Source organism: Podarcis bocagei (assembly GCF_964188305.1).
Source record: "Podarcis bocagei genome assembly, chromosome: 10".
NCBI lineage: Eukaryota > Metazoa > Chordata > Lepidosauria > Squamata > Lacertidae > Podarcis > Podarcis bocagei.
The window spans coordinates 56,468,485-56,540,573 of NC_138135.1; the positions used below are offsets into that span (position 1 = coordinate 56,468,485).

At 41.8% G+C, this 72,089-nt stretch overlaps 1 protein-coding gene across 1 annotated transcript; it reads right to left on the reverse strand.

Annotated features, from left to right (window-relative positions):
• Positions 1 to 21,040: 21,040 nt before the first annotated feature.
• Positions 21,041 to 51,111, reverse strand: PPP1R3A (protein phosphatase 1 regulatory subunit 3A). The gene is made up of 4 exons (XM_081210847.1): positions 50,248 to 51,111; positions 28,120 to 28,178; positions 27,872 to 28,008; positions 21,041 to 25,520 (listed from the first exon to the last, which is right to left on the reverse strand). Exons 1-4 carry the CDS (start codon positions 51,066 to 51,068, stop codon positions 22,689 to 22,691), a joined length of 3,849 nt encoding a protein of 1,282 aa, XP_081066973.1. The 5' UTR covers positions 51,069 to 51,111; the 3' UTR covers positions 21,041 to 22,688.
• Between the last annotated feature and the right edge of the window lie 20,978 nt (positions 51,112 to 72,089).

The following is a 72,089-nucleotide window of genomic DNA, read 5'->3' on the forward strand; positions in this document are numbered from 1 at the left end:
GGTATGAGGATATAATTGCCCATGAAGGAGCCATGAATGCTGAGGGATTATTCTGGGCCATTAACAAGCAATCTCCCCAACAAATGATAGGTGGTCCAGTCATAAATAACATGAAGCTAGCATACAATCTTTCCCTCTCCCAATGTCAATAGCTACAGGTGGGTCCTTTGCAAGTTATTCTGGACAATAGCACTCTAGGAACATGAGGCAGTGCCTTATATCAAGTTTGATAACCCAGGCTTGTCCACTTCTGCTCACCATAGTTCTCCAGAATCTCAGATGGAGTTATTTTAACAGGCTGTCCTTTTAACTGGCAACACCATCCATTGGCTTTACCCTTGGGAGAGGGTGTTCTTCTGAAAAAGCCTTTTTTTTTAAAAAGCAAAGCTATAGAATGGACTTATTTTCATAAAAGAGGAGGAAACGTAGTGGATTTGTTCACTAGTCGGTGCCCTTGCCTCAGAGTTCACCTCAAGTTGTTGTCAGATGTTCTCGGATGTCACACATTACTTATTTATGCCTTCGCCCCTCCTCCCCAAAAAGAGACCCCTCTGAGAATAATTGGTTCTTAATTGATACTGGCTTTATACAACCCTTTACGACAGCTAGCAACAAGACACTGCTAAATGGGAGGATCATTAATACGGGTATATGTTGTGGATCTTCAGGGACAGGGCTGTATATAAACAAAGTCATTAGTAGTTTATTTGCAACAGTGTATTTATGAAAAGCTCTGCGGAAAGTGTGTCAACAGCCAGTGTGTAGCAGAGCAATTAACACTGTACTTTTGTACAGTTGGGCTGTTAGCATGGGAGTAAACAGAAGCAGATGTGAAGTGCTTGTGATGTTAGTATTCGCAGCCTCGTCTGACATATGCAAATAAAGCAGAGTGCTTACAGAGCTTGCCACCCCTATTGTACCATGACCTTCCTTGCCAAGTCCAGGACAGGAGTGTTACATTTGCACCAGCCACTTGTTAATTATTAACTATCAGATATAGCATTGATGTTCTTAAACCATTGCAGAGTGCAGGGGAAAGATCTCAGGGATGGGTGGGTTGGTACATTTAACAGGCTTTGTTTGGGGTGCTGCTGCATCATGTATATGTAGCATAAACTGAAAGACGCACTGTTTACACGGAAACTTATACAGCCCATTGGATCCTGCCTTGTTGAATTTTGTCAATTGCTGCTGCTTGGATGTACATCGCGTATGAGATTCACAACCAAAGCCCAGAATATGTGTCAGTGATGAATGTCACAAAAGGAACGTGAAACAATCTGAATACAGTCGTACCTTGGAAGCTGAACAGCTTAGTTCCCAAATGTTTTGGCTCCAGAATGTCACAAAGCCGGAAGTAACTGTTCTGGTTTGCAAATTATTTTTGGAAGCTGAACATCCGACGGGGCTTCCGCAGCTTCTGATTGGCTGCAGGAGCCTTCCTGCAGCCAATCAGAAGCTGTGCTTTGGTTTTCAAACGTTTTGGAAGTCAAACAGACTTCCGGAACGGATTCCGTTTGACTTCCAAGGCATGACTGTATTCCTTTACTGTACTAGCCTCACTGAAGAAAACAGAATTGGCATTCCAGCTGGATATTAGAACCTATAAGACTTTGCATTGTGTTCGGGGTCTCTGGGAGAGGAACTGCACAAATAAACCCAACCCAAGTTCTGTTGTTTGAAACCAAAATGGACATGTCACATAGCTGAGACCTATTATTTGAGCCAATAAGTTGGATGTCTAAATGTGCCCACATCTCTTACATAACAAGACTCTGTTGTTGTGGGGGTTGGGGTTGAAAAGGAGTTCCTGGTCATGCAAGGAGGCATGGCTCAGCTACTTGGCAGAACCAAAATCCAGTGAATAGAAGCGTGATAGGGGGATTTAGGTGCATTTATCCTTCTGGGAATGGGAATGTTTGTGGCTGAAGAGTGCTAAGTAGGGATAGCAAAGATAGGGTCAGTTAAAGCATTCAACTCCGGCCTGGATTCAGCTATTATTGTTATTTACTTATACCCCACCCATCTGGCTGGGCCTCCCCAGCCATTCTGGGCGGCTTCCAACAGGATATTAAAAACACGATCAAACATCAAACATTAACTAAGTTGTTTCACTAGTGGAAAGCAGAGCAACAAGTCCCACTAATGCACTGGGACTTTCCCCCCTTCCCATGCAGTCCTACACTCTCCCCAAATCTGCTCAGCAGGGTTGGGGAATACCCTAGAACAGCATGCTTGCACAAAAATGCTTGCACTTGTGGAATGACCTCCTTAGTACAACATTGAGTTCCAGCTTCTATGTGGAAGCGTTAATACTTCTAATTAACTTTGAAAGTGAACACAAACGGGAGCATTTAAGTTGGACTGCAGCCTACAGTGGATATGGTGCACTTAATAACCTTAAGCCAGGCCTACATTGAGCTTGAACTAAGATACCAGCTACTGTCTCATTTCTGGTTGTAGCTTAAACACTAGTTTTGAAAACCGTATTGGTCACAGAATTGGTAAACAGGGATCAGAGCTCCCAATCCCCTCTTTTATACAATATACCAACCTTCCTCAACCTGATGTCCTCCAGATGCTTTGGACTGAAACTCCCATCGTCCCCGACCATTGTTCACACTGACTGGGGATGATGGAACTTGTAGTTCAAAACATCTAGAAGGCACCAGGCTGAGGAAGTCTGCAATAAACAGTCATACAGCACCCTTTATTCCAGCACCCTGTAGTCCAGCCTGACAAAAAAATCTTTACAAGCAAATGTGCCCAGTGAAGCTGGTGACGATTGTGACCTCTGGTCCAATAAGACTTCTCCGTTATCAAGGGAAGAGTTCTTTTTGTATGGTGGCACACACTGCAACCCCCTATGGGCAAAATTATTTCCAGACTCTTTTGAAGCTTTCGCTAACAATGTGCATTTACATACAGTTTAAAGACTGATGTTTTCCCTAGGAAGGGAAATTGCATTTTAGGAACCTTTTCACCATAATTATTGACTCAGATATTTCTGACAGGGAAACAGAGATGAAGTTCAAAGGAGACTCAGAAAAATAGGTGAGAATTGTTTCAGTATGCATTCAGGAACAAAGGATAGCCTAGTTTGCAAGGCACAACCATTGACTCTGTACAGAGTTTCAGTCACGAAGGATTACAATGTTTAATACACAGCACATGCATGTTTGCTTTTACATATGAATGTTGTGTTTGTGTGTGTGTGTGTTTATTAATGCAAAGTATAAAATATGATCTCAGAAGATACTGTTATGGGTCTGTGTAAGTTTTTAGGTTGATAGACAGATATGTAAAATAGATGAATTCAAAATTAAGCGTAATCTTAAAATGCTCCATTAATGAAATCATACCATGGAGAGATTTGGTCTCTAGACTCCTTTTACTCTGCAACAATAATTTTAATGAGGGGAATATCTAGAAATAGCATGGCTATATGTGTAGCCCTACTCTGAAATTAATTTGGTGTAAAAAGATAGTGAGTATCCTGGTGAAAAAAATCACATCATAAACATTTGGTTCAGAGATTCCAAGAAAAACAAATATTCAATAACAAACTGAGCCTGTGAGCTAGATTATCTCTTAGAAGGGGAGGCAAACACCTGCTCAGAAAGATAAAAACAGAATGTCAACTAACAAACGTGGAGATATCAAATCAGCTCCAAATGCAGCTATCAAGAGCTTCTCCTGGTAACTGAAAAACTCACAGAGACCACATAATTGTCAACAGACACATATTTTTGTTAATTGCTAGATCAAAACAGCCTTCCTGAATTTCAGATCCACTTACTATTTATTTATTTTTGTCTCCCTTAGAACCTATCACATTCAAACATTCAATTTTCTAATTAATTTCTGCTGAATGTAATCCTCGGGTGAGCCACCCCAAATACTAAGTCTCATTCCCACCAGATGATATATAGATATAGATATAGATATAGATATAGATATAGATATAGATATAGATATAGATATAGATATAGATATAGATATAGATATAGATATAGATGATATAGATATAAATATAGATTCCTGCCAACCTAGCAGTTTGAAAGCACATCAAAGTGCAAGTAGATAAATACCGGTAGGTACCGCTGCAGCGGGAAGGTAAACGGCGTTTCCGTGCGCAGCTCTGGTTCACCAGAAGCGGCTTAGTCATGCTGGCCCCATGATCCGGAAGCTGTCTGCGGACAAACGCCGGCTCCCTCGGCCAATAAAGCGAGGTGAGCACCGCAACCCCAGAGTCGGTCACGACTGGGCCTAAAGGTCAGGGGTCCCTTTACCTATGCCTATAGATATAGATATAGATATAGATATAGATGATATAGGTATAGGTATAGGTATAGGTATAGGTATAGGTATAGGTATCCTAGGGCACCAATCAATAGGGGGGTACGCAGGTGAGTAATGGGTACCCCCACTTTTAAAAATAGAACTGCAACATTTAGTCAACAGGTCTGGTACAGTGGTACCTCGGATTAAGAACTTAATTCGTTCTGGAGGTCTGTTCTCAACCTGAAGCACCACTTTAGCTAATGGGGCTTCCTGCTGCTGCCGCGCGGCCGGAGCACAATTTCTGTTCTCATCCTGAAGCAAAGTTCTTAACCCGAGGTAATATTTCTGGGTTAGCAGAGTCTGTAACCTGAAGCGTCTGTAACCTGAAGCGTCTGTAACCCGAGGTACCACTGTACTTTAATTATTTAAATACATTCTAAAATGTGTGGGGGTTTTGTTTTTGTTTTTTTAAAATGTCCTCAATGCATCAGGCAGCTTAAAGAACCCCATAAATGAATACAAGAACATGCAAAAACTGCAAGCGGCAGGGAGTCAGGCACAGTCCTCTCCTCTCACACAAAGAAAAGAAAACCTGAGAGTTTGGAGCCAGGAAAGATCCCGCTCTCTATGCAAACAGGGGACATTGCTATTTCCTATTTTGGAAGGGAAGGTTGTTAAAGCAGCACAACTTCCTCATATTTGAGGAGATCCTTGTGGAAGACCTCTCTGCACATCTAACACTGCTCAAGGGTGTTGGGGGATATTTAAGAGTCTATCTTTGGACTCCTCGTCCAACTTTCCTATGTGAAGTATTAACCTGGAAGCCCCAGTTGCAGCAAAAGTGTTGAGGTTCCTACTGTCTTTATCAGTGAACCTCGAAGGCACAAAGGGCATCTGTCAAACAGCTGTAGAGGCTGCTTTTACACTTTCATGAACTCCAGAAACGCTGCTATACAACTACATGGAGGGAAAAAATCTGGGTGTAATTCAACATAGCACTAAGAAGATTCTTCCATCAGTGCAAGCATTTCTGCTTGTCTAGCAAAATGATCTTGCCTATCCCCCCTCTCCCCCCCACCCGTGTTGTTCTGGAGGTTCTCACAACATGCCAGAATAGATTTGGGGGACACAGAGTGGTCATGCAAGGGGAAGAGAGAGGGCCCCTTCCTATTGCGCTAGTAGGATCCCTTGTGCTGATTCCCTGGCAGAACAGGTTAATTGAATTGGGGCCTTTGTCACATACAGTGGTACCTTGGTTCTCAAATGCCTTGGTTCTCAAATGCCTTGGTTCTCAAATGCCTTGGTTCCCAAACGCTGAAAACCTGGAAGTAAATGTTGCGGTTTTCAAACATTTTTCGGAAGCTGAGCATCCGATGCGGCTGTCGGCTATTGTTTCTGGGGCGCCTGCACCTTGGTTTCGGAAGTCAAATGGGCTTCCAGAACCCAGTTCAGCTGCTGATTGATTGATTGATTGATTGTGTGACTGCAGAAATAGATAAAAGCTCCCCATCCAAACAATGACTATCATCAGTGCAGATAAAGGGAAAAAATTAATTTTAATTTTTATCATCTACAATATTGTCTTATTTATTTTATAGTACAATACATTGATTATTACTTTCATTTTATGGATCAATGGTCTCATTAGGGAGTAAAATTCATGTTAAATTGCTGTTTTAGGGGTTGTTTTAAAAAGTCTGGAATGGATTAATCCGTTTTGCACTGCTTTCTATGGGAAAGCCTGCCTTGGTTTTGGAACGCTTTGGTTTTGGAATGGACTTCCGGAACGGATTAAGTTTGAGAACCAAGGTAACACTGTATTCCAAACAAGCTTATGTGTAACCCAGAGATGGGGAGCCTGTAGTCCTATAGACGTTGTTGGAATTCGATTCTGATTATCTAATTAGCCATAATGGCTAGGGTTCAGCCAAATGTGGAGTGGTGCATGTTACCCATTCCCAGTGGCGTAGCGTGGGTTGTCAGCACCCGGGGCAAGGCAAGTAATTTGCGCCCCCTAACCCGTGGATTTGTGCCCCCTAACCCTAACCCCCAGATGTTGCGGCCGGCCCCCCCTGCACCCCCCACGCTACGCCACTGCCCATTCCTGATGCAATATAAGCTCCTTTATGTGTACTGAGTAATAAGTCTCTATCCCCTTCCAAAGGGAGAGGTAGCTGTTATCAAAAACAAACCTGTAGTGCTTTGAAAGTCTAACAAATTTATGATGGCATACACTTTCGCAAGCTATAGTTCATCTACTTCGGATAAGCAGATTACTGAAGCACAAATACAACTTGGCCTGGGAGACATTAGAACTAATTGGCTGCAATTAGATCCACTGCGCCATTTGCTTACTAACAGCTTTGTTAGAAAGCAGGCTCATCTTGTTACATCGTTGGAACAATTGGTTTTGGACTCAAGGGTAAAGTACGTGATACGCTGTTAAATGTATCAACAGGAACACTGACAGGCTAAAAAAAATAACTTGGGGGAAAGAAATAATTACACGCTGCTGAAATGCTATTTGGACTTCAGAAACTGCTAAGATCACTTCTCAGGTTTTATTAGGGGAAACACAATAAAATTATGGCTTTTTATCAAACAGCAGCCTAGATTTCACACTTAGTGGAAACAGTCACACCTGACACCTAGAGAGAATATGGTAGGTAGTAGATGGACTGCTGATTTTTGGTGGCTATATTTAAAGAAATGTCAAGAAGGCTAAAATAAATTACTGGTTTTAAATTTCACTTATTATTGTTGTTTGTTTGTTTGTTATTGTTGATGTTAATTAAATTTGTATACTGCCTTTCACTCGTGGATCTCAGGGTGCTTTACAACATAGGAACAACATATGGAGAACAATGTAAAAAAATGGTTTATCTTCATGTTGACAGCAGCCAGCAATCATCTGTCACTACATGCCATATAAGAGAAGGGAATGTGGTCCATCAAGTGGGTGCCATCAAAGTAGATGCCCTCTTCCAAGTGGTAGACAAATTAATCTTGAGGGCTTATGGCACCACCAGGAGGTCATTGTGAGATGGGCTCAGTGACCAAACAAAGCAGCATGGGAGAAGGTGGCTTCTCAAATAACCAGGTGCTAAATAGTTTAGGACTTTGTGCACTATCAAGAAAACTTTGAACTTGACGCAGCAACAATTGGCAGTTGGTGCAGATCCTTCAACAGGGTGCTGCGTCCTAATAGTAGGCTGCCTCATTCTACACTTGCTTCCTGCACCAGTTGCAGCTTCCAGACCAGCTTCAAGGACAGCCCCCTAAGAGCCCATGGCAGTAATCCAACGTTTGAGCACTGCGCTGCTGTTGCAAATGGACTGGAGACGGATTCACATACAGTATTATGAAGCAGACATTTTAAAATAGATATCTAATTGTATTTATTCAGACATCAGCCAAGTCTTCTGGGTGATTTACAAAACCTTTTAAAAATTGTAAAAAAAAATGCATTGAAAAATAAAACTCGTGTGGGGGGGAAATGGCATGTTATGTTTAATCCTTCTGTTCCTACTTCCTGGCTTTGTTCAAATCTCTCTGATTTGGAGGAAGAGAGCCAAATAATGTGTAGAGTAGACAGCATCCTTACCTTCTCTTAGCATTCATCATTCCACATCACAAATCCATGGAACTCATACTATACTGCTCATATCCTCTACCTCTTTCTGCCCCCACCCCCTTATTCATCACCTATATCAGGCAGGCACATCCAACTTCCAAGAGACTGCGATCTAGTCCCACTATAAAAAAAAAACTGGCAGTGATCTACCCATTGGAGTTGTTGAGCTTTTGGGGGGGAAGGTTGAGCCAAAATTGTTGAGCTTTTTGGAGGGACAATCAGTCAGGAACCCAAGATCGACCAGTAGATTGTGATCGACCTGTTGGACAGGCCTGACCTATATTATCCCTACCATGGGAAGTAGTTACTGCAGGACCTTCCATTTCTTTGTAGAAGGATCTACTGGGATGAGTCCCTCATCAGATCAACTGTTCAACAGCCCTGGATGCCTGGTTCCCAGCCCGTGTCCTTACCAGCTTGGCTTCCTAGTCCAGAGAGACCTACCATGCCATATAACATCGCTCCTCTTAGGAGCTCCTCTTCCACTGCCTTTTACCCTGCTTTCTTCAAACTGTGTCCACCAGACACAGGTCAGTCCAACTATACAAAAAAATCCTGTGTGTTTGTGTGTGTGTGTAGTATGAGCTGCTGAGCATTTTCTAGCTTTATGAGCTCAATCTGTGACCATATTTCTGTATTCCTTCAGCTATCTGCTTCAAATATAAATGAAAAGGTCATTGCTAGCCTAAACCAGGATAGGTCAAGGGCATTTGCTATAGATCGTCTGCTTCAAATGCAACGTTCCAGAAGCAATCTGGCACTAGGCATAAATAGCAACAACAGGGAGTCTCGGATTTCAGATTCACGATAGAGTTTATAGGGGAGAGCGGTTGGGTCGAGGCAACATTTAAATCTCAGCCAGCAGCAGAGGGGCATTGGAGACAGGAAGATGCCCTATTTCCTTTTGGAGGAAGAAAGTAGTTTGGTTGCATTAGGGGAGAGTGGAGCTGTGATATATTGTCTCTTAGACGGAAAATGAAATTTTATTTCTCTTTAAATATAATAATATTTTATTCTTTTTTCCATGTAGAAAATAACACTTGTTACTCAACAATTTCGGTATATTCCAATTTGACAAAATTGATGACTCCCCACTCTCCCAACATCAATGTTTATAGCCTAATTTACAATGTACAATTGCATTTTAAGGTTCTGTCTTATCTAATTTCATTCTCTCCAACATTCTTCTTAATGTATTCTGTTGTTTTCGTACACTTCAAACCCTGCTGTGGTCTTTGCATATGGGAAATAATTTAGAGAGAGAGGGAGAGAGAGACCTGAAACGGTTTCCAGTCTTCTTTAAAAGCTTTTAAATTTGTATCTTTTATCAGTGCCGGCAATGTTGCCATCTCTGCATATTCAAAGATATATTCATCCACCATTCTTCTTAGGGGTTTGCCTGCACCAGCAACCTTTGACTATTGGCCACACTGGCAGGAAATTATATGAGTTGTAGTCTAACAATATCAGTAGGGTGCTACATTGGCTACCTCTGCTTTAAGCTGTTAGGGTCTCAAGGAACCAATGTGAGGAAAAAGGAGGCACCTTTTAAATAATAATAATAATAATAATAATAATAATAATAATAATAATAATAATAATAATTTATTTATACCCCGCCCTCCCCGGCCAGAACCGGGCTTAGGGCGGCTAACACCAATAAAATTACAATAAAACATAATAGGGGTGGGTGGGGAAACATTTAATTAAAATACGGGTTAAAATACAATTTAAAATGCAGCCTCATTTTAATAGTAGCCCATAAATCAAAACCATAAGAGGAGGGAAACATAAGGGTCGGACTGAGTCCAAATCAAAGGCCAGGCGGAACAGCTCTGTCTTGCAGGCCCTGCGGAAAGATGTCAAGTCCCGCAGGGCCCTAGTCTCTTGTGACAGAGCGTTCCACCAAGTCGGGGCCACTACTGAAAAGGCCCTGGCCCTAGTTGAGACCAAACTAACCACCTTGTGGCTTGGGACCTCCAAAGTGTTGTTATTTGTGGACCTTAAGGTCCTCCGCGGGGCATACCAGGAGAGGCGGTCCTGTAGGTACGAGGGTCCTAGGCCACATAGGTCTTTAAAGGTCAAAACCAGCACCTTAAACCTGACCCTGTACTCCACTAGGAGCCAGTGCAGCTGGTATAGCACTGGGTGAATGTGATCGCACGGCAAGGACCCCATAAGGAGCCTCGCCACAGCATTCTGCACCTGGTGGAGTTTCTTGGTCAGCTTCAAGGGCAGCCCCGTGTAGAGCGTGTTACAATAATCAAGCCTGGAGGTGACCGTCACATGGATCACTGTGGCCAGATCTGGGCGAGAAAGATGGAAATGTAAGGTACTAAAAAAATTTTGGGAAATGATATCTAATGAGTTGGGGGGTGGAATGTTTAAAAGAACTTTTTCTATAAATAAAAACCCGAAGCCTTTCTTTTCAGAATTCTAGGTGCCGAAATCCCAAGGCTATTTATGTATGCGACCATGGCTGCGTGGATGTTATTGGCCCAGAGATGGAAAGAAGATAAAGTCCCCACCAGAGAAGAACAGAACACGCCAGGGGGGGCACCCACAGCCCCTGGACTGAGACAAACCTCTCTGGGCATATAATAATAATAATAGGAGCAATTCAGCAATGAAAAGTGTGCAAGCTCTATCCTCACTAAACCTTTTTTTTTCTTCTTCTTTTTTGCAGAGAAGTTCTTTTATATTTCTTACAAGCTTACCTACATCTGCTAATGCGATAGTCCGCTGAGGATGTAGAAACCACCACGTAACTTTTACGTGGAGCCATTTTGCTTCCAAGTAGATAGGCTGTTGATAGCCAACATTGTGCCCTCAAAATACATTTGGACCACAATCCCCATCATGGTGTGTGTGTGTGTGTGTGTGTGTGTGTGTGTGTGTGTGTGTGTGTTTGTGTTTATGTATATATGTACACAACTACACGCATATAGGGCTGAAAAGTATGTATTTATGGGAAAGCAATCCAGCAGTCCCATTCTCTCCCCGCCCCAACAACATGGTTCCTGTTTAATATTTATAGATTCCATCTGACTGACAACAAGACTCTGAGCCATCTTTGCATTTTATATCGGGAATGACGGTACACAAAGTAAGGATTGCAAGGATAAAGATTCAACATCCCACATCAAAGTTCTGTTAGCCATAAATCTTCTTGAGGCTGATGCTATAGAAAAGAACACAGTAAATATAAGCCATTTTTTGCTTGCTTGGTTATGCAACTGCAGCAAATAATCTGACAACACAAACACCAAGCCTTTTAAAGGTTTCAAGTGCCCTGATTACAACCGCATTAAATCTGTGTCCTTTTGCATAGAAACTCTGGGCTTGACAGAGAGTAAAATGACTCTAAACCTCATCTGCTTTTCTCCCTCAGTTGGTATTTTATAGTCCCTGCTGTGTGGCATCCGCTACTAAGCTGACATGCCCGAACAGTGGCTGAACAAAGCAGAACCCATTGAAACTGCATTTATTTTCTAAATCTGCATAAAATGACTATTGCGGGGAGGCACTGCTCAAAACTGCCGACTTCAAAGTTGTTGTTGTTTTCATTTTTCTTTTCTTTTAACCCAATAATCAGCTTGAAACGCAGCATACAATATAATCTCTAAACGCAGGAAATTTAGTTTACATTTTGTAATGTAAAAATGGCTAAGGGCTCAATATAAGGAAGCTGGAGCAGGGAGGGGGCGATTTTACAAAAAAAAAAAAATCCCTATTGAGACAAGATAACAAATATAAGTAGTTTTTCCAAGGGAAATTAGGGTTCCTTAGGGAAAAAATCACCCCCATCTGCTGTTTTTGAAAACAGTGTTTTGTGGCACCCTCTCCTACTTAGTCATGCTAAAACAGTGCAAGAACAAAGACCAGCCCCGGTACATGCATACATTTCCCTCAAAAATTTACATAAAATTAGAATTTCCAGAACACATAATGCACCAGCCACCATACGGCATTCTTCCTTGAACTTACAGGGGCTCTCGGTTTGCACAGTAAATACAAACTCTTCCCCTACAGTAAATGCTGCAATTCTAAAAGCATATTTCATGTTTGTTTGTTTACAGTGTGTTTGTTCTCTCCGGCATTCAATTACATTCAGGATGCATTGCTTCGAAACCAAGGATTAATTTCTTCGCGAAGGTTTTTATCCCCTGAAAAAAGCCAAGCCTTAGCTTAAAAGAAGACGTCCGCTTTTCTGACACGTGTAACTGAGCTGTCCGTCTGTCTGACCAAGAAGCCTCTCCTCCATTCCTCCTCACATCTAGATCGATGGCAGGGGCTTAATCGCATTGCCTTGCTCCCTCTTCACTTCCTCTGGTTTAGGGGCATTTCAGACATAAATAGCATAATGCTATTGTGAATGTTATTTTAGTGTCAGAATTGGAGAGTGTTTCAGAATGGAACTTACAATGTGTGTGTTTTAGTGGTGGTGAGAATCTGGCCTAATGAGTGCTCTTGGCAAGCCATATCTTCATTGTTCTGCTTTTTCTTTTTTTTAAGAGAGACAGGCAGGAAATCAGGATCAGCCGTCGAAAACAGTTCTGTGCACATTTCATAATCTAAAAATAAATTATGCTCCAAACTCGGTGGCATAAACAAACTGGCTCGCCTGCGTCATTGTTTAAAGTGATATGGATGAGCAGGCCAGGGCAGGGAAAGCTCAGCTGATGTAACAGACGCTTGAGGCGCTATTTGGTAGGGCCATATTATTTGAGCGTCTTCGGACATGACTTCCAAGGCCTTTTGCGCTCTCTGAATTCAAGTACCGCTTTGATGGGCTGCTGCTGCAGCTCCCAAGTTGAGCACAGAATTCTCACATAGCACCCGGCTCCAGAGGTTTGCAGATGCCACCAGTGGGCATTGCCAGTCAACTTGCAAGATTTTCTTTAATGGCATCCTTGCCTGAGGCAAATGAACGAACAAACAAACAAACAAACAAACAAACAAAAAGATCTAGCTGCCGACCAAAACCCAAAATGAACAAAAAGGCTAACAGGAAAAAGTATGCAAAAAGAACACATAATTTAATGAATACACATGGGGGAATTAAATAAATAACACTGATCTCATATAGATATAGATGTGCATATACCATGCTTAGATTTTTAGGTTGACCTTGTATTATTTAGTTTATTAAATTGCATGATATTTTTTGCGTATTTTCCCCAGTGAGAGCCTGTCTTGGGAGGACTTTGGCAGTACCTCTAATCCCGTGGAAGCTACAGATGCCCAGAGCCTTGGCAGCTCCTTCCTTTCAGAACAATATTGCTTGGCAGATAGCCCCAAATGAGATCCCATTTTGAAAGTAGCGCTTTCGATGGGAACAGAAACATTGCCCCTACAAACCACTTAGCTGTGAGAATATTCACTCTTGTTTATTCCTTTAAGACGAAATGGGCGATCCCTTCACATCAAAAGTCCTTCATTCTTCAACAGCATTTTCAGGGTCTGACAAAGTATTTGATTCTTAGACTGTGTACACATTTGCCATTTACTCAGGCTCCTGTGCATTCCCACCTCTGTTTTTTTAATCTTTTGACACATGACATTACCCATGACCTCATGCATCTCAAAGTTTCCCCTGAAATACTGCATTTTGATCCCATTTCCCCCAAGCCAGTTTCATTCTGACTTGAGAACTAATAGTGAAACATATGTTGTAGATATTTATTATGCTATTTTTGTGATATACAAATGACATCAGAAAACTTGGTATGCTTGTTTGTATAACATTACTCTTGTTTATAAAACCCAATTAAAAAAGGAGAACTGTAGGCTTACTCAATGCACAAGTGAATTATAGGTGTGTACATCTGAAACAAAGCAGATTTCTGGGTACAGAGATGGAGTGGGGAAACCAGCCAGGTAATGCAGGGTAATGCACACCCCCACATCTCATTTCCGCTCACTGGTGTGGACATATAGCAGGAGACTTTGATACACATTGAAGTGTGCTGTTGTGTACAGCAGAATACAAATTCAATTTGAAATACCCAGAGAAAAAACAAGCTTGCTGATTTTTTAAGCCAGTAATATCCGTACAGTTAAAGCTATGGTTTTCCCAGTAGAGATGTATGGAAGTGAGAGCTGGACCATAAAGAAGGCTGATCGCCGAAGAATTGATGCTTTTGAATTATGGTGCTGAAGGAGACTCTTGAGAGTCCCATGGACTGCAAGAAGACCAAACCTATCCATTCTGAAGGAAATCAGCCCTGAGTGCTCACTGGAAGGACAGATCCTGAAGCTGAGACTCCAATACTTTGGCCACCTCATGAGAAGAGAAGACTCCCTGGAAAAGACCCTGATGTTTGGAGAGATGGAGGGCACAAGGAGAAGGGGACGACAGAGGACAAGATGGTTGGATAGTGTTCTCGAAGCTACCAGCATGAGTTTGACCAAACTGCGGGAGGCAGTGGAAGACAGGAGTGCCTGGCGTGCTCTGGTCCATGGGATCACGAAGAGTCGGACATGACTAAACGACTAAACAACAACAAATATGTACCTAACCTCAGATTGATCCACAACTGATTAGGATAATCCATGAGACCAGTTTGGGAAATACTGTATTGTTCTAAGTTGAAACAGGCCTCCTTTGTCATTGGTGACATCAACATATAACCTGTTCTGGTTGTCTATGTAGCATCATGACACCATCATGTCCAGTAGAGGATACCAGACTGGAAGACATTTTACGAAACAGAAAGCAAAAATAACGGTGAAGCCTTAGTCAGGAGAGAAACAATGACTGCAAATAGGTTCCAGAAAACATGGGATTAATGGTTTTCCTAAACTGCTATTTTTGGTTCAAAAAGTAAACAAAGGGACATTCAGCTGAGTTCTGTTCACTGCTAGTATATCCTCCATCTGCTTCAGTTTGGGTGCTGTTTGTTCAAATTACTGCTTCTACTTTGTTTTTGTCTACATCAGTGATGGCCAGACTTGGCCCTCCAACTGTTTTGGGACTACAATTCCATCATCCCTGACCACTGGTCCTGTTAGCTAGGGATGATAGGAGTTGTAGTCCCAAAACAGCTGGAGGGCCAAGTTTGGCCATCACTGGTCTACATGGATTAGCCAAACAGGTGACCCAAGCCACTCAAGAATTAGGTAGTGCCTGGAATGACTTCTTGAGGCTACATAACCAATGCTATTTGGCCCTGTGATGACATCACTGAGTCAAATGAAGTTAATTTAAAGTGAGGGTGATGCTTCCTGAATCATACATGAGTTATTCGGGTCAAGCAAGGATCTTATATTAAATAGGACAGTACTGTGATGCTACGCAGCCAATCAGTTTTGGCCGTGTGATGATGTCCCTGAGTCAAATGAAGTCAATTCAGAGCAAAGGCACTATTTTCTGAATAGACAAACTTGTGTCAAAATCATTCAAAAATCACTATACAGGAATAGCAGTTTTTGAAAAGGTGCATTAGGGATAAACGGACTGTGCAACAAGAGGAACTGTAAATTATTATTGCGTTCATATGGAAGCTTTTACAACTCATTAAGTCAGAGCTTTCCTTATGACTTGGTTAATGATATTTGATGAAAAGTGCTGTGCCTACTGTCTCAATGTATATTGCTATTTAACCTGTACATCTGTATTTACTTTTTGCATTTTAATTATGCAAAATTAAACTTAGCAGAGTTGGGGCAGAGCATGACTTATTTTGCACACAATGGCTGAGGATGCTATGGTATTGGACTCACTCACATGCCCCTCCACCCAGGTCACCTACAAACCTGTGCAAACCTGTGCAAACTGTTGGTCCTCCACAATGGACGTGAGACTGTGAAGATGCAGAGACTATACTGATGCTCTGTTCAGCAACAGTAAAACCTGGGGTTCTGTGATCAACCCTAAGCAATGTAAGTTTAGAAAATATGTTGACACGTTAGGAAGGATTTTGAAGAAAGCAACAAGGATATTCAGTCATATGGGGGAAACAGTTTTGCTTGACATACAGAAAAATTAGAAGGGACACATTAAAATATTTCCCTATAGGATGTCAGAAAGAAGAAAAAGAACTGCCTTCACCTAACAGAATGAAATCCATTGGTTTTAAATTAGAGGGAAATATATCGTTAAAGATTAGGAGATACTTCTTATAAGCAACGCAACACTGGATAAATTGATAAATAGTCTTCGATATTTTTGTCTGCCTGGGATGCTATAGATATAGTATTTCCTGTCTGATGACATGGGATTAGATAAGAACATGGATGGAAAATCCAGATGGCATTAGCCTCCAACTCCCATCATCCCTGACCACTGGCCACTCTGGCTGGGGCTGATGGGAGTTGGAGTCCAAAAATGTCTGAAGGGCCACGGTTTTCCCACCCCTTCCATCACCAGCAACAGCAACAGCAACTGATTACACTTGACATTGTATTGGCACCAGAAAACCCAGGGGTAAGAGAGGTCCTGGATCAATCCACTCTGTGTAAAAATAGACCACAAGTACAGTATTTGAGCTTCAGGGATTATATCGAAGAGTGAAACTTTTGAAAAAGAAGCAAACCAAGAACAATAAGATGAAGGTTAGAGTTGGTCCTTCTGAATGACTATATATTGATTTTGATGATGAAATAAATAAGTGAATGATGGATAGTTCTGTTATCTCTTCATATCTGGCTCACCCCTTTGCTTTGGCTGACTAAAATGGATTGGAGCGAATAAATGTGACTGAGTGTGTGAAAGAAATAAAGCAAAAGTTAATAACTTTGCATTGAGCATCTGGGAATATCACATCTCTTTGCTAGATCATTTTTAAATGATCTAATGCTGTAGGCAAACTTGTGTATTGCAGATTGTTATTGATGATACATAAATTTATGAAAACTGAAATAGCTGGAGACATTAAAATAAAAATTGCATTCTGTCTACAAGCCTGGAACAAATTATTGCAGGATTTATTCAACTGTTAGTTTTAACATTTGGCATGAGGAATTTTCTCTTCTAATTAAGATCTCAGAATTAATTCTCTTCTTGTCTCTTGCAGTTCAAAGTTGCCAACAATAATGATGCGAAAAGAAATGAGAGTGGATGTATTGATGTGCAATGTATAAAACAAAGATCAAAACATGCTAGACTGCTGGCTTGGGCTCTGTTGACAGTCCAGAGCTGCCTGGAATCAAAGTCGGCACAGGTGTTGGGTGAGCAAGCAAGAAGGCAGCCCGGCCCCTGAATTCCAACTTTCCTACTGCCATCACCATGCCCAATCCCCAATGCTCAGGAGAGGCTTTTCAAATGGGACAATGAATTGCGGTAGGAGAAGGGTTGGCAGATCTCCATTATGGGAGATGGCTTACATTTGCATAACATTGAATGTGGCCCGCAGAGTGTTACATTATCAGAGGGAGCTGTGAAACAAACTTGCAGTGATTCAGGTAGGATGTGGCACACTAGCATCTTGATCAAGGCGGTTATACAAAGGTGTCAAGGATCAGGGAACACTATCCCTACACCGGTGACAGCCCTCCCCAAAAAATCAGATAACACGAAGAGTCCTTACTACGTAATTTATTCAGTAGTCAGCGAGAAAGACAAAGGGGTGTAGTCTCTATGCAATGATGGTGTTGCTCCAAGTAAAGTCTCACCTCCCATTCATCTCCCTTAATCTACATCAGTCCTGTGTCGGCTAATCTGAGCCTTCTGCCGCTGAGCTCTCTGTTCTACTACCCTCAATGCCCATCTGGTTCTGGGGAGAAGGGGGGGTCAGGAATGCTTTCCAAGGACACTGAGTCTGTCAGCTGTCTCTCCCCTGGTGCTGCTTCTTCTTCCTGCTGATCCTTTTCCAATATTTCCCAGCTTCTGCCCTCTGCAGCCTCTGAACTATGGCCTTCTGCAAACCGCTGGTCTAAATCTATACTGTTCTCCTGTTCTCAGGAAGGTTCAGGAGAAGGCGGGGAGTGGTCCCCACCATTCGTCCTCAGTCCAGCCCCTGACAAGAAGACAGACATTGCATGATTTCTCTGTGATGTCTCCTTTAACTGCATGCACATGTTCTTGTTCTCCATATTGTAAGCAATATTATAAGCACCAGTAGATGTTAGAGCATCTACTTTGCATGAAGAAGGTCCCTATTTCAATCCCCAGCATCTCCAGGTAGGACTAAGAGAGACCCATTCCTGAAACCCTGGAGAGCCACTGCCAATATAGCCAATATTGAGCTCGATGGACCAATGGTCTGTCTCAGTGTAAGGCAGCTGTGTTCCTATGGGAGGCAACAAGAGGTGACACAGGAAAGAGTGAAACAGGATGCATGTTTATTTGTTCTAGACAAGAGAGCACATCTTGCCATTAGAATATGTCATTTTAACATGGTCCCCTGCCTCTAAACACCATTGCATCATGTCCCGAAGAAGAGAACCTCAAAGCTTAGCTCCTGTTGTGCTATTGTTTCTTGCTTCTTTGGGTACCAATCCAAATGGTGCCAAATTGTCATGTATAAGAATATTGTTACGACTGCCAAGTTTGAAGATGGCCTTGTATCGAGTCTTTTCTGTGGTGAATAGCTGAAGGCAGTTGATGAACATGAACCCGAAGTTTCAAAAAAGTATATATCAGGGAAGCGTGGATAAAAGTGTATATATCTGTGAAGATTGCATTAAAAATGCATTATAAAGGTAAAGGGACCCCTGACCATTAGGTCCAGTCGTGACCGACTCTGGGGTTGCGGCGCTCATCTCGCTCTATAGGCCGAGGAGCCGGCGTTTGTCCGCAGACAGCTTCCGGGTCATGTGGCCAGCATGACTAAGCCGCTTCTGGCGAACCAGAGCAGCGCATGGAAACGCCGTTTACCTTCCCGCCGGAGCGGTACCTATTTATCTGCTTGCACTTTGATGTGCTTTCGAACTGCTAGGTGGGCAGGAGCAGGGACCAAGCAACAGGAGCTCACCCCGTCACGGGGATTCGAACTGCCGACCTTCTGATCGGCAAGTCCTAGGCTCTGTGGTTTAACCCACAGCACCACCCGTGTCCCTCTATAAAAATGCATTATATTAGGGGAAAATACTAGCAAAAAAATGGCATGTTAGGCAAAACTGCATAGAAAAGAATGGTGTATTGGGAGAAATGTGCACTCAAATGCCACTGAATTTTCATACAGACTTTTTAAAAATTGCAAATTGATGAGGAAATATAGTGAACTGAATTTAAGATGGGAAAAGTGAGAGAAACCAAAACTGACAGAATCCTCCATTCCTGGCTATATATTCCACCATAGAAAATCATGGGCATCTATTTGCTTTGCAAGCCATATGCCTGCACTAAGACTTGACGTACAGCTGCAGGTGGTTGTCCGACCACATCATCTAATCTAAAATGTCATGGTAGGATTTGCTAGTGTTGAATTTCTTGCACTCTGCACCTTATGATGTTTGACAATTCTAAATTAACGAACCATTTTGTCTAAACACTGCTTTTCCATGACACCTTGCACATTATCAAATTAGTGAAACAGTGCCATGCTATTCTGGGGGGGGTTACGGTGCATTTCGACATGTGATTTAAAGCAAAAGGTCAGAGCTGCAGCCCAGAAATGGCATGGTAGTTATGAGCTATCTATCACATGAAAAGGAGAAAGCGGTGGCCTTCCCTAAATTTGGCTTGCAGCACATATTCACATGCTGGTTGTTCCATGCAACTCCTTCCTGCTCTCTGTAGAAAACAGGATGTGTTCCCCTCTCCATCAGCATCTCTTCAGATGTGACTGTTGGGGTTTGACGTTATTTATGTGTTTTAAAGTTCCATATCCAGCTCTTCCATAGATACCAAATAGTTTGCGAATGTTGAAAACTGCACATGCTTAAAAAATATATAAAGATGATTGGCTGAGGCCTGCAATTATTGGAATTTCATAGAGATAAATATATGTATTTATATATTTATATATTATTTGTATATTTGTATATATATATATTTTAAAAAGCTACCCCTTTAGCTTCAAAGGTGGGCAATGATGGTTTGAAATGAAAACCGTATGCCTAAATATGTTAATAAAATTGTTCTGCACAACAGCTGATGAGGTAAAAGAAGGCAATGAAAAAATATTTTAGAAGAAATAAATAGAACACAACAACCTGAAAGTTTTGTGATTGTCAGTAAAAAGAGAAGTACAATTCTGCCTCTTGCATAAATATGTAGAATATGCATTTTATTTTATTCTATTACTTTCTGTGGCAGATAGTTTATCTGAAATTTAGATATTTAGTTAATTCATCTTATCGCTCCTCTCTCCACTACCCATTTGTCTGATTATTCAAGAACAGATTATTCAGATATATATTTGATTCACTTCAGCAGCCATGGAAATATATAGATATATATTTATCTGCAGGTCCCAGTGCATTTTACATATTTTAAAAGTCAAACAATTAGATAAGAAGCTAAGTAACCAAGCTGTCAACCTTTTGACCACCATTTTGGATCCACAACTTTTCATTTTCCATTTTAATATAAAGGATAAACTGAGAAAAGGTAATGCAGTGGTTAATCACATAAACTCCCAGTCAACAAGTCTCTTACTCAAACCTCAGATTACTCTAAATGCACAAGGTGGCAAGGTACAATCAGCCTTAGCATACCCTCCCTCATCTGTTAAATGGGGACAATGTGCTCTACCGAGAAAATCTGTGTGAAACAGTTTGATCATATAAGAAAACAAGTATACAAATGTCAAGGCACGGATATGTAAGCATATTGCTCAGGGTGTGGGAAGTGGAGCCATAGGATTCTTGTGCAGTGCACAGCTGCACACATATGAAGATAGGGATATGGGGAAATGCTGGATATTACTTAAAAAGGGTTTCAAAGTTACCAGTTATGGAGTCTGGAGTCTGTCCACTGATGCAAATCATTGTGGCAAGAGAAGGTAAATCTACCTGTCTTCCCACAAAAAGAAAGAAAGAATTTTCTTTCAAGATTGGCCCAATATGACCAAAGCAACTGATTTTCATGGATTCTTCTTTATTAGCTTTTCCATAATTTCCACAAAGCCAAGGCTTGTCAACTGATCCAAACTTTTAGAGCATCAACCTTGCAGCCAGAAGGCTTAGGACTCATTATTATCTTGCGGGGTTCCAAAGTAATCCACACACAATCCAACCATTCAAAATTTGTTTATTATTACTATTATTCAACACTTGTTGGGATTGCCTTTCTAAAGCAACATGGTTTAAACAACATCATTCAGAAAGTCCAACTGGAATAATGCTAAAATTAAGTGAAATTCTTCCCTTGCGTTACACAGTCTTCATTTACAAAAAGTATGTATATATATATATATAAACAATATCTAAAGACAACCAGGCTTTAATTTGTATCCTTCAGTCTACATCAGTCCATATCAGCTCTGTGGTGTGAACAAGAGCCTGTTTTCTGCATAGCACTTTTTTTTTTTTTACGCATACAAAGTTACATCACAATTGCACTGGAGTCTAGAGTTGTAACTGTGCAGACATTTATTAATTAATATCATCACATTGGGGGAAAAACAACAGCAGCCACCTATGCCTCCTTCAGGCATTATCAAGAAGTATTAAGTTAACATCAGAGCTGGGGGTATCTCTGCCCCCCACTTGCCACTATTTCTGTCACCCTCCGGTGTGTACAGAACAATCTTCTGAAGTGGGGGATCTCTTGTACTCATGGAATCTTTCTCTGTTCTTTAGAACGCTAGAAAATCAGGGTTCTAAAGCACACGTGAACCTTCATGAGGGCAGAAGGCTCTGCTTCAGAAGACTGACCTCCTCAATTTGGAAGGAGATGAGAATGGTGACAAAGGGCAGAGCTGGCATACGTGACCGCATGACCCTCCTCATATGTTTCCTTAATTCTGATTGGCAATGTGTGATGATGGCTCTACTTAACCCATAAAGTTGAGTTTTTCTCCCAAAATATGCTTGCTAATTCTAGTTGTACATCATTAAATGCGTATGGGGCACATTCCTTGCACTCTTGCACAACTCCTATCAATTTCAGCAGTGCATGCAGAGTGACATCCCAGTGGATCGTGCCTATGGTCAGTATTAATATATTAAGGGCATGTCCACATTGCATAGTTTGAAAGAGGAGGAAGAGAAGGGCTCCAACTCGGTGCATCAGATCCCTGCAAATAATACTGCAGCTTTGGTTTTCCCATCTGTTCACCCAGCAAAACAGGAAAATCGTGGGATGAATGGACATGATATAGTCCACACTGAGGAATGGTGTGCAAAATTCCCTGGCCACACAATACCTTATTTTGTGGGGCCTACTTCTCATCCTTCAATTTTAGTGCATAAGTATAAAATACAGGAAACTCCTAAGTGGACATGCCCTATTACTGTGTTAGTAATAATGCCATTCCCTCTTTACTTACTTGCTATATAAAACCATTTTTTTAAAAGCCTTTCAGAAAGAAAATAAAGCTTTACTACAAAACAAATGAGCGTGATAAAATTGTAAGAGACTCTGAAGAGACTCAAGCTTCACATCTTCCTAACCAAAAAAGGAGCAGCAGCTGTATTTAATTTCAACTTGATGTGCTTCAGAACTCATATTCATATAGGTATTTAATGATCCAAACTTAATGGTCCTATGCAGAATAATTACTTATATGAGGGAGCAAACTCCATGTACATTCCTTTAAGCATTGTTTCAAGGGAAGTGGGGGGGGGGATCTTGAGTTGGTTCTGTGTGGACATGGCTGTGCTTTGGGATATACTGATATTAAATGTTAAGTGCTTCATGTAGACATTTGGCAGCTTGATACTACTCTTTTTTTACCGATTCCTCGTCCCCCCTGCCCTCACAGTATAGCCAATACAATGAAAAGAAGTAGAGTGCAAAGCAAACAATTAAATCGTAGTGGTACAAAGTGACGCAAAACACAACGAACAAGAGGAAATAAAGTATTTTGTAACCAATGTGCTTTAAAACGAGACACTCAGATGGTAAGCTATAAACTTCACTTTGCTGGCCAGAAATTGCTGTGTGACCAAAAACAGACTGGTGGCCAAGCCCATCAGTGTTCAATGTTTCTTCAGTTATCAAACCTTCAGACTCTGAGATTCTCTCTTCTCTTTCTTCTAGGGGTTCACTAATTAAAATGGTTGGCCCTAATAACTTCTCCTGTTTGAGCTCTGGCTGATGGGGAAGCAGACCTGTGCTACTTTCTCCTTTCTCACTAGAAGGCAGCACTGCTGAACTCTCAGGAAGTTCAGTCTCCAAAGAAATATTTGGAATCATGGGAGCTGTTTCACCAGTTGAGGTGAAGCTGCATTCTGAGTCAGCTGCAATATCGACTGAAGCTTCTGTGTCTGGATGCAACACTTGCCCCCCCTCAGCAGGAAGAGCTCCCCTGGACTCTTCCGAAGATGTCACAGATGAACTTTCGCAATAGCTGCCAGCAACAATTACCTCAGAAGGGGAAATTTTGCTTTCTGCTTTAGCACTGTCGTGAGGAAGCATTCTCCAGACACTTGCCTCTTCAGCCTCTTTGTTGCATAGGCCTTGCGGTAGGCCCTGCAAAGCTTTCGGAGATGTTTCAGGATATAAATCCTGCTCTGAAATGGCTTTTCCTTCTGCAGCAGAAGTCCATAATATTTCATCTGGGGGTGAATCATTCCCAGTGCTATGTTCTGCTCCACCAAGCTTTCCGCTTGCACTGCGTACTGACATCATTTCTCCGTGCACCGTTTCATGTATGCGTGCATTATAAATATCTGAAACTGATTCCTCTTCAAATTTGGTGTCATATAATACACCCACTGTATTGCATTGACAAAGAGGATAATGTGAACCATCACTTCTCCCTTCATGTATATCAAACACTGTTTCCTTTTCCTCTGTGGACCTGTCACTTAGTGCAGTCTCTTGAGGTAGCTTAACAATTACTGCTTTTTCACCAGCAGACATTTTTTCTGGAGTGCTTTCTGATGTCATTTTAATTATATAAGAGGCTGTAACTGCCTCTGCTTCCCTTATACTATCATGCTCCACTACATAAGACTCTTCATATCTCACCGGGTCTTGGCAGGTAAACAATTCATCTGTGGGAGTTACATCCAAACATCTTGTATCGTCTTTAATTCCCCACATAGCTTCACCACCTGTTAGCTCTTCCACCTGCACTCCTTCATTGGCTTCGCTTTCCTTTTCTGCCAATTGACTTCCTAAGCCTCTCCAACTTTGATCCCCCCATGTGACCCTGCTGCTCTGATCATCATCAGTAAACCTGCCAGGATCACTTTGGCACAGCTCTGCCTGCAACATCTTTCTGTTTGCTAGGTCATAGCCCTGACTGTGCTTCCCTTCTTCTAAATTTCCTCCAGCATCAAAGACATCTTCTACATTTGTTGATGCAGAATATGTGGATATACTTGCATCAGTTGCCTGTACCAAATTTGGGTAGCTCAAGCAAATCCCACTTGTAGTCTGAATGTCTTCTGGGTAACTACTCTCTGCTCCCTTTAAATTTTGACTTAATTCACCTACAACAGAAGTTGTGCTTTCCTGCTTATTTCTTTTGCCTGAGATTTCTCCAGCATTTAGCCATGATATATCTATGGATTCATGTAATTCCTCATCTTTTGCTACATCTAACACACCAGGACTCATCATTTCTCTTTGAGAAAACTTCTCTATTGTACTGCCTTCATTGTTACTGGGTGTGAACAACAATGGTTGTTGATTTTGTATTTCAGCGGAATCTTTTCCATGCCTGTTGGTAAGGCATGCTTGTGCCTCTTCTGAAGATTGCTCTAAAATGCTCAACTTTATTTCTTTCACCTTATCAAGGTTATACTCAGACTTATATTTTTCTTCTACAATGTCATCTTTGGTATGTGAACTTGTGAAAGACCTTGCTGTGACATTAGCTTCAGCTAAGGTATTGGTATTAAATTCTCCTCTTAAATACACCTTTTTGTTCCCATATCTCTCAATTTTGAATTCCTTTTTGTCAATGTTTTCTAAAACTGATTCAAGAGTTTGAGAAGAGGTTTCTTGCATATGTTGCCCAAGAAATGGCTTGACCTTGTCATCCACTCTTTCCAATACTTCCTCTTTTAACTCGATGGCTTCATCATACTCTAAGGGTACTATTTTGGGCCTTGTTTCCCACCCCTTTCTGTGGTGATCATCATTATCCTCTCTGATTAACAAACTCTCCGTTGTTTTGCTTCCTGAGGCATCTTCAGATTCATGCTTTTGAACATCTGCCTGACACACCCCATGTTTACTTGAGATAACATCTGTAAAACGGTCGGTCTCTTTTTCTTTCGTTCCAGACCAGTGCTCCAGTGATGAAAGGGTTTCAATGGTACTAAAGCTTTCTGAAGACTGGGCCCTATTGTTTACCGAGTCCAGTGAAGTCAATTTTTCTGGGGGTATCATACAAAAATCATTTCCTGTGGAAGATGTTTGGTTATTGTGCAGACCTTTGTCTTGTAAAGCACGTTCAGGTGAACTTATCGCCAGAGGTTGCCTAAACAAGCCAGAGTCCATCTTGCCCCCCAGTTCTTTTGGTTCACTTGGAAATCTAACTGGCTCGGTTGTGTATAAATTCCTTTCATCCTTGGCTCTAGTGAAGTGCTGACTTAGCTGAAAGAACAGAATAAGAAAAAAATGATCAGAATGCATGTGTGCATACACATAAACTTAGATATATAAAAGGAAGGATTTAATCAGGAAAGTTTTGTATTCAGTAAGACGGATTTGGAGAAAACAAATCAGTTACAGATTTTATGTTGCGTGTCCTCTTTAAAATAAAGGGTGTTAGAAGGTTGTGTAAAAGCAAGAAATGAAATAGCCCTGAGTCCCCTCTCTTTCTCGCTTCCACCCCCACCCCCATCTCCCCACCCTCTTTATTCATGAGCTCAGTAAGCTGCAAGTCCATTTCATACAAATGAATCCAAAAGAGAATATTCTCTACAAGAGAAGCTAATTCATTCACAGAGCACATTCCCTCCCAGGCATGTTTTATTTTAAACTGACTGCATTGACACCGCATATCAAAGCTAGAGAATGAATGGTATTGTCCGGTAAAATAAAGATACATTTGCACACTGACAAATACTCTAAAGGTCCCCTTTTCTTCATTCCTCTCAGCACCCATTTTACAGGCTGCATACCGGAATGTTTTGAGAGTTCCAGAAAGTGTAAAAGGAGTTAGTAAAGGAAAGGCCAGGAACGAGTAAGTTTCTTCCCTCTCTCTCCTCCAAATATTGCATTATACAATTCAACAGCATTTCCTTGTCATGGCATTCTCTCCTTGCTTTCGAATACTCAGGCTGATGGTTTCATACCAATCAATTAGAGGAGAGCTTCTTGGGGGCCACCTTATTACATTTACACTTGCTGCAGATACCCCCATTACAGTGACTCTTATTAATATGTTTTCTGCAAAGCCTCTGCAAACTATTAATAGTAAAACGTCACTCAAAGAAAAGTGAAGGAACTAATGTTTCTGCAAATTCTGTTTTAATGACCCTCTGCCAACTGGCGCTCAAATGTATCTGAGCTCTTCAGTGATGCCAACTGTCAGGATTTAATAGTGAGATGCCTGGGTTTTCCCCCTCCTCTCTCTCCCTCCTCATAACTGACATTTGCATGATCTCAATAATTATATGCAAATCTTACGATTTTCCCTTCTTCTCACATAAGGCTCATGTTACTTGTCAACTGCCGAGCTGTCTTGTGAGCAATTGCCTATGGGTTTCAAAGATTTGGTTGCATTTCCATTTATTATAGGCCTCCATTGTTTAATTCATTACGCAGCACATAAGGTAAATTAAAATCTGAATGACATACATATACACTCTTCATTTATTGTACAGATGATCACTTTGATTTTCCCCTCTTGTTAAAAACTGTTAAATTTTAGTGTATTCATTGTCTCAGGGAATGCTAAGGGTATCCTGTGATTTCCCCCACCCCAGCTTCTTATTTCTGTCTTTTTGTTTAAAAAAAAAGTTTAAAAAAAAATTTACAAAGATGCTGATTTTCAGACAGTGAATGCTCCTGCATTGGGTGACAACTCTTAACTACCCTAAAGTTAGAGAAAGGGAGTCTTCATGCTTATATGTGAAAAATTCATTTTCTTGCTCACTGTCCAAAAGGGCTGCAAGTCCTGTTGTGCGTTTCAGCTTTCCTGTGTTCTCAAACAAACAGTATTATATTCCATACTTATTTAGCTGTGTGCACACAAGCGATATGAGCTCCTTGCTGTCATTTCTTCCCACAAAATGCAAGGCAGCCTATTTTGGACAACCCACACAGGTTAAATGCTTGTCGTTTAGAAGGGAATTGATATGAATCAGAGGAGCTGGGAATGTATATTTTATAGCTGGCAGGTGAGATTCATGACCAAGATGTGCACAAATATTGGTCTTAAAGAGGTTCGTTAGCAGGAAGAAAGGAGGAAGTTGTCATACCAGGGATGTGGGGTACAGCATGATTCACCTTACCCACTGGCCGGATGCCAAGATAACTGACTCCCCACATCATTGCTGTTGCTCTGTGGTGAGCTTACAAGCAGCCACTGCAGGGCAAACAGCCATCTACATCCGGTCATAGTCTGTGTGAGGCAGCCTACATGTAGAACAAAGGAAGTCTACTGAACAAAAATTGTATACATGTGTACACTGATCACAGAGACCAGAGAGACAGGACTTTGAAATAGTCTTCTAGGGCTCTCAAACTGTCCCTTATCGCCTGTGATAAAAAGAAGAAAAGAGATAAGTTATTGAATTAAGGGCAGCAGAACATAATGGAATAGACTGAATCAAAGCACTTTTTACCACCAATCATGTTAAAGCTCTGATGTTGGCATAGCAATGGCAGATCTCTGTGTACCTATCAGCACTGTTGAAGCTGGAGAAGAACTAGCGTTCTTTGAGGAATAAATGGGTTCAAATTATCAAACCGTTAAGTGAATTATGCACAACACTTACCAACAACTCTAATTCTTTTTCATTATCTTCATTATCATCTTCGTTACGTTCCACATCTTTGCTGCTTACATTTTCCTTACGTTGTTGAATTTCATTATCATCCACATGCGAATAAAGAATTTTGGGGATGTCTGATTCTGAAGAGTTAACACAGAGAGACACACACAAACATATATATCAGGGTGTTTTGTTACTTTTAAAAATTAAGATGTGCGGTAAGGAAGAACTAATTGAATGGGGTTTTATACCTGAACTCCTGGAATTATTCCATATGTCTTCATCAGCCGTTGGCAATATTTCTTCTTTACTGTTAAAAGAGAAAAGAAAGTCAGTGATGCTCCCCAGAATTTAAGTTCGAAATCTTTTTATCTGCAAAGCTAATGGCACCAAAGTTAATGAGGCAGAATAAGCCATTAGCATTTCCCCATAAACATAACTTTAAATATCAGGGCTTGAAGTATCATCGTCTGAGGCCACCATAGGAAGACCCTGGCAGTTGCCAGAGGTAGCCTAACATCTTTGTGTCCTTTCCAAATGAGTTGGGCTGAAAGCAGAGGGCCAAAACACCCCCCCCCCCAGACTGATTATCCCATTCCTTGTGTTGTTTCTTGGGCCATATCCATGAGGCAATTGTCCATTAATCACATTGTTTGCAATTCACTGGGGTCCATTCTGTGTATGCCATATAGATCAATGGCTGTGCATGCAGAAGCTTCTAGGTTCAATCTCCAGACTGGGCTGGGAATGACTTCCTGCCTGAAACTGCACAGCTGCTGCCAGCCAGTGTAGGCAATACTGAACAAGATGGATCATTGGTCTGACTCCATATAAGTCGCAACAAATGATATACTGACCTCCAGAGCTGAACTCAGAAACTGTGTTCGTTGAAGACAAAAAAAATGATACTAAGTATTCCTAAGTAGGATAGGGAGGGTATACAACTTTAATCCCACATATAATATTAAAATGTAATAAGGGTATAAATAACATTGCTAAAATGCAATAGTAAATGGACTCATCTATCCAGGTCAATGCCTGATCAACAAACTAATATGGCAAACAGGGCCGTCTTATTCATAGGCGCTATGGCTGCGGGGCACCTGGGTGCCAGTCTCTCAGGGTGCCAGGCCGAGAGTCCGGAGCCTGAGAGTTGAGTCCGGGGAAGAGTCCGCCTGTCGGTCGGAGCACCGCAGCAGGCTCTTCTGCTGTGAGCAGCTCTGCGCCACGAGTTCAGGAGCAACTGAGCCAGCGAGACACTAAGGTGGCCAACCAGCTCCGCCCTCCTGAGTACCTGGGACTGGGCAACTTGGAGGGGGCACCAGGCGGATCTTTGCACCCCAACGCTGCATATGCTTAAGACAGCCCTGGTGACAAATAAAGGTAAAGGTAAAGGGACCCCTGACCATTAGGTCCAGTCGTGACCGACTCTGGGGTTGCGGCGCTCATCTCGCTTTATTGGCCGAGGGAGCCGGCGTACAGCTTCCAGGTCATGTGGCCAGCATGACTAAGCCGCTTCTGGCGAACCAGAGCAGCACACGGAAACACAGTTTGCCTTCCCGCCAGAGTGGTACCTATCTATCTACTTGCACTGGTGTGCTTTCGAACTGCTAGGTTGGCAGGAGCAGGGACCGAGCAACGGGAGCTCAGCCCGTCGCGGGGATTTGAACCGCTGACCTTCTGATCGGCAATTCCTAGGCTCTGTGGTTTAACCCACAGCACCACCCTTGTCCCTCTGGTGACAAATAGTGGTGTCTTAATCCTGAAGAGAGTCATATGGGGTCACTCATGCCATTCTGTGCCCCTAAAGAAGATATACATGCATATGACTGCTAGATCTATTAAGACCCACATTTGTGAGCACAAACTATATCAGCACTTTCTACAACAGGGGCATGATTCTGTTTGAATTCTGACTGATTATAAGACATCTTCCAACAACACACTATGTTCCTTTGCTGTCAATAATTGTGTTGTCTCATGCATTCTCCTTTCTGAGATTAATTTGCACGTTCCGTGGCTGAGGAGAAGGAGAGGTAGGCCATCTGTTTTGTTCTCTTTTATTGTTATTTATACCCAGGCTCTTCAATAGCTTGTGCCTTGGGAAAGACTGCTTTGGCGCAGCTTGAGGAGAATTCTGATTTGAAATGTCAGTGTCTTTCCCTACATGAATGAAAGCGTTTTTTAGAAATTGATAATACAAAGAATGTTTGTTGTGATGGTCAGAGAAGGAAGGAAGGAAGGAAGGAAGGAAGGAAGGAAGGAAGGAAGGAGGGAGGGAGGGAGGGAGGGAGGGAGGGAGGGAGGGAGGGAGGGAAGGAAGGAAGGAAGGAAGGAAGGAAGGAAGGAAGGAAGGAAGGAAGGAAGGAAGGAAACCCAAGTAGTTACAGTGACACCTATCCTTACATCATTGCTGGTGTACAAAAGCAAATGTTTTGTACAACTGACTCACAAGCTAGCTGTGTAGCTCACTAACAAAGGCTTCAGTTCAAACGATCAAAGGTTTCATATTTTTTATCCAAACCCTACTGATCTTCTCTTTCCCCCCAATGTAGTGCTATGTTGACTGGAAAGCACAAAGACAGTTTTATTGTGGAGTAAGCCAATAAGTGGTGATGAGTAGGTAGACACAATGCCAGGGTGGGAAAATTCATGTTGGTGCTCTGACCACCTTTGCCTATGGCCCCATGCACAAGTGGCATGCAACTCTCAGGCCAAAGAAGGTTACCCACCCCTGGCCAAATGTGTCCCTAAAATCACTTGTTTATTTATCGCATCGCTGGGAAGTTTTTCACAAGTCAACTGGCACACAACTGATCACAGTGCACCCCCTTGCTAAAGCTAAGCAGGTGTCAGTCTGGTCAGTGCCTAAGTGGGAGACCTCCTGAGAACTCCAAGTCTGCCGCTTTGAGTTTCAGGATGGCAAAGAGGTGGAGTATAGATGGAAGTTGGAAGAAATGAAGAATATATTTTATTTTACTTTGAGAATATTTATAGGCTGCCTTTCTGGGTAGAACACTCTCAAGGCAGCTTTCATGATGAACATTCAAAAATATAAAATATAAGATGATTTGTACGAAACACCCCAGCACTAAATGAATCAGCCATAGGAAAACACTGCTCAATCCCAAATAGGAAAACATTGTTTTCCCTTATTATTCCAGTTCAAAGAGCACTACAGCAACGAAAGATCTAATTCATGTCTAGGTCACCTGAAAAAAAGAGGTCCTCAGAATCACTCTACAGGGCTGGAGTGTGGTGAGTTGACAATGAATTCTAGAGACATAGAGCTACCACGGAAAAGGTCCTCTCGCTGTATCCTTTTAATAGCACTATAAGCAGTGCTATTTTTCTAGAAGAGGTGCCAGAACTCACCATGAACTCCTCCCTTGTTATTTTTTAATGGCAATGGCACCCACCTGAGAGGTGCCGGAACTGAGTTCTGGTTGAAAAAAGCTCTGACTATAAGGACTTACAGGTATTTACACACACACATACACATATTCTATGCATGCACATGGCACCAGGAAATAATAAAATAATTTAATTCCTATCCGGAAATGGCAGAACAGAGCTGGAGAGTCCTTGTGACAAGACCCTTCCTAGAGCCTGAAGAGGACATCAGTGAGGGTGAAGGAAGCCCCGAAGAGACAGAGGCACAGCAGGGCTTTGCTTACGCTGCTCAGCCTCCCCGTCTAACAGCTGGTGTGTGGGATAGAGCAGCAGCAGCAGTTTTCCTGGGCATCCTCCAGCCTCCTGCCAGCCCAAGAGCTTTAATTCCAGTTGTGGATAATTTTGGATGCAGTATTTTGGTATGGATTGAAGAGAGAGTGTCAGAGAGGGCTTTTAAAGGGTGTTTTCAGGGTGCTCCCCACTTTATGAAGTTTCACATAGGTGTGTGAAGACCCAGAACATAACCCCTGCAAAAGTGATGCACAAAGGGTTTATAATGATCCCTGTTAAAAACAAACTCTTCCAAGACCTATTCCTACACTCCATCAGGAGCAAATAAATAAGATCAAGTACACTGCAAGTCACTTTGAACAGGGATTTGTCGTTTTGGCTAACAATTTTGTTAATTTGCAAAAGCAGTGCATAGAATTGTGTAACAACAACGGCAAAAGCATCAGTTACAGCATCGGCCACAGTATTATAACAGAAATACCCTTTGGGACATTCGTTTTAAGATCAAGTATAAGTAAGGGGGGCAGATATGTCAGTTCCTGGTCTCTTCGTTTCTCATTTTCTTCCTTTCTGCAGAAATTTGCAATTAAAAACAAAAAAACCCTCATGAAAATTCATGAGCATTTTGGTGCAAATTTACCATATTAAACACTTTTTTGTGCAGAGTTTTGCCTGAAATATACACTTTTGCATGTTATTTTCCTTAACAGAATGCTATGTTCACTAGTATAATGTGTTTTTATGCATGACTCTCTGACATGTGCGTTCTTAGAGAACTGCATCATGAAATTCAGAGAAGAGTGAGTTTCTTAGGATAGCTTTGTTTCAGTTCATGTATTGGTTCAAAAAGTGTGAACTAGGTACATTCTCATTAAAATGTAAACAAAACCAAATTTCTCCTCGACCCCTAAGTATACCTTTGAGGAGTCTGCTACAAAGCTAAATCAGTAAACAGATTGCAGGTTCCTCTGTAGCAAGTGCTAATTAAACTTGAAATAGTTAGATGTACAGTACATTATAACTAAATATGGAGGCCTCTTGTATTTTTTTCCTATTGCAACATTTACTACTGATGCTGCCACATGGCAATGGAGAGAAACAACATGCATGACTCCCAAGGGATGATGGGAACTATAGTTCGGCAGCGTCTGGAAGGCTACAGATTCTGCATCCTTGCTTTAGGGATGTTTGCAACAACAACATCCTAACCTGGACTAGACAGCCTTCAGCTCCATTTCCAGCCTTACAGTTTGCCAGTTTTATTCCCCTCCCTCCTCCCAACTATAGGAACTTCTCCTGTAGGAGAGCTGTCTTGTAGATTCTGCCCTATATAATTCCATTTGGGTAGGGGAGGCATTTATGTGTTGCCATTAGGGAAAATCCTGGGGTTATAATGAATTATACATCTTTTTCCATTCCATTTTATTCAAACATCTTGCAGGCAAGCTGAAATAATTCTCCAAAAATATTCAGCGGCAGGTTGCTAAATTTATACTTGGCTACAACAATCTACACATGACCTGTCACCACCTTTTTAAATTTATAATGTAGCCTTTACTTCTTTCCTTAGTTCACCAGTATCTTATTCGCAGTGGGAAAAGTTGTTTTGGACAAATAATGTTTTTATTTAAACAGTGTCTCTATCGTCAAGCAACATCTCTGCCCTGGATAAGTGCCCTGGATATGTGAAAACCACAAAAGGAAATATATATTTCCAATTTCCTGGCACCAAATGGTCGCTTCCCACAGAAAATCCACTGAGTTGTATCCAATGGTTCTGGGAGTGGAAGACAACTTGCAAAATCAATCTTACCTTTCCCCTCATCTGTCCTTCCCCTCCACCATCTGCAATCTTCAGAGGATCAGGGGGACATTGCGGGCTAAATCAGTAGTGTAGCATGGGTTGCCAGTGCCCAGGGCTGCGTTGAGGGGGGCGGGAAGGAGGGAGGGAAAAGGACAGAGTACACATGCACATTCAGCTGCCTAACAGTGTCCACATCACACAGGAGATCGCAGCCACTGAGATTAGAAAATAAAAGTCATACCATTGTCTGGAGAGATCACTTCCTGGTTTGCATAGAGAAGCCGTTTTCAACGGACCCCATCAATGAAAGTGCAGTACGGAGAGTGAAATGATACAAAATTGGGCTAAGGGACCTTTCCCCAATAGAGCTCTGCTTGTGCAAGGTTCCTTTGTCTGGTTTAGGAGATTCCCACATCCTCATTCCCCCATCTTACATTGTGGCACAACCCACAATGATCAGTAGGTCCCCTTGAATAAGCTTTTCGGGGTTATTGGGGGCTGCAGGAAAGAGATGGGGAAGGTGAAGATTGGTTGGGCAAGCTGCCTTCCATTGACACAGCCACTGGACAAAAACCATTGCCTTGTGGACATTTGTAGATGCTTCCAGTTACATTTTCATTCTATCAGTATTGTATCAATCCTTTGCTTTGATTCTACCTTCTAGTTTCATGTGCATTCATATGTTTGTGAGCCAACGTATTATGTCTGCCTTTTACACATATCTTGCTCTACAACACATCACATCATGGGCTTTGCATAAGCTGTCCATTCTGAAACTGTGGATGATTCTAGATCTCAGTGATTCTGGTGAAAGGGAAGCCACTTTTAGGGAGGGTCATCAGCCTGACTTCTAGTCTGAAAAAGAGCATTCAATAGACCACCCAAAACAAGAAAATCCAACACTTTCCTCTGGTGATGGGGATTTAGACTGCTAAACCAAGGCACCAGAATTCACCGTTCCCTCATATCTCCAGCTGCCCTCTTTCCCTGGGGTGCTGTGAGAGGCATTCCAGCTTTGGAGCACCACAGACCACAGCACTGCCCTCTTTGAATTCTTGCTACCCTTATGCTATTAAGGGTAAGCAGGGCTCTGTGTCAATATTTAGGTGCCCAGGTGAGCTCAGGCCTCTGCTAAGCAACTTACATTGCTTCTAGGCTTAGTCCCAGGTTCCTTTCTCAAGTGTAGCCTTCTCAGAGTCACCTTTACCCAGTCTGACTTACCTGGATCCTGGCTACCCACTGTTTTCTGCTCATCTCAAACTGCCATCTCCAACTGGCCTTGTTTTGCGCTATGCAGGATTATTGCAGCTTTTTTTGGAGCAGGGCAAGACATCAAGGCAGCTGCAGCTTTCACATTTTCAGTAGGTCTCATGTAAATATTATGGGACTGATAAGCAGAGATGGCTCACCACAAATTGAGCTTCAAAGCTAACAAGGCTACGTATATTGTGAGAAATTGTAGGAATGACTAATGGTGGTAGCTAAGAATGGCACAACAAGAAAAAATTGCCAGTTCAGAGCTAAACATGTGAAAGGGATTTTGGTATAATCAACAACCACAACCACAGGAACCTTAATATTTAATCCAAATTCTGTGTTTATGAATTTCAGTGAAGTTTTGAATTTCATAAAAGGTGTAGCTGATAAGAAGGTAAAGAATTTATTGGCTCATGTGCAGGTTCTTACAGAGGCGATGGAATGACTTTTAAAATACCTGTCATATTTAATTACAAGGTATTATTCTAGTGCTGTGCTGAATATGTCTCCCACATTTTTCTGTTAAGGGGTGGAGGGAGGTGTTGAAAAATATTTCAAGGGAAGAAAATATTTCTGTGAAATACTCGTGGGCGAGATGCAGGGTTTGGGTTTTGCTTCCCTTACATTTGAGGAGGGCATGGGTTGCTAGTGATGAATGTCCTTCTTTCATTCTATGAATATTCTCTTTGGTGGTTTTTACTCTGCAGCATTCCCAGATGTCTGCTGCTTCAATGAAAGCCCAGAGAAAGACAAAATGAGGTTTTTCCACACATGGACTTTTTTTTAAAGATCAGGAAGCACAGACAACTGGTGTGGGGCCTGCAGAGTGCTGGATTTAGGACAAGAGAAGTATAGCTTTGGACAGACCCCACAGAAAAAGAATAAGCAGTCAAAATTTTGTAATCGCATCTGTTCTGCTAATGACCCCGTAAACATACATAGCAGTAAACACAGCAGCTCTGAGTGCTGAGCGATGCCTCATATCTGCAGTGCAGGATGCAAGTATCGTCTCACCAGTTCCCTGTTCCATTAAAAGCCAAGGATCCTGTTTCCAGTTTTCACGAGCAAATGCTATATTTCTTCCTCACACCATGTATGTCAGACTTGTCTCACTTCCTCCATACTAAGTAGGTGCAAACCCAAACCTATACTATTTGCCACAGATGCAAAAGATGGCTTAAATCCTGTTCCTGTGAAATTAGATGTTATATTAGTTACGTAGCTGTACCCTTATGTGTAGAATTTGTTTGTTTGTTTGTTTACACAAATTGCCAGTGTAGGGGTTCCATTCTGGATCAAAACCTTAGTGCCACTCTCTGGCACACTAGGTTTGGCTTTTCTTGAGAAATGTCAGCTTTCCACTGGACCACATTAAGTTTGGGCAAGGGATTAGGTGTGGTTACAGTAGCAACTGGAGGCAAATTAAATCCTATGCTTGTCAGATAATTGCACAGATTGTTTTCGAGCTTCAGTCGGTATTCAGAGTTGACTGACTCATGCGATGAGGTGTAGAAACACTTCTCTTCTCATTCTCCAAAGAACAGAGCCACTAGTGCTTGTAGGAATCATGGATTCATATAAGTTAGCAAAGGTCAACACCTTCTCAGAGGAGGACGTACAAGTGGTAAGGCATTTTTGCTGCACTTCTCCTGGTTATTCCTAAAGTATCCCCAAGAGCAATATTTCTAAAGTATCACCAAGAGTGTTGCCTTCTAAAAAGGGGCAACCCTGCATTACTTGGCAGCGATCCTCCCATTGTAACAAACAGGCCCTCCACTTTCAGACTCTTCAACACTTCTTGAGATGCTTTTATGCTGACCGCTCTTTTAACTTCTTAGAATCAAGTGGATCTTAAGCCCTGCTCTTGTGAGCCACTAAACCACTCAATAAGTATTAAGATGCAGCAAAATAACCATTGGGCCTCAGCATGCTCTCTCGGCAAGGTGGGCGACTGCTACATTAGGGAAGAGCAACCACCCCCAAATGGGCAGAGATGGAAGCATATTAGAATCAACCCAGCAATGCACTATTCCAGAACCAGACATGGTGGCAGGAGAATTCTGACCTCACATCACATAGGATACCACTGGGGTAGCGCTCCAGTCTGTGCCTTATCATATACCCAGGGTCAGAGTGCCAAAGACATAAGGTAGGAATTGGAGGCTTCTTCATGCTGAGGAACATGACCTCATTCCTGGGTAGTCATTATGTTGTATCAAGTGACAGCTAGTTCTCATAACCTTTTTGGCATGTAGGTGCAGATGTCTTAGCCATGATTTTCCTGTTCATGACAAGGTCATCTAAAAGTTTCATCACAAGCTCCGATCGTCAGCAAGCTTGCATTCACCTTTGTTACTCAGCTCAACACCCGTTTGCCTGAGTTCACAAGAGGTGGGTTTTTTTTAAGGCGACTGTGCAAGATGTGTTTCTTTCCCTGTCTATATAGCCAGCATCGCATGGCCAAGAACCCGACATTATTCCATCTGGTAAGCAGGATTTGGCAGCAGCCCGGCTGTGCAGCCAGCCCTGATCCTCTTAATCGGCTTGGACTAGCAGGGATTGGCACAATTCCAGTGTGGCTTTGCAGAAACTGGGCAAGAGACGGTTTCAGTTCACCCGACACTTGCAAATACTTCTGCCTGCGACAGCCCTGAGACTAAGCTACCAGTTTGCAAATATTAAAACTTATCTCTGACAAAGAGGGGGCTCAACCATTCCACTTTTCCTCCTGATAACAGGACAAAAAGCACTGAGTTTAAACTGCAGAAGGATTGTCGTTAAGGGTCAACAACAAGGGGGGAATATTCTAATTGTTGAGATACTAACACGTTAAGCTCTTGGGGCCAAGTGGACCAAGAACGTTCTCCTGCATGAGCCCAATGAAATGAATGGAGCCTTGCAATGGGAGACTTGCAAAGCTCCCATTCATTTCAACAGAGTTTGGCAGGGGAAGTTCTCAGTGGATTGTGCCCTCGGGCTGTACACCGGAGTTTCTTGATGTTCTCTACAGTCCCATCAGATTGTCCCCATGGTAGGAGGTACCGAGTTCTTTGGAGCATTATTTCAGATGAGTCCATAATCGGTCACCCTGGGAATGCTTCAGTGGAGCAGTGGTAATGCAGACAGGGTGTTCTTGTTCAAAGCCACCCAGAAGGTCCATACCCTGAGCTTAAAAGACAAGCATTGGACCTGGGAGACAAGGTGCCCCAAGTCCAACTCCAAGACCCATTTGGCTGAAATAAAGAGGCATTACACTCATTAATCCACATTGTTCACTATGATTCTTGCTTTGTAAATCCTTAGCTTCAGACTGCTGCATGAATGGCAGCAAACATGAAGACAAATGCTTTCACAAGGTTCTGCCACTGATTATCTCATTTTCAACTCATATGAGCAGCTGGCTCATGTGATCAGCGCCCTGTTTGAAAAAGAGCAGGCAGCACAGAATGTAGCACCTTCTTCTATGATACAGAGAGCTCCAAAACATTCCTGATAGACCACACATTACACACTCTTTGCATCTATAAAGTACATGCCTGAAAGAGACAGGAAGTGTAGGACAGGGCGTCTAAACCAGGAGTGTATTACATGGAAACCAGCTCTTGAGTGTCTCCAGAGATAAGTGTGGGTCAGAATATTGGTCTATCTAGTCATATATTAGACTAACATTAAAGGCTTACATGCCTAAGGTCACTGCAGATTACCACCTTTGGAGATGATTAGCAGATGAGTATATTTGAGAATGATATTTGAGCTGTTTAGCATGCTGATCATGTTCAATATTTAGAGGGTAACTGACCAATGGGGAGGGGATTTAAAACAGGAGTCTGGAAAGTTTTAGAAATTCATAAGAAAGCTCTTCATGGTGCTGTGACAATTGGCCTGTCTTGTACCATGGGCTTCTTTACGGTGACCAGATTGGTACACCACCAGATTGGTCTATTTTTCATCTGTGTCACTTTGCATGCATTCACTCATAAACATGTTCTGTTTCTGCACTAAACTAGGGGTTTGCATTTAAGTGTGTATTTAAATGTAATTGCCTGCAAAAGGGCATTTGTAGGTATATATGCTCTCATAGTGTACATTTTTTTTAAAAAAAAAAGTGCATTTATCTCAAAACAGTTGAGAGAGCTGGGTATGTTTATGCTGGAAAAGAGGAGATATGATAGCCACCTTCAAATATCTAAAGGGCTGCCACATGGAAGAGGGAGCAAGCTTGTTTTCTCCTGCTCTGGAGGATAGAACTTGAACCAATGGCTTCAAGTTACAAGCAAGGAGATTCTGATTCAACATCAGGTAGAACTTTAGGACAATAAAAGCTTTTCAATAGTGGAATGGTCTCCCTCAGGAGGCTGTGGACTCTACTTTCTTAGAAGTTTTTAAGCAGAGGTTTGTTGGCCATCTGTCATGGATGCTGTAGTTGAGATGCTTGCATTGCAGGGGGGTCAGACTAGATGACCCTCGGGGTTACTTCCAGCTCTTCAGTTCTATGATACACGTTGGTCAAAATGCAGAGTCCCTTGAATTTCTGGCTCTTTCCACATGTCAGTGTCTGAGACCTGCTGCTTACATCCATTGGTTACAGGCAGCATCATTAGGCACATCAATTTGATGTCCAGCAAGGATTCATTGCCTGCAAAAAAAAGGGATGCACTGCTAAAACTCCATTACGCAGTGCAAACTTTGCTCTTGCTTCCTAGCCTGGGAATAGAATGGAGAAACGGTGTGTTGGACTGGCCAATCCAGTCTGCTCACCATGGAGATGTGTATGATCAAACCAGATTCATTCTACTCCAGTTCCTGCTCTGTTTGTTCCCCACCCTTCAGTCTGACTAATAATTTCTCCAGATCTATTAATCCTATTAAAAGTTTCTAGAGATAAGGAGCATTTATTAACACTCTAATGCAGGGGTCAGCAAACATTTTCAGAAGGGGGCAGTCCACTGTCCCTCAGACCTTGGAGGGGGGCCAGACTATATTTTGGGGGGGGAAATGAATTCCTATGCCCCACAAATAACCCAGAGATGCATTTTAAATAAAAGCATACATTCTACTCATGTAAAAACACTGATTCCCAGACCATCCGTGGGCTGGATTTAGAAGGCGATTGGGCTGGATCTGGCCCCCGGGCCTTAGTTTGCCTACCCATGCTCTAATGGCTTCTAAACTCATTACAGTTTCAGTACTACCTGCAGCGCACAAGAAGTGTGTATCTTCTCACAACACCTTTCAAACTGCAGCTTCTTTCCCATACCCATTACAAAGCAATAGACACACACACACACACACACCCTAGTGACATTAGCCAACATTTTGCTTTGCACCATGAGTACTAGAAATTTACTTTTGGCGGGGAGGCCAATTTTCTAAGCATGCTCACTAAGAAATCATATCATTGACGGCTTTGGGGAGCATGAGTTTCCATGGCAGAAAGACATAAAATGGCCAGCTGCAATACTGGCAGCTTGGTAAACGAAAAACGGAGCACATCACTGTTTATTGTGTGCTATGGTGCTTGTCTGACAAAGGCGCCAGGGCTCTCCCTCCCAGCTGTAGCCAATTACACACCGTTGGACGGCCAACAGAGCCAGCCTCTCTGATGGCTGCAACACGCCCACTCTTGAGCATTTGCCCTCTGCACACATTTAAATTTGCTTTTGTGCTTCTCTCTTGCTGTTTATTTCAGTGCCTGATCATTGTTCTCATGTGCAAGAGAAAGTGGAGGAGAGGCTCTTTGTAATGGAAATGAGCATCCCGGCCAAAGGCACATTTTACATTCACATTAGGAAGCTGATTGAAGCTCGGAGCCTGATGTTGGGGTGGGGGATGCTGTGTGTCTTCCTGCCGTGGTCCACAGTTCCTGTCACTATTCTCTATTAACTATGGTCAAGATTGGATGAGCAGAAGAGAAACACTTCCCTTTCGGGGGGCTGATGGTATATGAGTCAGCATTTTTAAAGACATAGCAGGGTTTTTTGCAACTGTTATATAAATATGATGTTTTAAATGCCGGCAGATCTACATAATTTAACCATTTTCTTGAGTAACCATTCGTTTTAATGATTGCTTTTAAAAGTTTTTGCATTGCTGTATAAATATTTTAATAAGTTAATAAATAACTGCATTTACCAAAAATCTTACCCTTTTACATCACAGTGACTGCATAAATACCATGCCTGTACCTACTTTCACACACACACACACACACACACACACACACACACACACACACACACATATATATATATATATATATATATATATATATATATATATATATATATTCTGTATGTTTGGTATTGGGTTTATGTCCTTTTCCCCTTACAGTTGTTTCATTTACTGACACTCTTTAGATTTAGGGTGTAGTCAAGTAAATTCTACTCAGAGTAGACCTGCTGAAGTTAATGGGCTCCTTTGGGAGAAGGGGTGGGATATAAATTAAAATGAACCTAGGTTAACCATCTCCATTAATTTCAATGGGTCTACTCTGAGTACGCCCAACACTTAATACAACCCACAGTATTGTAAATAAGAGGAATTGCTTATTGATGGTCAGTTAACCTCTCCATCCTTTCCCACACTCCCATGGTTGGCTGAGATGGTGAGAAAATGTTTCTGAACCTCTGAACAGCACATGCAGAATCTGATGGCAATTGAAAAAACATGATTAACTTACACACAGAGACAGACACACAAATGGATGCAAATAAACAGGTAAGAGGCTTTTTGTGGTAGGCTAGGTGTGAGCTAGGAAGTCAAGGGTGAAGGGGCTCTCTTGATACTGAGCTCAGTCTTTGTTTCAACACACAAACCAACATTCAACCGCTCTGTCCTTTCTCCATTTGCCTTTTCAGTGGTAGCTTCCTATTTGTGGAATACTCTTCTGAGGGAAGTGCAGCAGGTGCCTTTGTTGTCTGTTTCTAGGCACCAGGCAAAGGCATTTTTATTTACAGCCAGGCATTTGGTCCTCAATTGTAACTAGCTATATCTGTGGCCTCATCTTATGTGCATCATTTTAAGTGGGGTGAGTAGGATTGTATATATTTCTATTTTGATTGTGCATGCAGCTTTGATGCACTTCAGTGTGAAAGACAAATAACAACAACAACAATGTTGTCAATTGCGTATTATTTATGTGTTGGGCCCAAAGAAGTTGCAAAAAGCAATATATTTCTTTTTGCAATTTCGCTGCCAGAAGTGCCCAAACATTCGAGACTTCCCTAGCTGCCCAAAAATTACCGTGAATTTCTTAGCAGTAGCTGCTGGTCCAGTGTAAAGAATATTAAAGAGGATCTGAGAACAGCGAGAGTGTTGTTTTCTCAGTTGTCACCCTGTAAATGCAAAGCCCACCCTCACAGTAGCAGGGAACAGCTGCTCTGCTGGAAAAGACCATGTACTGGAAAAGACCGTGTACATCATCACTTCCTAATAATAGCAAAGGGCTTTAACCAAAGCCGCAGGCTGATTGCAGGGTGCTCTTTCAATTTTGGGCTTGGAGCAAAAATCCCGAGCTATGCAAAGACGTGTACTCTTTTTAACACACGTCTTTCTTTTGTCGAGAAAAAGGTTATTAATTGCTGGAGAGCAATCATTTAAAGGAAAACAAAAGGCAAACAAGTTTTCTTAAACAGAGAGAAGATCAGCAGCTGTCGGCATTATCAAGTGAAGGCTTTGACAAGACATACCCAAAGGTCTGTTAAAAACAAAAACAAAACCCCAGCCTGTTTCTGCAAGATGAGCACCCCACGTTTCTGAATTATCCTAGCAAGGAAATTATATGCATTCGCCTGTTTTCCAGCATCTTAACGTGCATCTTTTGTTTAAAATCAGATATTTGAGATTTTGTAGCTGATGGTTTTTTTCATTTGGCAAGGAGCAGACTGACGGCAAGAGAAAAGTCAAAAGTCAAAAGTGAATTAATAGCAACAGGGTGCTATTAACATGACTGGGTGCATTATTATTATTTTTCATTTGGTTCAGCCCTGACAGGATTTTGCCACCTCTGAACACATGCAGTCCTAGACACACTTACTTGGGAGCAATCAACATCTGACTCAATGGGTCTTACTCTTAGGAGATATGTATAGGTTGACTTGGTTGTTAACTCCCTGCATGTGAAACAAGTTGTTTCACAGGGAAAAGTCTGGCTAACATTATTTGTTCTGAAGGAGCGTCTCCACCCCCATTGTTCAGCCCGGACCCTGCGATCCAGCTTCAAGGGCTTTCTGGTGGTTCCCTCATTGCGAGAAGTGAGGTTACAGGGAACTAGACAGAGGGTCTTCTCGGTAGTGGCGCCCGCCCTGTGGAACGCCCTCCCTTCAGATGTGAAGGAAATAAGCAGCTATCTTATCTTTAAAAGACATCTGAAGGCAGTCCTGTTTAGGGAAGTTTTTCATATTTAATGCTGTATTGTTTATAACCCTCGATTGGAAGCCACCCAGAGTGGCTGGGGAAACTCAGCCAGATGAGTGGGGTATAAATAATACATTGTTGTTGTTGTTGTTGTTGTTGTTGTTGTTGTTGTTGTTGTTGTTGTTGTTGTTAATAATAATAATAATTTATTTAAACATTGGTGTCCTGCCCTCCTGGTACAAAAACAGCACTCTGGGCACCTTGTGACATTTAAAATTACAATTTCATGAAAGCAACAATATAAAACAAGCAAACAAGGACAGAGGAACCAGTATAAACCAATCACAATGAGAATATCAGCTGCCAATTACACAAAAAAGCCTATTTTAATAAAACAGTCTTTAATAGCTAAACAACAAAAAAATAAACCCCCCACACCAAACATTTCAGGGCAAGGTATTCCATGACAGGGTTCAGCCACTGAGAAGTCCCTCTCTTGCCATCCTAGGTTGAACAAAGAGAGAGGAGCCTCTACTTCTGATGTTAGGAAACAGGCAGGTTGATAGGGAAGCAGAAGAATATGGAATATTGTAAGCCTTAAACCTATACTTTAGGTCCAAAGGTATCCTGGATCTAAGTCACTTGAAGGCTTTAATCACAAATACTTTGAATTACAACCAGAAACATATTTGCAACCAGTTCTTCTCCCTAAGCTGGCAGGAATGCCAACTTGAATAAAACATTGGGGGGCAGGTAAGCCCCATAATCAATCACATGACACGCCACACGCACACCATTTGAATGACAATGCCCATCAACTTGGGGGGGGCAGTCCCCTCAAATATTTTATGGGGGAGGCTGAAGGGACCTTGGCCCCTAGGAGTTGGCTCCTAGGAATGACAGGTTTGCACATGCAAGCAGAATTCAATATGAGGTTTTATAGATGTAAGCTATTGGCAAGGTTGTATTATTTTCCTTTATTGTACAATTCCCAGTATTAGGTATCATCATCATCATCATCAGGTGATACACTCAGATTTGTGATCTCTCTCACACATATATATAGTCATGCTGTAATCTTGGGATAATCTGTACCCCATACTTTTGCTAAATGTATGAATTAGTACTAAGGCTTTTACAGACACTGGGTTGTATCCATTGTTACAGTACATACTCAGAGTAGACACATTGAAATGAATGAGCATGGCGAACAGGGCCAGTAATTTCAATGGGTTTACTCTGAGTAGAATTTAGTTGGGTTAGAACCCATCACTTTAATATTTCTAAACATTTCCACAGCTCTTTGCACTAGAAATGAGTTAGGTTTTTTTTTTTTCTTAAAAGAAAGCAGACAGTTTCAGCAAATCAAAATCCTACATAAATGTCCAGATTTATATAAGAAATTCTACCTACATTGGCAACAACCACTGTTACATGCATATTTTAGTTGTGGTTCCTTGTGATGGAACACTCCAATATTAAAATATTTGGTCTCTTGTTTATCTTAGACCTATGACAGAATAGATCTAGTAATCCATCACGTATTATCTCTTTTTTTAAAAAATCCTTCACTAACATTTCAGATGCATCAACTTGGGCTCTAAAGAATTATATAACTAATATCTGACTATCTTAACACAGTGATGACAAAAATTATTGACTGGGCCTTTCTTTGAAAAAGAACAGATTACAAAATCAGATCATATCGTAAACTGAAAATGTGTGACTGTGATCCAGAAATGCGCCCTGCTTCCCTGGAGCCCTGAATGATGCAACAAACTCAGGAAAGATACTACTATGCATTTTCATTAGGTACACAGTAGAAGTGACTAGTTCAGGTAAGCAAAATAGGTAACTACCCTCATCCTAAAGCAGTTAGAAGCAGCACCCCATAAGGATATGTTTTCGGCTAGCAGCTGATCCCTCTAGTCTTCTTCAGATATTTCTGCCATCCCCTTCACTCCTTCATGAGAGGGAATTCTGGCCTTTGCCCCACCTCTCTGAACCATCCCACTGGCCTCAGCACCCCTGATAAGATTTCTTATGACTTTTGGCCATTTCTGCCCACTCCTAACATGGCCATGTCTCAGCCATTCTTGAAGACAATATAGAGTGACACCCTTGTCAACCAATCCCTAGCCCCATACCAAAGCCAAACTGCTCACTTCTCATTTTCTGCCAGCATCCATGGCTGATAACATTTCTGAGTATCACCAGACATGACTGAGACAAACTGATGATTCAATTGTGTGGGGCCAAGGTATAGAAAGGGGGCACTCCAAGCTCCCAGGCACAGTGAGCTGCTTTATTATATATTTATATTATTAATATTTTCTAATCATATAGTTAAAGTTATGGTTTTCCCAGTAGCAATGTATGGAAGTGAGAGCTGGACCATAAAGAAGGCTGATCGCTGAAGAATGAGTGCTTTTGAATTCTGGTGCTGGAGGAGACTCTTGAGAGTCCCATGGACTGCAAGAAGATCAAACCTATCCATTCTTAAGGAAATCAGCCCTGAATGCTCATTGGAAGGACAGATCCTGAAGCTGAGGCTCCACTACTTTGGCCACCTCATGAGAAGAGAAGACTCCCTGGAAAAGACCCTGATGTTGGGAAAGATGGAGGGCACAAGGAGAAGGGGACGACAGAGGACGAGATGGTTGGACAATGTTCTCGAAGCTACCAGCATGAGTTTGACCAAACTGCGGGAGGCAATGGAAGACAGGAGTGCCTGGTGTGCTCTGGTCCATGGGGTCACGAAGAGTCAGACACCACTAAACGACTAAACAACAACAATTGTATTACTGGGGGTGGCAGCAGCCTCAGGAAAACAATGTGTACAGAACACATTGCAATATTGTCTCATTTATGGACAATATTGGAGTGAGAAACATTAGTCTGAGAGAGACAGAATGACTTTCACAGCACCATCTAGATCAGGGATAGGCAACCTAGGGCCCATGGGCCACAAGCGGCCCATGGGGGTTATTTAACCAGCCCACGAGCCACCCCCAAACCAAGCCGCCCATTCAGTGAGTCTTCGCGCACTGCGCTAAATCAGATTACCAGAATGTTCATGCTCCACAAGCAGGAAGTTTGGGAGAGGGATATCTGGGTGCCATTGGCTTAATTGCTGTGACATCACCAATTGATAAAGCAAATTGGAGTCCAGGAGGTGACTTGTAAGTGTAATTGGGGAGATTTCAAAATTCTAATGTCAAGGTCTATTAATTACTTTTGTTACAGCAGGTATTTCTGTTCACTGCATATTTTTGAATGATACCTCATTGTTACAAGTGAAACATTTTATTAAAAACAAAGAGACACATGATGCCTAGTCTATAAAAATATGAAGATTCCTCTTGCCCAAAATGTTGGGCCCTAATCTCTGTCTGAAAAAAATTTGTAAATTCTTCCAGGTAACGTTAGCAAACAATTTAAACTACATGGGGCAGGGAAGGAAAAAGAAAGGTAGTTTGAAGATACAGCCCAATAAACACTCTGTATTTTCTCTAAATGTATGAGTACATGTGACTATATATAAAAATCTGCAACAGATTACATTTTACAATTAATACATAAAAGGGGTTAACCAGGTTATCTGGAACTACAAATCATCATCATCCACCCATCTGACTGGGTTGCCCCAGCTACTCTGGGTGGCTTCCAGCAAAATATAAAAAACACACACAAAAAAAACCCCATGGTGATGGTGTCAGCCACACATCTCCCTTATTCCCATACAACCTGTGAGATGGGGCATTATTTTACGAGTAAAACCTTTGGATCATGGACACCACACACACCCTGCAACAAAGCACATGCCACAGACTATCCTATTGGCTCTAGTGGAGTGATTCTTTCAAGGTTAACTTCTGCAGGTGGTGCAGCCAAAGAAAAAACCCCTGTGGGTACCAAGGAAGCTCACTACAGATGCACGTATCCATGCCACACGGGCAACCTTCGAAAGTAATATATAAGAGCGCAAAGGGGCATCTGGTGAGTTGGAGAGGTACTGAATGGTCGCCCTCCCCAAAAGCAGCATTTTTGCCACTTACCAGGATGGGCCACCAGGTGACTGAGAGGTCGGGGCTGGATGGGCACTCCAATGGGAACATTGCATGGATTCTGAGGTGTGGCTGGGCATTCCCAACCTCAGCACCAGTGTGCACCTCTATTGCATCAGTAAGCACACCACCTGTTCCTGGGAGAGGGGCACTGCACCCCCCGACACATTCACCCCCTGATCTCTCTTCACTGAGTTGCTCCAAACATTTTTCTCCCACCTTGGCTTTGATACTAGAAGTGAGCGAGGAATAGTGTCTAAGCCACAGGCTGAGGGGAAAGGAGGCAGGAAAGAGGATTTAGCACATCTTTCCTATGCGCTTCTTTTAGTGCTCAGTCAGATCCAACCACTTCCAATTGTTAGATAGAGAGTTAGAGAGATTATAGTCTTTCACCATAAATTTGTGACATGTCCTCCCTAGTGAGGTGTGCTTTTTTCCTTGTTGTTAACTTTTAGGAAGAATTTGAAAATGCTCCTTCGTGGCTGTTCCTGGCTACCTCGAGATCATTGGATAGAAATTGGTTTTTCATTGCAGTCCCTTTTAGAAGTTTCTAACTGTAATTGTTTTTGGAATGTTTTAATCCATTTTAGAATTTTTTTGTTTTGGGTTTGCAAATTATGTATTTGTTGAATTGTATATCCTTGGGGAGGATGGGGAAGATATAAATTCAAATAATAATAATACAGTGGTACCTCAGGTTACATATGCTTCAGGTTGCATACGCTTCAGGTTGCATACTCCGCTAACCCAGAAATAGTGCTTCAGGTTAAGAACTTTGCTTCAGGATGAGAACAGAAATCGTGCTCTGGCAGCGCAGCAGCAGCAGGAGGCCCCATTAGCTAAAGTGGTGCTTCAGGTTAAGAACAGTTTCAGGTTAAGTACGGACCTTAGGAACGAATTAAGTACTTAACCCGAGGTACCACTGTAGTCACATATTAACCACGGTGACAACATACATGTTATATCAGTTCCACAGAAGAAGCCATCCTAATTCAGCAAAATCAGATTAAGATTAATACACATGCCCCCCATCTGTGAACAAGGCAGGCGGGCATGTGGGGGAGGAAACCCTGCCACTGTGCTGCATAGTTCAACCCTTAAAACTAATTCAGTTGTGTCACAAATTGTCAGCCTTATATTTGAGTCCTTAGAATCATGACCAACTAAATACAAATAGGTCATTGTATCAAAATATCCCCTTAGGGTCAAAACTATTAAGGGAGCAGGTGCCTGAGCTTAGTTTAGAGCTTACAGAAAACTCGTGATCAAATGCAGGTCTAACAGATGAAAGGCAGCATAGGTGTTACGCTTTTGGAGGTCAGGGCCAGGATCCAACAGAACTGCACAACTAGTTCCCCACACCCTAAAGGGCTTTGGACTCGTGTTTCATGCACATCCTCCTCACACCATACAAGTTCTGAGTCTAAGGGGATGTCCGAAAGCATTGCTTTGAAGCAGGACTCTCAGTGGCACCTCTCTGTTGATATCCCACTCATGGGCTTCCTGTAGGCATGTGGATGGTGGTTGTGAGAATGGGGTGCTAGACATGATAGGTCAGGTCTGATCTAGCAAGGCTCTTCTTAATTGGATCTAATCTTATAAATCCAATCTGCACAATCCCACCACCAGCCCTTGGCACCTTGGATAACTGCTGAGCATCCCCACTTGTGGGTGCCTTCTGCCAATCGGGCCTGCCTACCCACCTGTGCTCCCTTGGGCCCATTTTATCTTGTGAAACGGAACAGCAGCCAAAACGATCACAGGGCACTGAACGACATTTGAAATGGTAGTTCCTTGTTACAGATCATGGCGCAACTGCTGCCCACTGCCACTAACATGCCCAAAGAGGAGTTACCAATATTGCGGCAGCCCGCCAATGTTAGAAGCCTATTAGGCAAATAGTTTGTGGCTCAGATATAGAGCCAGCTCTGATTGTGACCACAACAGGGCTAATGGATCATTGTGCAAAAGAAAGCATCTCCGTGCATTATTTTATGCCATGGCAACGAAGCAAATCATCTATGTAACCAGAGCAGGCGCCATTACAGGCTGCTTGCTTTAAACCTGCAAAAAGATAGCTGAAATCTCTGAGATAATGGAGATTGTTAGATTTCATCTGCAATATACATTTCTACACTTGTAGACTTCTGGTCAAAACATACACCGGGAACAGATAGGAAACAGCAGAATCTAGATCAGGGGTACAGAACCTGTGGCCTTCCAGATGCTGTTGGACTACAACTCCCAGCATGCTTAGCTATTGAGCCTACTTGTTGGGGCTGATAGGAGTCAGAGTCCAACAACTTCCAGAGGGCCACAGGTTTCCCATCCCTGGCCTAGATGTTGGTTAATAACAAAACAAAACAAAATTGATTATTGCTTTTCCCAGAGCAACCAAAACATAGATCTTTACATTGTGTGTTTTCTTTATGACTGAAATATAACAAAATCCTAAATACATTCCTCTATATTCCTCTCATGCATGAGTCAACAGCTGCAGACCTCTGAAGCAAACCTGGACCCCTAAGGATGCTGCTACCTGCCCCTTCACAAGTTACTGATCTATAGGTGAAAGATAAGCTGGTCTCTGTGGCAACAGAACTTGGTGGCATAGCATACTAGATGGTCTTCCCACCTCTTCTCCCACCTCAAAGTGTCCCCTGGACAGACAAATTCTTTACCAGAGCTCTCTTATGACCAATATAATTGTTTTTAAAGGATTATGGGCCTTTAAAAACACTTCAAACATTTCCCAACTATCGTCAAAACCCATTTAAACTCTCAGGAGTATACAACCACTATGCAGGTTTATTGCTAAATTTCTACAGTGAAATTAAATAGGAAGTGATCAAAGTCTAACTATGCTCGACATTTTAGGCATCAGGAATGAGCTGTTTCACCTGTAATGAACTGCTTCACCTATACTTAGTAGTTATGACTTTCATACTATTTTGGTAATACACTTAGGATGTAAGACTACGGTAATTACATTTCCCTCAAGTTAACCTCTCTGGAAATATATATATATAATTATATACATTTTATTTAAAGTAGTATGGAAGCACAAAATTAACCACAGGGACAGATTTTGTAATGTTATTAACAGCATCTCCTTCTTTGAAGAGATAGGAACATCTTTTGGGGAAACTATCATTGAAAGAGGTTTTACAATACTTTTTTTAAAAGGAAAGAAGTGTAAGATGCAACCTCACCTGCTTGGTATTGTCTTTAAGCAGCCTTTGATAGATTTGTCTGTAACACCTTCCTGGACTTTATCTGTAACTTCTCCCTGGGCTTTATTCTCTTCCGCTGGTGGTGCAGTTTCCTTTTTATGACAGATCAAAATATAATTGCGATTGTCATTGTTTGCCCAAAATATTCCCACCGATGTCTCATAACGGATGCAAAATTCAACCTTAGCGTCCTCTCTCTGATAAGGAGGAACCAATGAAATCTTGAACAAGAACTGGTCAGTCTCGCCATCACAAGAATTAGGCACATAATCTCCTAAGATGTCATAATAAGTCTGCCAGTTGTCCAAAGACATTCGGACATAGACCAGCTTTTCGAAGGATACATTCAGAACACGGATGATGCCCTTCATACATGTTATCCCTGGCAGGAACTCGACAGACTCTAGCCATACTTTCTGTGCACGCACTTTTTGCAAAAGCTCTTCTTGTGTGGCAGGCAGTATAAACAGTGGAGATAAATAAAATTCCTCCACAGGCACAACTTCATCTTCTAAGTCGTCATTTGGTAATGTAATTGGAACATCCCAGGTATCAAACTCCTTAACGGATACAAGGTCAAAACCAAATGCATCAGCAAATGAAACTTTTCTTGCAATGGTGGATGGGGTTTCTGCTTCCATTTCTTCAGAAGAATCTGAATTCCGCCTCCGGGGGCTGGGGGAGAAGCGGTGCTGCAGTGTAGCTTTAACATCTTCATCTTCTGAGAGAGAATCGCTTAAAGTGGGAACTTCTAATAAGTTCTCCCTACTAATCTGACCAGGTTCTTCAAAAGACTCCATTGGGTTCTCTGATATAAACCGAAAGAGACCCGTCTGAGTAGTGGCAGCTGATATTTGAGACCTGTGATTTGAAACAAGGATTAATATTACAGTTGACATTGCAGAAGGGACTCTGCTCTATTAATAGAAGCAATGGCTTTTTAACTATGCTTGCCTGTTCTCCAAAGGCCTTCAGTCTGATAGCATTACTGTGAAAACATCCATTTTGAAACAGATGTCAACCAGCCAACAACTTTAAACCTGAACCCACTTTCATCATGAAAGCAAACATAAAAACATATGTATTCATAATATACTAAGTTGACATTCCAAGTGATAGAAAGCAACCATAGATTCCTGATCTGGGATGTTTATTTTGTTATCTTGAGGATTCCTATATTGTATGAGATTTCTATGCTATGCACAAAATAGGCAGTTTGACTTGCCTTGCATTCGTGTTTTTTTTAAGGGCAGGGAGCCAGTATCTGCCCTCCGTGAACCATGTTAATCAACACTTTTCAGACAGATCATAGAATCATAGAATCATAGAATCATAGAATCATAGAATCATAGAGTTGGAATAGACCACAAGGGCCATCGAGTCCAACCCCCTGCCAAGCAGGAAACGCCATCAGAGCACTCCTGACATATGGTTGTCAAGCCTCTGCTTAAAGACCTCCAAGGAAGGAGACTCCACCACACTCCTTGGGAGCAAATTCCACTGTTGAACAGCTCTTACTGTCAGGAAGTTCTTCCTAATGTTTAGGTGGAATCTTCTTTCTTGTAGTTTGGATCCATTGCTCCGTGTCCGCTTCTCTGGAGCAGCAGAAAACAACCTTTCTCCCTCCTCTATGTGACATCCTTTTATATATTTGAACATGGCTATCATATCACCCCTTAACCTCCTCTTCTCCAGGCTAAACATGCCCAGCTCCCTTAGCCATTCCTCATAAGGCATCGTTTCCAGGCCTTTGACCATTTTGGTTGCCCTCCTCTGGACACGTTCCAGTTTGTCAGTGTCCTTCTTGAATTGTGGTGCCCAGAACTGGACACAGTACTCCAGGTGAGGTCTGACCACAGCAGAATACAGTGGCACTATTACTTCCCTTGATCTAGATGCTATACTCCTATTGATGCAGCCCAGAATTGCATTGGCTTTTTTAGCTGCCGCGTCACACTGTTGGCTCATGTCAAGTTTGTGGTCAACCAAGACTCCTAGATCCTTTTCACATGTACTGCTCTCAAGCCAGGTGTCACCCATCTTGTATTTGTGCCTCTCATTTTTTTTGCACAAGTGCAATACTTTACATTTCTCCCTGTTAAAGTTCATCTTGTTTGTTTTGGCCCAGTTCTCTAATCTGTCAAGGTCATTTTGAAGTGTGATCCTGTCCTCTGGGGTGTTAGCCACACCCCCCACACCCCAGTTTGGTGTCATCTGCAAATTTGATCAGGATGCCCTTGAGTCCATCATCCAAGTTGTTGATAAAGATGTTGAATAAGACCGGGCCCAAGACAGAACCCTGTGGCACCCCACTAGTCACTCTTCTCCAGGATGAAGAGGAACCATTGATGAGCACCCTTTGGGTTCGGTCAGTCAGCCAGTTACAAATCCACTGAGTGGTAGCATAGTCAAGACCGCATTTTACCAGCTTCTTTACAAGAATATCATGGGGCACCTTGTCGAATGCCTTGCTGAAATCAAGGTAGGCTACATCCACTGCGTTCCCTTCATCTACCAGACTTGTAATTCTGTCAAAAAACGAGATCAGGTTAGTCTGACATGACTTATTTTTCAGAAATCCATGCTGACTATTGGTGATCACAGCATTCCTTTCTAGGTGCTCACAGACTGTTTGCTTAATGATCTGCTCCAGAATCTTCCCTGGTATTGATCCTAGGGTTGTAATCAGTTAATCTGGTTTAATTTGGCATTGATGCCACTCCTTGTCTCTGTCATTCCTATAGCTGCCTTAAGTTTCATTTAATATCCTTTCTATATAGTTTTTACCCTGTGGTTTAATGCATAGTGTCCTGAAAATCCACAACACTTTCAGCTTAAATGCTTTTCAAAAGGTAAGATTCTAACAAATGCATTTTTTTCAGCAGGAACTCAATGGAACTCAGTTCCGGCACCTCTCAGGTGGGTTCCATTGCCGTTCTAAGAGAACAACAGTGGTGTTCATGGTGTTCATTTTCTTTTTTCTAGAAAAACAGCACTGATTCTAACCCTTACACTTGAAGCAAAGGATGAAACTGCCTCGTGTCAAAACACATGAAGCATTGTGGGGAAGATGGAAGGAGGGAGAGAGGGCCAGCGGGGAATGTTGTAGGATTTTAATAAAAGGTTATGATCAGTGCCAGCTAGCAACTGCAAAACAGATGTGTTGTGTCCTATGTGGCGCAAGTGTGGCAAATCTGCCCTGCTATGGGGCCTGTCAGATATAATCCCATTATAACTGAATACTACATTGTATCAGGTAGCTCTCAGCATTGCATGAGTCATCTTTTGACCAACCCCTACAATAGTCTTTCTCCGCCCATTTGTGTCAGCATTAGAAAGCACCTGCACATTGTGCAAAAGAGATAAAGCCTACTCTGAATAGATTACAGATAGGGAATAAATTTGGTTCGGTTAGGATTTTATTGTGAACCTACTTAAATTGCACTTAACTGAAACTATATATGAGCCAAAACTCATCTGTCCTTTGCAATTTCTCCACTCAGATGTGTGCAAAGATGTGTGTCTTAGGGGACAGTTTGCAAAAAATACATATATTAAAGAAAATTGCATATGCATTGTATTGGGGGAAATTGCCTGCAAAAATGTGTGTATTAGAAGAAATGCTGGTTTTTTATGTTGTGAACTGCCCTGAAATATAACAATAACAACAATAACAATAATTTACATGAGGACTTTTAAAAAAACAGTCCATTAACTGATACAGAAATGTAGCAGTTCAGGGAATGTGAATACACTGATGTCAGTTACATCTGAATAACAAGGAGCTGCATATGGTGCAATTCCGTGTTTATTGAACAATCAGGCTCCATATTGGTATTCAGAATCAATTCTGAATTAAACTGAAGTCCCGTCTAGTCTGGCATCCTGTTACCCACCATAGCCAAGTAGATATTTCTGGGGAGCGCAAAAACAAGGCATGAATACAACAAGCCCCGGCTGATATGCCTCTGCAGCAAATGGCATACAGAGGCATGCAGGTTTCATATAGCCACCATTATTAGCAGCCACTGCTACCCTTACCCCATGTGACTTTGTCTAATCCTTTTTGAAGTCATCTAACCCAGAGGCTATCCCTATGTCTTTTGCCACAAAAATCCCATAAATTACAAATTATTTTGTCTGTTCAGAATCTCCAACAAATCAGCTTTATTGGATGACGCCAGATTCTTCTATTATGGGACAAGGAGTAAGAATACCTTTTCTCTATGTGCTTTCTTCACACCATGCCTAATTTTATTAAAATGCTTAGCATTTATCCACCCCCAGCCACATTTTTTAAAAGTAAAAAAACCCCAAATGCTTTAGCTTTCTTTTCCAAATAGACACTACTTCAAACCTCTTAGAATTTTGATTGCACCTTTTTGCACCTCTTCCAGCTCAACGTATCCTTGTGCAGATGGGGTGAGCAGAACTGTATACCGTATTGCATTTGTGATCCACACTGCAGACTTGTATTAAGAGAATGATCATACAGATGGTTTTATTTTTAATCCATTTCCAAATTCCCTTGCATGGAATTTCCTTTTCCTTTCTTTTTCTTTGCAGTCGCCACACACTGCATAAAAAAAGTCTTACCCCTCTCTGAATTTCTTCACCATCTCAGCAAGAACAATTCAAGCAAGAAAAATTCAAAACAGGGGTGTTTTCTGTTGGAAGAACTCTCTGACTTGGTCTCACATGTGGCTCCATCAACATCCATGAATTTTCTGTCCAGTTTACTGTCACAATATATTGGTAGTCACAACATATTGACATTTAATGTCTCTGTTTTGCATAGTATATTTTCAGGCTTCATTTCATTACATTGGCAAGCGGAACGTAAAATGGTTTTGTAAGGGACTTGGCCCTTTGTAAACTGGATTTTTTTTGTCTGTGTGGCTTTTTTATTTTGTAATGTTTAGTTGTTGTTGTTGTTTTAATTGTTTAAAGTTGTTGTGGTTAGGATTGTTTTACATTCTTTAAATAAATAGTTGGGAAGTCCCTGGTAGAATCAGTCTTAATTAACTAATTGATTGATGCAATCTTTTGGATAAGCTTTTCCAGCTCGATGAAAAGGCCTCTGTCCTAGGTGTTCATTTTGTAATCTTCAGCTGTTTTTTATATGTATATAAAAGGTGGTTCATTATGCATGAGACATGTGTAAAAGGCGAATGTGTGTGTAGTCTTTCTGTACACCAAAATAGGTAATGAAAACTGCTAAAATATTAATCCAGTCTGATCTATCCCATGGGTGTGTTTAGATCAGATGTGCTGTGTATCAAACTGTATCTCACTGAGCCAAGGCAACCTCATTTGCAGCAAACAAATTCCTTGCCCTTTCCCACAAGAGAAATAGAAGCAGCCTGGTAAGAGTAAAAACCAAGAAGCTATCAAAAATCATCCTTGTATGGAGAAAGGGAGGATTTCCAGATGTTGTTGAACTACATTGCCCATCATCTTGACCATTGGCCATGATGGCTGGGACTGATGGGAGTTGGCGTCCAAGAAGTTCAGGAGGGGTCCCCTCCAGATATTCAAGCCATCCCTGCTTCAACAGCTCACGTGTGCGTTATTAGCTAACCACCTCTTTTATTCAGTATCTCCAGCTCCAAAAGCCAGCTGTGGGTTTTCTGAAGATTTCACAATTGGTGCACAGCACATGGAAGATAGAAGGATTTCGTACCAGCAACAAGGACCAGCGCTGGCCCACCCATGAGGCAAGGCAAGGTGGCCATCTTAGATGGAAGATCTGGCTTCCAAGAAATGCATTGCTCATTGTTGCTGCCACTGCACTCCACTGTTGTGCCTCATGTAGATCTTCACTACCCTTGTGCCTGGTAGAGATATTTTTAGTCCCCTCTTGTTCCCTGGTGGATGGGCGAGCACCATTTTGTGGTTTCCCACAGGTGCCAAAATGTACTGGGCTGGTCCTGGCTAGCACCACATGCTCCAGAACCACACTGCACAATCACTTGATACGTTGGTAGTGGTCAGCTTATTACCTGCTAAGCTTGCATTCCATGGACTGGTGTGTTTGCATGATAAATAAAAATAGCACTATACACTTTATCAGTGGCAGCTTTTTCATACATTTCTGTTATCTTGAGGTTAAGGTATTGAGGTGCTATTGAAGCTGTGTTTTTAATAAAGGTTTCCTTCAACAAACAACTTATGAAGTTTTTAACAGTATTATTGTACATTCAGATCCATTCTCTCTATAGAATATTAATCCCAATGCCCTTTTTCCATTTTTGCATGTAATTAGATTCTAGTATCTGAATCTGATGAAAAATATCATTTCCCAGCTAAACCTTTTGAGTTAACTGATGCAATTAATGTTTCAGATGCTGTCTTTTCCCAAACTGAGGTAATTTTTCATTCCTCTTAATGATACACTTTATCTGGAAATATTGAAGAAGTCTATTTGCACCCATTTTATTAAGAACTTTATCATTACCACCCATTTTATTAGGTTCTTGAAGAGATAGCAGATGCCTACCACATGTTAGTTCGATTGTTTAAATGCATGCTATAATCATACCAAAAAAGACATTGAGTAAAGTGAAGTTTTCTTTGCAGAAATACATGTAAAAGGAGAAGGATCTGGCTCACCCAGAGAAGTGAAGTCTTCTCTCTGGTCTGTGCCAAGGCCTGTCTCCAAAAAATATTTTGTTCCCAATGAACCAATTGTGAGCACTGTTCATAATTATTCAGAGGCCAGCTGGCAGGCTCCTTTCCACTCACTTGTGCATTCTACTGAGGGCAGCATGCATGCCTTTCAGTCGCATGGGGGAAACATGATTGTTTTGCTTCAGCAGGAACCTTCCAAATTCCCTCTGCAATTCACTCTAGTTTAAATTTGTTGGCAACTCTGTTTTTGCAGATTTTTTTTACAGATCATTGCTCTGGGATCAAGTTGTGACCAGCATCATGAGTAAGGGCTACCAAGAAGAAAGGTTTGAACTCAAAGACTGTGCTTTTCCTTGACCACTTGGTGTGTTTGTGTGTGTGTGTGTGTGTGTGTGTGTGAGAGAGAGAGAGAGAGAGAGAGAGAGAGAGAGAGAGAGAGAGCGCACACTGACTCCCCCAGGAGCGCCTACAAGGACGTGTTGGACCAGCAGATCAAAACATAGTGCTGGCTATTCCATCCATTCTTGGCTCTCTGCTGGATCCCACTCTGAACACATGCCTACATGAGTACCCCTCATCTTTTAAACAGGACTACGGGTGGCGCTCTGGGTTAAACCACAGAAGGTCGGCAGTTCGAATCCCTGTGATGGGGTGAGCTCCCGTTGCTCAGTCCCTGCTCCTGTCAACCTAGCAGTTCAAAAGCACATCAGATAAATAGGTACCGCTCAGGCGGGAAGGTAAACAGAGTTTCCATGCGCTGCTCTGGTTCGCCAGAAGCGGCTTAGTCATGCTGGCCACATGACCCGGAAGCTGTATGCCGGCTCCCTCGGCCAATAAAGTGAAATGAGCGCCGCAACCCCAGAATCGGCCACAACTGGACCTAATGGCCAGGGGTCCCTTTACCTTTATAGGTAGGCGGACCTTGTGCAGCTAACAGGGTGCCTCATTGTTCATTCTTCTAAACTTTCTCATCATAGGCTTTGCTCCAGGAGGGCCTAGAATGATCAGGGGTGAAGGTATCTCGAACTGGATCAGGCAGGCAGATGGTGTGGGGCCTTCTTGTGCTACTGATGGGGTGTCATTGAGATGGCAGGCTCCAACTGCTCTTCAGACACCCTGGAAGTGCTGTGGGTCCTGCTCTTCCTCAGGAGTCTTCTTGGACCAAACCTGGTCAGGCACCAACAAAAGTTTAGGCCAGGCATCCCCAACCTGCGGCCCTTCAGATGTTTTGGCCTACAACTCCCATGATCTCTAGCTAACAGGACCAGTGGTCAGGGATGATGGGAATTGTAGTCCAAAACATCTGGAGGGCCAAAGGTTGGGGATGCCTGGTTTAGGCTGGGCTTCAGAGATGAAAGCTTCTGTTTTGATTTTGTGCAATAGACTGGAAATAATTACAGCCAAGTCCGCAACAAATTTCACTTCAATTTGTATTTTCTATCAGGCAAGCATGTGTTCTGTCAAATGCAAACATGTTTGACTAGGTGTCATGCACAGGAGCCAAGCAGTGATATCAGTTTTTTCTGCATATCAGCGAAGGGTCAGCAAACTTTTTCAGCAGATGGCTGGTCCACTGTCCCTCAGACCTTGTGGGGGGGCCGGACTATATTTTTTTGGGGGGGGAATGAATGAATTCCTATGCCCCACAAATAACCCAGAGATGCATTTTAAATAAAAGCACACATTTTACTCATGTAAAAACACCAGGCAGGCCCACAAATAACCCAGAGATGCATTTTAAATAAAAGGACACATTCCACTCATGTAAAAACACACTGATTGCCGGACTGTCTGTGGGCCGGATTTAGAAGGCGATTGGGCCGGATCCGGCCCCCAGGCCTTAGTTTGCCTACCCATGATCTAACCCTTTCACAATGCTATCAAACTGTGATCTTTTTTTCCTTCAGTCCTTGGCTTTCAGTGGGGAACACTGAAGGGTGTTTTCCCAGATTATGCAGAAGGGAATGGCAGTCTGCTTATCTTCATGCCTTTCTTGCTATAATTGTTTCATTTTCCCTACCCTATTCAGTTAGTATTTGCACCTTGATTTCTTGTAAATATGAGTAGCTAACCCAGTATAAAAGAGAGAACAGAATATGAGCTGGAGCTGAACATCCATTTAGGTTGCATGTACCTCATTTACTTTGGATGCAAGCGGCTGTATCAAATGAATACTTTTACCAAAAATCTTCCCATAAAATACTGTAAAACCTAAGCAGTAACCCAGGAATTCAGGACTACTGCAATGATTGGCAACTTTGAGAGCAGCACAGACATTCCAAACACCTGTGAAACCTACCAAGAAAAGGTAGACGCATCCAATGGAATTTCTCCCAGACTAGCCATTGGTGTGCTATATGCCAAAAGAAGTCTATCAAAACGCATAACCGAAGATGCTACGGAGAAGCCGCCACTATCTTACATCACTTTGATTGCTAATGCGATTCTTTCCTCGTCTATAAGGAAGCTCACTTTAGCTGCTATTTACAAATATATTGAAGAAAATATTCCTTTTTACAGGAAGAAAGGCCAAAGCTGGAAAAACAGTGTCAGGCATAATCTTTCACTAAATGATTGCTTTATCAAAGTGGGAAGGTGTGAAGACGGCAAAGGAAATTACTGGAGCATCCGACAAATGTAAACGATTTTGTGCATGGTGACTTTCGGCAACACCACAGACTGCACCAACAAGGACGCCAAAGGGAATATGACCCACATCACAGCACATCTTACTGTGCACCGTGGGGAAACTGCTCTTGTTTGAAACTCGCTTTGCCTTCTCAAATGAATCCCTACATTTGGGATCCCTTCTGGGAAACGCTGATTGTGAAAATGCTTTCCAAGGGCTGGAGGTTAACTTTGGTTTTTCCCATAGAAAGTTTTAATCTGTGATACAATTCAGTGAAGCAAAATGGAACTCCGTGGATGTGTTTTATGGGTTACGTTCTTCAACTGTACAGCAGAACATTTTCCTGAATGTTCAACAGATGTTCCCTGCTTCCTTATGCATCTGCCCTTTCAATCAACAGAGTAGAGATGCATTCAGCTATATCTTTCAGCACCTGAGAGGATGCTACATGCACTTGGACTGGACCAATTCAGCTGGACATTTCATTTTTTATTATTTTTTAATGATATTTATTGAGAATTTTAAAGTTACAAAGAAATAAGAAGGATAAACCAAGAGAAAGAGAAAGGAAAGAAAAAAGTAGATAAAAGTAACAATTAAACAATACAAATCAATAAAAACCAAAGTCAAAAGGAAAAAACAAAACACACAATACATCAAAAGCAAAAATAAACAAAAAATTTAAAAACAAATCCAATATTCCCAGATCCTTAACTGTCATTACCTTATTTCATCGACCTCCTCGCACCTCCCTTTTTTGTATTCTAGTTATTAATTATCTCAGCAAATCCTTTCCATCTTTCACAATATTCTATCATTAAATTACCTTAACCTATTTTAACCTTATCTTACCATAAAAAGTCCTAAAACTTAAAACTTAAATCTTATTTATACCAAATTCTCTTAACCATTACATATTCTTACATAATTCTTTTTAACACTTCTGCTAAAGCCCAATAATTTCATTCCAACATTTTTCTAATACTCATTAATTTTACAATACTTTTCTAAATGAATTTTTAAAACTTTCTTCCAATCTTCATCCATCGTCTCTTCTTCCTGGTCTCGGGTTTTGTCAGTCCTTTCTATCCCATCCATCTAGTCCATAAACCTGGTGACCTTATGTCCGAGGCTCTTAAGTCTCTTCCATGTCCCTTCCGCAGGTCTTCTTCATATTTATACCTGTACTTTACTTTGTCTTCTGCTCCTTTCACTCGGGGAGACTCCAGCTTGACAATATTTTTGTCCCTTCTCGACAAGTCAGCCCTTTTCCATAGTCAACACCGAAATCCACGTGGTATTTGAAGGCATGTTTCAAGGCCCCTCCAAAGTTAAGGGCCCCCACAACTCCTAGCTCCCCCCAGCCCAAAGCCAGACTTGAAAAATCAAAACATCCCTGCATAGGGGGGTCCATCCAGCCCCCCATCTCCAAGCGAAACAGAACTCCATATCTCTAAATCTGACTTTTTCCAGGTTCATTCGTCAAATCCAAAAACTCATGTTCCTGCTGGGTCACAGCTCCCTCCATCTCTGGCACCCGGGGTCCAGCAACCGCCTCCTCCTTCATCTCATCTGTCAAAGCACATTCCTGGATTAATTCCTGAGTGGGTTCTATATAGGTACCCACTGTCTGTCCAAAATTTCCGATCGCAACAGTCATCAAATCCATCTTCTCATGTAACTTTTCCAATAAAGCACTTGTCTTGCAAAAGACAAGCACCAGAGCCTCCGAGTACATTGTTGTTCAAGGTCGAAGTCTGGTCCCACAATCTTAATCTATTACAGCTGCAAAGCTCCCCTGTTCGGTTTTAATAACAGTTTCTTTTTTTTAATGATATTTATTAAAGTTTCAGAAAAGGTTACAAAAATAAGAAAAAGAAAAAAGAAAATACAAAATACAAAATACAGAAAAATAAAAACAATTAAAAACAAATCAATCTTTCCATGTCTTGTCTTTCATTTACTTGTTTCCCTGACCTCCTCACACCTCCCTTTTTTGTATTCCAGTTCAGTTAGTTAATTCAGCAAATCCTTTCCCTCTTTGTTTTTATCTTAATCCTTTATCTTAATATATTATAACTTCAGATTCTCACCTGTTAACAATCCATTTTTACATATTCCTTTGTAACATTGCTGCTAAAACCACTTAACTTCATTCCGACATCATTCTAACATTCATTAATTTTGCAGTATTTCTGTAAATAGTCTTTAAATTTCTTCCAATCTTCTTCCACCAACTCTTCTCCCTGGTCTCGGATTCTGCCAGTCATTTCTGCCAGTTCCATATAGTCCATCACCTTCATCTGCCATTCTTCCAGGGTGGGTAGATCTTGTGTCTTCCAATACTTTGCAATAAGTATTCTTGCTGCTGTTGTAGCATACATAAAGAAAGTTCTATCCTTCTTTGGCACCAATTGGCCAACCATGCCCAGTTTCACAAGCTCCCTCTAGGGGAAACAATTTCTTTTTGTATCCATCCCCTTTTTTTTTTTTAAAGCAGATCTAGCAACAAAGTTTTCCTTTTTCGGATATTTTGTCAATATTTTGATCCTTTTAAATGCGAAGGGGAACAATGGAATCAATATGTTTCTCTTCTTTTAACTATCTGTCAAAAACGTTTGTCCATAGTCAATGAACTTCCCCAGAACGTCTGTCCTGACACCCCGCTCCCAGGTTCAAGACAGTGGAAAATTGCCTTTCTTTACTCTCTCTTCTGCAGGTTTAAACAGTCTAAAAAAGGGTTCCCCCCTCTTCTCCTGCTTCCAAGGGGGGTTCAGTAATTTTAAATGATGAAATTTTGGTCCTTTACAGACGACTTTCTATACTCTAGCTTGCCGTTTCTTTGCTTCAATCTATCTACAAAAAGCGGAAGGCGGACTTCCTGTTTAGACCTTCCCGCGTCAGTGCCAAATTAAAAAAATTCTTAATCCAGTTTTCCGTTCTACTCACGGGCAGTTGTTTAAAATCCAATTGTCCACAAGAAAAAGTCAGCGCTCTCCAGAAACAGCAATGCGGCTTCACTCCGTGAAAGAAGCAGTCGATTCAAAGCACCGCGCCGCTCACCCCACATCGCTCCGGATCCCCGAAAACCGGGTTTCCCCGCGAGTAGGGGGGCGCGCAAAGGTGCCAGCCGCAATTCAGCTGGACATTTCATCCCTGATAACCAATTCATACTTTAATAAATACAACATGATAAAAGTATTTGCTGTAAAAGACAGTGGTGTAATACTGGGACTTTGTTGGAAATGAGTCTCATTTATTTTAATGGAAATTGGTTTCGCATTAAGAGTGCTTAGGGTCAGACTTGACTGAGATTGTACTGCAAATCAGTGAACCGATGTCTTTTATTGTCACAGCTGTTGCTTGGGGGAGTCTCTCGCTTTTGGTTTTTACACTGTCAATATTATATTCCACAGTTGCAAATGATGCTTCAGAGAATACAGTCAACATCGCTGCATGGAAATCACAAACCATTTCATCTAAGTGATTGTTCAGGAATTGTTTAGCAAACCTCACAGCATTTTCTTTAACAATAATGATTGCAAATAGCTACTCTTCAGAAAGCTTTAAGCTGTTACTGCTGTACATTCTTCTTTATTCAATAAGATAGCAAGAGTTGCTGACTTTTACAAAACTGCAGTTACTGCTGATATAATCTGAAACGATGATATGACTGTCAACACATTGTATAGTCCTATTTCAGTGTGAAGTTCATTGCATTGTTTACATTTATTAACAATGAACTTATCATTGTAATGGGGATAGTCTGATCTCATATCTTCTGCTTCAACAGGAATAAACCAGAAGCATTGGCTATTATACCATACAGTTAATGTATTCTTTAGGCATACTCATGTGGAACTATGGACTGGGAAGCCAATGACATAAATGTTTATTCATAATGTGGGGTCTTTATGCCTTTTCTAGAAGTCATTCTTGCTAGTATTATTGGAATACTGCATCCAGTTATAGGTGCCACAATTTAGGAAGGATGTTGAGAAGCTGGAACGTGTGCAGAGAGAACTCAGCTAATAAATTTAGATTTAACTTGATGAAAGATTAGAAATGTTAGTGGGAGATTAGCGATGGAAGAGAACATGCTTATACAGATAACTACTGGTACCTGAGATGAAACCATTTAGAGACAATTGCCATAATTGAAAATACAAATTATACTAGTAAAGCACAATGTCTGAGAGACCTCTTTTCAGATATCACATTGCCATCTATTTCCCTCCTGAAAACTTAGAACAGCATTCAAAATGTGTACACAAACTTTCAATCCAACATCTCAGCGTTGAATGCAAATGTTGTATTGCATTGTCTTTTGCATTTTCCCTCACATTAAAATGAGGTGGGGGTTTCGTGGATACCTGAAACTTCAGGTATGGAATTCTGTCTTGAACATATGTGCAAAGTTTAGTTCCAATGTCTTGGTGTTTACTTGAGTTATCACACGACAAACAAACAGTATGCTAAATGGACCCATTGAACCAAAGACCTTATTCTTCATGGTCAATAAAAAGTTTTTGTTTTAAAAAGGCACAAATATGTTTTAATTCAAGTATGTGTCTCGAATAAACAAGGCAGGAGGCTATCCTTTTCTCTGCGCAGCTACTTTTGGAGTGTACATATTAAATGCCAAGTGACTGACATAAATAGCTTAGGCTGAAGTCATGCAGACTCCTATAAATAAGCCCCACTGGCTCAGTTTTTCTTATACCGGCAGACAGTCCCCAACACACTGCTTGAAGTAAAGGCTGATTTGTATATTCAGGGGAAAGCACATTATTCCCAGCTTCTTGTGACTGTGGGAGAATCATTTGACTGAATGTTCAGCTGCGTCAGTTCAAAAAACCCACCTGTGACAAAATGGGCCTCTTAGGATGAATGGTTGCTGCTGTAGCCCTACCAGAGAATTCTGTGCTCAGGGCATTTGCCACAGAAGAGATTATTTGAATATGCAACCGGTCACTGCATTTCTAAGTCATACCATTCCAAGAGGGCTTTATAAAATGATCTTCCTGAATGTGTTGATCAGATCTCAACCCCATTGGTTTTATATTTCATATTTCAGGACTGAAAACAAGCAAAAGCAGAAGTAAAATAACTTGGTTGAAATGTTATTTTATCCTACATTTAGCAAATAATTAATTCTGTTACAGTCCTGGCCTAATCTTAAATTGAAGGTTTATCTCCCCCCCCCCCCCGCAAAAAAATGCTATTTGTTTTATTTAGTGCGTGCTGATTATTGTGCATTTTCTATCTATATGAACTAGCTGTTCTTGCCTTAGGCTGTGTGCCAATGGTACCACCAGGCACCACAAACCAGCCCCTGCTACAAAAGAACAGTGTTGCACCTCTAGCAGTCACTACAATGTCTTCCCTACCCATTTATTTACTTTTCACAGGCTGCTACTGCTGTGGAGCAAAGACGCTTCAAGCAGTTGGGCCTACCAGGTTCATTTCCCAGAGTGCTGTGCCTCTGGGCTCATGTGAAAAGAAAAACAATCAATTGATGGATGGAGAGCAGAAAACAGCACAAATCAACCGAGTTGGAATTTGTCTGCTTCTGTGCATCCTGTGATGGGGGGGGGGGACCTGCCCATTTCAGTTGTACCTGTTTCTAACTTTCCCCATCAAATTCAGTTTTCTGCATTTCTGCATCCATTTGTGATTTCTTTTAAATAATAATTAAAAATCCTCATGCAAATTCATCAGCATTTTAGTGCAAATTTCTCCTAGTGAACACAAAACTTTGTATGCAGCTTGAAGTAATGCACACATTTTTGCAAGCAATTTATCCTAACTTAATGATTTTTGTGTGTTCTTTCCACCAATATATGCATTTTTATGTGCACTTTAATATACATGCTTTTTTGCTAACTAACTGCATTGCAAAGTTCAGATAAGTGCAAATTGTGAACGACGGATGCGTGTTAGCTCTCATATTGTTTCAGGGAGTTCAAATTCAATAGATTCGCCTTTAAGCGCAAAAAGGAACTGCATTTCTCCCCCATCCTGCCTGTGGGGATGTGTGTGCATGTCAGTGTGTATGTGAGAGAGTGTGGGATAGCCACATCCATTGTTGCCCTCCCCCCCCCCCCCGAGTCTTGGTCCAGGGTGAATGTGTCCCTTGGGTCATAATGGGTTAACTGCCCTGATTTAGAGCTACTTCACTGCACAAGAGCAGCACCCTCTGCTGTGAGAAGAAAGCGGGAGATGAAGGCTGTTGCAGTGACTGCTGCTGTCACCGCCAACACCTGGTAAGGGGAGAAGAGAGAAGGCCAACCGGGCAGAGGGAAGGGAACAACCATGTCCCCCTTTCTGTCTTTTTCTTTTCATAGACTCATAGAATTGTAGAATTGGAAGAGTCCAGCCCCCTTGCAATGCAGGAATCTCAGCTAAAGCATCCATGACAGATGACCATCCAACTTCTGCTTAAAAACCTCCAAGGAAGGAGAGTCTACAACCTCAAGAGGGAGGCTGTTCCACTGTCCAACAGCTCTTGGTGTTAGAAAGTTATTCCTGATGTTCGGAATCTCTTGTAATTTGAAGCCATTGGTTCGAGTCCTACCCTCCAGAGCAGGAGAAAACAAGCTTGTTCCCTCTTCCATGAGACAGCCCTTGAGATATTTGAAGATGGCTATCATATCTCCTCTCAATCTCCTCTTTTCCAGGTTAAACATTCCCAGCTCCTTCAACCTTTCCTTATAAGGCTTGGTTTCCAGACCCCTGGTCATCTTTTTGGGAAGAATAAAAAGGGATCTGTTCATTTTGTTCCTGCCACCTTCATGCGTGAATGTATTCCAAGACAACGGCGCCAAGATAACGTCCTGCACAAGCATTTTCCTCCTTCAGTTCAATTGAGGCCACAGCCCTGAATGTCCATTCCTTTGTCTACCGTGTTCCGCCATTTGCAAAGAAGCACATGGAGAAGTTATGGTTCATCACCAGTTATCGAGGTGAAATGTATTCAGTTACCTTGTGCAAACAGGTTATTGGCTTTGTGTTCATTGACAGACCTTGAAGGACAAGGTGCACTCAAAAACCTATCACTATGCAGTTAATAATTCTGTCTCTTCTGCAATATCTACACATCAGAAGTGCAGCAGTTTCAAAGTGGAAGTCAGTGCTCCTGACATTAATGGTTGAGGTGTTTTATTCCTTCACCTCTTGATCGCGGAAGTGTGATATAATTATCCTATATGTGCCTAGTAGTTTAGCATCTTTTGATGCCGAGATGGAGAGTCCATGAATCCCTATAACTTTAAATACAAAGAAATTATAAGAGTGAACAATAACACCGAATCTTTAGAAAGAGCCCAAATATAATATAGGGAATGATACACAAGCAAAGATAAATGAGGATGCAGGCACCTCTCAATGTTTTGCAGGCTGCAGGAAGCACTGTAGACGACCATCTGAAACCCAGGCACTGATTCAGAGAGCAATTCTGAAATGCAACACAATAAATTAAATGGCATGCATCACAAATCACAATCAATCAAGACCAAAGTGTTGTTATGCTTGAAAAGCTTTTCTAGGAGACTTGTTCAGCTGTGGTTCTTCAGCTGAAGATCTTTCTTTCTTTCTTTTTAATTGAGAGGCAACTGCTGCACATTCCCTCCGAAGTGTAGTAAAGAAATGGCAGATGTTCTACCGGCTGATAATTACTCCATAAATTAGAATCAAATAATAGCTTTTTAACAATTAGAATAATCATAGTAATTTTAAGGGTGGCTGGAACAAGAATGCTGGCGCCAAGTTTGTGAAATTATACAAAACTGAAATTAATATGTGAATAATCTCCGCCATTAATCAAGAAATAAATCCATCTTACTACTGGATTTGCGTTGAGCAGCTAATAACTGCCATCACACTTCCCTAAGCCTACAAGCCAAATATAGATAGAAGGGTGATGGATTTAACTTGTCTGAAAGTGACAATTCTCTCCAAAATATCACTAGAACATGCGGTCAGCAGGCTTTTGCTGTTAGTGGACAGAGCAATCCTTTGGAGGTGGGAGAGCTGGAAGCGAAGGAACTGCCAAGTCCTGCTGGACCCACACCAACAGGATGGAAAGTGTGTGGTGTGTATGTGTGTGTGATTTTTGTCCATTCTTTTCAGCCTTTTTCTTTTCTTTTCATCGTCATCATCGTCATCATCATCATCATCATATTTATACCCTGCCCATCTGGCTGGGTTACCCCAGCCACTCTGGGCGGCTCCCAATAGAAGATCTATTGATGCCAATGGGAGAGAAAATAAACATTCCAGTCTCAGGGGAATCTTCTTCTTTGGCGATCACTCGTAACCAAGATCGTCTTCCATAAACATGGTCTTAACAGTGAGTGTGACTGTGGAGGCCAATTCTGGATCCACACGTCCTTCCACAGTGGGGACATAGATTTCCGGGTGGGAGTTGATCACAGTGAGGGTTTGCCAAACATGCCTTCCTCTTAGCATGTTTCTCCCTTTCGTCCTGAGTTCAAGCACCTTCAAAGCACATGACACCTTTTGTAAAGGCTGTTCTCCAATTGGAGCGCTCACAGGCAAGTGTTTCCCAATTGTTGGTGTTTCTACTACATTTTTAAAGATTTGCCTTGAGACAGTCTTTAAACCTCTTTTGTTGACCACCGGCATTACGCTTTCCATTTTTAAGTTCGGAATAGAGTAGTTGCTTTGGAAGACGATCATCAGGCATCTGCACAACATGACCAGTCCAATGAAGTTGATGTTGTGGAATCATTGCTTCGACACTGGCGATCTTTGCTCAGGGGAATAGGAGGGCTTTTGATATTGTGAATCCAAGACCTCCCCTGATCTGCCCCCCCCCCCGCATGCTCCCTTTTTACCACTTACCAGAGAACAGCAGCAATGATGGTGTGCATTTATATACTCGCAATCGAGAGGCTTTTGAAAGAGACCTTTTTCACTCACTTTCCTCTATAACCTCAGACCTCCAGGACATCCTTGCAGAGATTGCATTTTACATCAGGAAAACAAGCAAATCTTTCTACACTGGATTAACTTTGATTGGAAATGTTGGCCACCATCTTAATACCCTCCAATGGAACAACCTCTGCTTCTGTTCCAGATGTTTAACCCTGGCATCCCTTCTTCCAATACCTGCTGAGTCCTGTCTATGACATCTTTGGGATAACCACCTTTTTCTAGGCTACGTACAGTAAGAAGAGATTGGATTTGATATCCTGCTTTATCACTACCCGAAAGAGTCTCAAAGCGGCTAAAATCTCCTTTCTCTTCCTCCCCCACAACAAACACTCTGTGAGGTGAGTGGGGCTGAGAGACTTCAGAGAAGTGTGACTAGCCCAAGGTCACCCAGCAGCTGCATGTGGAGGAGCGGGGAATCGATCCCGGTTTGCCAGATTACGAGTCCACCACTCTTAACCACTACACCACAAGTGGGGAAGCACATTACAGCTGGTCTGGTTGGGATAAGCACCCCTTTTGGATTACACAGCCATGCCTCGAAGGACTACACAACCACACCTCTGACAAATTCAGTGGCTCGGTTGCAGAATTGCATCCCTGCTGATGTGCATGCAGGCACGTCAGAACTGCTGGAAACTCAAAAGCTGCCAAAAAGAAGAAGGAGGTAGCAGCCTTCATTTGAATCTTTATATCCAAGCCCAATATACTGAGTTGAATCCAGACTAAGTTAATTGAATTTCGTTCCCACTAAAATCAGTGAGCTAAATTGCCGTGTTGATTTCAATAGACCTAAACTCACCTAACTTATTATGAAGCCAACCCATTTACCTCTTAGAATTGCCATGAAAAATAATTTGTATGCACATGAAATATAATGTATTGATGAGATATGAAATCCAGTGGAAATAGCTTGCTGTGAATTCCAGTCTTTGTTCCCTCTTTATATACTCCATTGCCCATTGTTGGTTTTTCCTGAAGGTCTCTTTCTCATAGACCCTCATTAATAATGCCACTTTGTTTCAGAAATAAAATGCAAGGGCAGTTCTATATGACTTGATTTCCCATGATTGTGTGGCTGGGGTAATTGATTCGGTTTTGCTTTTAATAAATGCCAATCAATTAAAATGAGGGGCGATACGAAATATGAAATAAATTGGTGTCTCTGTGCAAACTGCTAATCAATCTTCTTCTTTTTTTAAAAAAAAAATCTGAACTGCCTTTCACTTTGAAAATGAAGGATGTGAGATACATCTAAGTTGATCCAACTGCTATTTAGCAACTTAAGCATCTAAGAGCACTTTTGATAACCTGGGTAAGATGTATTGATTTCTCCATTGATTTTTTAAAAAGATATACCATCTCTGTGAGAGGACTCTCACAGAGTAGAACGGAATAGCTTATCAAGTGCAAGTTCTAAGCAGTATAACAGGTCTACTCAGAAGTAAGGCTCATTGAGTTCAGTAGGGCTTTCTGGTAGGTAAATCAGGATTGGATTGAAGTCATAGTACTCCTCTTCTTCACTTGGATGGACACAGATTTCAAAATTCTAAAATTGTTGAAGTATAAGCCAGTGTGATGATGTGGACAAAATCAATAGTCCTGGATCTAAGGAACCTGGGTTCAAATCCTACCATCACCACCAACTCATTGCATGCTTTGAGGTGCTGCTGCTGTTGTTGTATTATAACACACACACACACACACACACACACACAGGTTTAGAGATTTCTGGTTGCTAACACCATCATAAAATGTTTTGGTAAAACTATTTCCTCTTCTAACTGTGCAATTTATCACATGATAGTAGCGTGTGCAGACGTTTTTTGAAAAGCCAAAGAATGCACCATGTCCCTGTGATGTGATGTCTGCAACTCCCACTGATTTTATTGATATTGTGGTTTAGCAAGAACCCCGGGGTATCCGTTTGGACTTTGGAGCTGCTCCTGCAGGCTCCCAGCTTTTCTAAAGTGCAAGGGGTTGAACAGACCTGTTGTTTTGGCTCTTGCATCAAAGCCCACCTGAAAGTCAACCCGGCTTATTTCAGTTGAACTGCTTTCACAAAATAACTCCACTTCAATTATTTTTCTACACTCATGCATGTAGATAGCTAAAACACACACTAAATGTGTTGGTTCACATGCCATGTCTCCTTTTATAACCCTAAAAAGGCACTGCACTGTGTGTGTGTGTGTGTGTGTGTGTGTGTGTGTGAGAGAGAGAGAGAGAGAGAGAGAGAGAGAGAGAGAGAGAGAGAGAGAGAGAGAGATGGGGAGAGGTTTAATTCTTTCCTCCCTCCCCTTTGTCCCAATGAATCTCATACCCACCCAAAGCCAGACCCTCCAAATGTTCCTATTTTCCAAGGACATCCCTGATTAACGGAAGCCATCCCGGTTTCTAATTTGATTCTGGAATGTCCCACTTTTCCTTAGGACAGGGGTCAGCAAACTTTTTCAGCAGGGGGCCGGACCACAGTCCCTCAGACCTTGTGGGGGGCTGGACTATATTTTTTTGGGGGGGAGGAATAAACCAATTCCTATGCCCCATAAATAACCCAGAGATGCATTTTAAATAAAAGCACACATTCTACTCATGTAAAAAGACCAGGCAGGCCCCACAAATAACCCAGAGATGCATTTTAAATAAAAGGACACATTCTTCTCATGTAAAAACACACTGATTTCCAGACCATCCGCAGGCCGGATTTAGAAGGCGATTGGGCTGGATCTGGCCTGGGCCTTAGTTTGCCTACCCATGCCTTAGGATACCCGTATTTTCATCAGGAAAATGTTGGAGGGTCTGGAATAGGACGTCCCTGTTTTCACAGGAGAAATGTTGGAGGGTGTGAAATTATTTGACCCGCGATCCTGTATAGGGAAGTTTTTTTTTAAAATGTTTAATGTTTTATTATGTTTTTATGTATGCTGGAAGCTGCCCAGAGTGGCTGGGGCAACCCAGTAAGATATGTGGTGTATAAATAGTGAAATTGCCATTATGGAATGGGACTTCCCTGTTTTCATCGGAGAAATGTTGGAGGGTATGTAAAGCTACTGTTTGCTGATGGAGGGAAACATCCACTGGTGCCAAAGGCAATGTCCACCTTACAGTGAGTAGCAGCTGGGGGGTGGTGGTTTCACCAGGACTGCAGTAAGATGCATCCCTTGGTTCCTGCAATACTGATAGTGAGGTTTCAGTGGCTATTTATGGTTGTAGATGGAGACATAGCACTTGAAGTGATTGTGCCTAATTTGGCCCCCAGAGGCTTCCTTCCGCCTGCAAAGGTGTTTTGCTTTGTAACTTCAATGGAGGGGGAAGTTCCGTGCAATCATCCCTTTGCCTATATTAATGAATTAAACCATTAATATACTGCTTAGTGCCAAAGCTGGCTTCTAAGTGGTTACAAGGTATAAAATAAAAAACACACCTGTTACACAGACCTTAAAATGTAAGCATCCATAATTAAACAACCCCATTAAAACATTAAAATAGAAGCCTCCACAATTAAAAGGCAGGATAAAGCAATCCCATTAAATCAATACAGCAATTAAAACAGGAGACTCGGGTTGAGAGAGATGGGCTCTGTATAAAAAGGAACAAGCCAAATTAG

Bases quoted from the DNA above. Each gene is read 5' to 3' on its own strand.
- PPP1R3A (XM_081210847.1), bottom strand. From the start codon at position 51,068: ATGGAGTCTTTTGAAGAACCTGGTCAGATTAGTAGGGAGAACTTATTA. The intron at 28,009-28,119 runs GTATAAAACCCC...TTAACTCTTCAG, and splicing joins GAATAATTCCAGGAGTTCAG to AATCAGACATCCCCAAAATT. The intron at 25,521-27,871 runs GTAAGTGTTGTG...CTGTTCTTTCAG, and splicing joins AAAAAGAATTAGAGTTGTTG to CTAAGTCAGCACTTCACTAG.